This window comes from Oryx dammah, unplaced genomic scaffold (genome assembly GCF_014754425.2).
Source record: "Oryx dammah isolate SB20612 unplaced genomic scaffold, SCBI_Odam_1.1 HiC_scaffold_10, whole genome shotgun sequence".
In the NCBI taxonomy this organism is placed as follows: Eukaryota; Metazoa; Chordata; class Mammalia; order Artiodactyla; family Bovidae; genus Oryx; species Oryx dammah.
Genome location: NW_024070194.1, coordinates 29,038,071 through 29,105,084, shown reverse-complemented (window position 1 = coordinate 29,105,084; position 67,014 = coordinate 29,038,071). Strand labels below are relative to the sequence as shown.

The 67,014-nt window shown below is 60.3% G+C and overlaps 3 protein-coding genes across 12 annotated transcripts; 1 reads left to right on the top strand and 2 right to left on the bottom strand.

Moving 5' to 3' along the window:
• Positions 1 to 10,218: 10,218 nt before the first annotated feature.
• CHRNA4 (cholinergic receptor nicotinic alpha 4 subunit) lies at positions 10,219 to 23,066 on the top strand. Its single transcript, XM_040247702.1, has 6 exons — positions 10,219 to 10,294; positions 11,726 to 11,877; positions 15,577 to 15,621; positions 15,708 to 15,817; positions 18,883 to 20,215; positions 22,743 to 23,066. The coding sequence occupies exons 1-6, from the start codon at positions 10,219 to 10,221 to the stop codon at positions 22,866 to 22,868; spliced, it is 1,842 nt and encodes a 613-aa protein (XP_040103636.1). The 3' UTR covers positions 22,869 to 23,066.
• A 5,177-nt stretch (positions 23,067 to 28,243) lies between these two features.
• Positions 28,244 to 51,701, bottom strand: COL20A1 (collagen type XX alpha 1 chain). The gene is made up of 36 exons (XM_040247701.1): positions 51,581 to 51,701; positions 50,472 to 50,563; positions 48,357 to 48,467; positions 46,952 to 47,095; positions 46,645 to 46,798; positions 45,011 to 45,165; positions 44,543 to 44,662; positions 43,808 to 43,972; positions 42,945 to 43,109; positions 42,596 to 42,750; positions 42,193 to 42,322; positions 41,255 to 41,400; positions 41,023 to 41,146; positions 40,727 to 40,866; positions 40,144 to 40,273; positions 39,780 to 39,922; positions 39,548 to 39,680; positions 39,072 to 39,214; positions 38,755 to 38,884; positions 37,774 to 37,809; positions 36,987 to 37,125; positions 36,070 to 36,212; positions 35,862 to 35,971; positions 35,267 to 35,425; positions 35,097 to 35,174; positions 34,505 to 34,591; positions 33,806 to 33,859; positions 32,033 to 32,128; positions 31,902 to 31,955; positions 31,743 to 31,796; positions 31,401 to 31,454; positions 30,558 to 30,629; positions 30,145 to 30,180; positions 29,971 to 30,037; positions 29,635 to 29,781; positions 28,244 to 28,423 (listed from the first exon to the last, which is right to left on the bottom strand). The coding sequence occupies exons 2-36, from the start codon at positions 50,551 to 50,553 to the stop codon at positions 28,398 to 28,400; spliced, it is 3,882 nt and encodes a 1,293-aa protein (XP_040103635.1). The 5' UTR covers positions 50,554 to 50,563; positions 51,581 to 51,701; the 3' UTR covers positions 28,244 to 28,397.
• Positions 51,702 to 54,515: 2,814 nt separating this feature from the next.
• ARFGAP1 (ADP ribosylation factor GTPase activating protein 1) lies at positions 54,516 to 64,687 on the bottom strand. Of its 10 annotated transcripts, XM_040247694.1 has the most exons (15): positions 64,534 to 64,669; positions 63,976 to 64,111; positions 61,991 to 62,054; positions 61,680 to 61,789; positions 61,395 to 61,566; positions 60,833 to 60,933; positions 60,351 to 60,437; positions 59,957 to 60,053; positions 59,192 to 59,248; positions 58,680 to 58,712; positions 57,932 to 57,961; positions 57,215 to 57,271; positions 56,676 to 56,735; positions 56,068 to 56,144; positions 54,516 to 55,160 (listed from the first exon to the last, which is right to left on the bottom strand). In XM_040247694.1, exons 3-15 carry the CDS (start codon positions 62,048 to 62,050, stop codon positions 54,818 to 54,820), a joined length of 1,284 nt encoding a protein of 427 aa, XP_040103628.1. In that variant the 5' UTR covers positions 62,051 to 62,054; positions 63,976 to 64,111; positions 64,534 to 64,669; the 3' UTR covers positions 54,516 to 54,817. The 10 variants fall into 10 exon arrangements, 7 of the variants coding, with proteins under 7 accessions (XP_040103628.1, XP_040103627.1, XP_040103629.1 ...); XR_005722319.1 differs by having other exon boundaries at positions 56,415 to 57,271; positions 64,534 to 64,670; XM_040247693.1 differs by lacking the exon at positions 63,976 to 64,111 and having other exon boundaries at positions 64,534 to 64,683.
• Between the last annotated feature and the right edge of the window lie 2,327 nt (positions 64,688 to 67,014).

Sequence of the window (67,014 nt, the reverse complement as noted above, 5' to 3'; positions counted from 1 at the left end):
AGATGCTGTGAATATTCATTAGCCTGCAGCCTTGCCCAGGTAGCTGGGACCCTGCTGGCATGGCTGTGCCAGCTCCTGCCACTCGTTTGGGAGCCTTGAGGAGCTATTTGCAGATGCTTCTTTGTCAACAGGAAGCAGAGCTGGGTTTATGGGACCCTCTTGGGCTTATAGCTCTGTGCGAAGCTGCGGACGATGGCAGGTGTGGGTAACATGGGGCTTGGCCTACTGGGTGTCCATTGGGGCTGGAAAACAGGGACATGGATGCTAGGGTTCCATGGTCGGGTCCTCTCCTTGGCCAGATGACCTCAGCTTTGACATCATGTGAGTAATGGAATAATAATGCCATCCCAGATGCGGTGTCCATCCATCTGGTGTGACAAACGATGGAACACGCCAGAAATAGAAAAGCACCCCACCCTGCAAATGAGTCTCCCCATCCCCCTCCCTAAAATGATGGGCTCAGAAACACAAGGGAGTATAAGCCCACCTTCTCCCTGCTTCAGGACCAAGGACAGCTACCAACGCGGTATCTACAAGGGCTCCCTGAGGCTGACAGTTCAGTGGCCCCTCCCAGGACAAGATTGAAGTTGAGAGCCTGAGGGTCCAGCTGGAACTACCCCCCACCCAATCATGAACCTGGACAGAGCTACGGAGCTGGGCTCTGTGGGGTGGACCATGGCCTGGGGTCCAGTGGGGCCCCAGGACTTGGTTTGGGGTCCCATTGAGGGTAGGGTCAACAACCTCATGGTGGGGGTGGGGAGCAGTGCCACCCCCACCCCCACGCCTGGCTTGCTGACAGTTCCTGGCTGTGGGCTGTGGTGCGTGAGCAGCCTCGGAATCTCAGGGGCCCGAGCTGGTTGGAAGATGCAGAGGACGCCTGAGGACAAGGCCCCCCTGCCAGCCACCCGCTTCCCAGGAATGTGCTGATTTGAAAATCCAGTCACTGGCCAAGGGAGCCTCCACACTCTGCAATCAGATTCTGGGCCTGGGACTTGAGTTCCCACCACAGGTGTCCCCAGATTCAGGCAGGCTGTGCATCTTGGGGATCTTCCTTTCCCTCAGAGTCCCCTCCTGGGGAGGCCAACTGGGCACAGAGACAGGGGAGGAAGTGGGCAGAACAGGTCAGGCCCAGGGCCACCGAAGGGTGTCTGGGAAGGTGGCAGGCAGCCTCCAGGGTGATTGGCCTCTGGATGCGCAGCTGCCCCTTGGCCTTGGGTGGAGATGCACGGGCTTCCTCTCCAGCTTCTTGGGCCCCAGAGAGGCCCTGTACTGCTATGCAGCCTTCCCAGGACCCTCTGCCCATCTCTGCTGCTTGTTCTGTTTTCACCACAGGTGGGGGAGGCCAGGGGAGGCACCCACACTGCCTTTACTAGCCTGTGTTCATGGGAACTTGGACCCCCAGGAAGCTGGTCCAGAGGGCCTAGCAGGGAGGGTCCAGCCCAGCCCAAGGGGCCCCAAGGAGCCCAGGATAGTGATAATGGGCAGGTGGTCTCAGGTGGGGGGCAGGAGGTGCCTCAGTCAGGATGGACACTCTGGGCAGACAGGCTGACACCTCAGTTGGGCATTCACCATAGCAGAGCTTCCCTTGGTTAAGACAGCCTGGGAGGTGAGAGGCAGTACCCTGCTTTTCAAGTGGGGGGACTAAGGGCCAGCCTGAGGCCTGTGGCCAGAGGGCCAGGGCAGGCCTGGGTCTGGGCCCTGCTCACATATGCCTCCTGGAAAATGGGGGCCCCAGGGCACGTGCCTGAGTGTGGAGGTGGCAATAGGGGAAGGAGCCTTTGCTCTGTCCCAAGTCCATGGGGAACAGCTCCCCTTGCCTGGCCTGGCTGATCAAGCCAGGGAGTCAGCAGGAGGCGGGAACTCAGCTGCTCTCCCCTCCCTTGGGGCTGTGGGGCCAGTTTCTGAGAACCCAGTCCTGAGCTCCACCCCCAGGAGGGTTCCTCCACACCCTGGAGGTCCCTGGGCCACGGCCAAGTCTAGCCTGGACAGGACTCACCCATGCCCTGCCCAGGGCCTCTCCCAGGACATGCTGGTGGCCATCTGCATCAAGGGGTTCAGACCTGCAGGGGGAGGACCCCTGTAGTGGGGGCTGGGCTCAGAGCACACACCCTCACAGAGGGGAGGTCCCAAGGGGGCCCAGGGACATGCATGTTGGGCTGCACTCAGCCTGTGGGAACCCAAACAGAAGCAGCATCTTGGGGTCTAGGCCTCATGTGCTGGAGGAGACCCTAGTGGAGACTTATTCCCCCAGGGGGTCTTATACCCCAGGCCAAGCTCTGTCTGGAACTGCAGGGCCAGATTTGGGGCCTGAGAGAGCAAGGGGACCTGGGAGTGAAGGAGAAAGAGGAGAACTTTCCAGGAGGACCCAGGGTCCCCCTTGGAGAGTCCCAAAGTCCCTGCTGGACCTGCCCTCTGTCCTTGCCAGAGTGACTCATGGTGGCCCTCCCCCATGCTCACCCCATCCCCTCCTCCCAAGGGGGCTGTGATCTTCTGGCCTCCCCAACCCTCTCCTTCCAGGGCGTCTATGACCCTCTGCCCCCAGGCAGAAGCCGCATCCATCCTTCAGGCTGAGACCCATTAGCAGGCTGCCAGCTGGCCGGGACAAAGGGCTTTTCTGTGCCTGTGGCCTGTCAGGATGTAATTCTTCACAAAGAGCCAAACTCACTGCCTCTCCTAATGTCTGCTGTGTCCACTGGCTCAGGGCCAGTGGGTGTCCTGACACCTGCTGTTCCTGGGCTGGGTCAGGCTGCAGGGAACAGAACCTGCGGAGAGGTCCTCAGGCATGGTGCACCTGGGATGCTCTGCAGCCCCCAGGCAGATGGCATGGTCCACAGGTGTCTGCCACACCTGGCATAGCCCATGGGCCCCTGTCTGGCCTCTGAAGGTACTTGAGTTGCCCCCAGCTCCCAGCTCTTAGTTGTCGACACAGGGCCTTCCCTGGAGAAAGGTGACTACAGGGCGATTCCTGTTTAATGGTCATTTTCAGCAGTGGCAATTCAGTGCTTGCCAGACACTGGGACAGGTACCAAGTGCCTAGCTGGCCTGCCCCCTTCATCCTTACGATGGCCTCATGGGTGGGGACAGTTAGCACCCCCACTTTACAGCTGGGGAAATGGAGACTCAGAGAGGTGCCAGCTGTGGGGTGTGGAGGGAAGGGGAAGTGGAACTGCCCGTCATGCTCACTGGGCCAACAGAAGTCTTGGGCGCAGATGCAGGCCCAGGAATCTCATTTCTTCCCAGCCACTTCCTCACCCTGCAGAATGCTCCACCCTCCTTTGGAGTATGTTTGTAGATAATTAACTACTTAGTGGAGAGGCAGGCGAGCGTGGGGGTGGGGTGGGGGCAGAGGCACGTGGAACTGTGAAACTGGAGGCAGAAGATCGATATGGTCTGAAAAGATGCTGCAAGGTTTTGGAGGGCTAGGTCCAGCTCACGGGGACCCTGGTTATGGCGGGGGCAGGAGAATTCCTGAGGGTAGGGCAGTGGGGCTGAGCCCCTGCCAGGTTGGTTCAGGGGAGAAAGGGGTCCTGCACAGCAGTGGAAGGGAGGACACCTGTCGGCATGATGGCTCTGGACAGCACATTCCTCCAGCCAGGGCTGCAGGCTGTTGAGAACTCAGGGCCACAAGAAGATAAGCAGGCCCTGATCCTAGCACACCGTGGGTTCCGGCTTAAATCCAGAGCTCAGAGGGCTTACCGGTGTCTCAGGAGGGCCAGTCTTCGCTTCCTCTGTGCTACCATCCACTCCTCCCCCTACAGGAAGCAGTTCACGTTTCTTAGATTTCAAGGACTCTCAGCCTCCCTCTGCCCTCTCTCCCATCCCTCTTCCCAGGGTCCTTGTGGCCTCTGGCTGGTCATCAGGCTCTCTACGGGGTCTGGTTAGAAGTGAGGCAGGAACTAGACAGGCCTCAGGCTGAGCAGCCTGAGTTCATCCCCTGTGGGCAGACACTCCAATATAGCAGGAGTGAGGAGAGCTGAGCCCTGCCCTGATCAGAGATAAAGGCCCCCATACTGCTCGAATTTAAGGAGACCCTCCCAACTACACATGAGCATAAAGGCTCCTCAGAGATGAAAAAGAGAGGAGTGCCACTCCAGAGTTGGTGATGGCAACCCACCCATAGGCCTCTGCCCCAGAATCCATCTTGGCTAAGAGATGCATGCACATGAGGGAGGACCCTGAAAGTGAAAGTGAAGTGAAAGTCATTCAGATGTGTCTGACTTTTTGCGACCCCATGGGTTGTATTCTCAAGGCCAGAATACTGGAGTGGGTAGCCATTCCCTTCTCCAGGGGATCTTCCCAACCAAGGATTGAACCCAAGTCTCCCACATTGCAGGAGAATTCTTTACCAGCTGAGCCACAAGGAAAGCCCAAGAATACTGGAGAAGGTAGCCTATCTCTTCTCCAGCAGATGTTCCCGACGCAGGAATCAAACAGAGCTCTATATAGACTCAGAAACAGCAAGATGACTGGCCGGAGGAAACCCAAAAGTGCTCCACAAAAGTGATTCAAACTACCCTGAGGGCACAATGCTCTCCGGGTCCATCCGCATGTCTATCCACATATACTCTTTTCCTCCTAATAAACACTTTACTTTTTTACTACTTTCCCTCTCTCTGTGGGAATTCCTTTCTATACAGACGACAGGCCAGGGCCTTGTCCCCAGCCACTGTCCCTAGTGGTCTAGTGGCCGGGATTCAGGGCTCTACCTGCTGCAGCCTGACCTGAGTCTCTGGCCAGGAACTGAAACCCTGCTTCAAGCCACTGCAGACCAAGGCCCCCACGAGATCATGTTCAGGTGGGGAGAGACGAGGGTGCATCCCCTTTGGAGAAATGGCCCTGATTCTCTCATATTCTTCCTGCATTTGATGGTTTTCCAAATGTTTTTGAAAGAAATGGGCAAAGACAGAGACTCAGAGATAGGCTATCTCCCAAAAGCCTTAGGGAAGGCATTCGATCTCTACTGAGGCTGGGCTTCCCAGGTGCTTCAGTGGTAAAGAATCTGCCTGCCAAGGCAGGAGACACAGGTTCGATCCCTGGGTTGGGAGGATCCCTTGGAGAAGGAAACGAATACCTACTCCAGTATTCTTGCCTGGAAAAATCTCGTAGGCAGAGGAGCCTCAGAGGAGCCTGGTGAACTATATAGTTCATGGTGTCACAGAGAGTCTGACCGGACTGAGCACACACATGGGAGGCTGGAGCAGGAGTGGAGCTGTCCGTGGTGCTGACAGCAGGGAGGCCACCAGGGCCTGGAGGCTGCACGTTTCCCTGTGGCAGGTAGAGTGACCTGTGGGCTGGACACTACATCCCTCCCTCAGGGTCTCACTCTCATGTGTACTGGACCAGGGTTCCTGCTGAGGGATTTGATCCCCAGGCCAGCCCAGGATCTTCCTAACATTCCCAGAGAGATGGTGCAAGGGCCAGCCTGGGGCTCTGGTGGGGCAGGGTTCCCTGTGCGTGGGGGCAGGGGGAGGTCCCACTGCAGGACTGGCTCTCCCACTGCAGAGGTCAGTGGGCATGACCTCTGACCTGAGGGAGGGCAGGGTGGCTTGCCAGGACCAGGGAGGCAAGGCCACTAGTCTCACTCCTGATTCATTTCTGATGAAAGATGGGGAAAGGATGAGGAGACAGGAGATCTCTGAACCCTCTCCAACTCCCAGCATCCTTCCTTTTGCCTCAACCAACATGGTTACCATCCCTCCCTCCTGGCAGCACCTGCCTGGATGCCAGGACCAACTCTGAACACCTGGATCCTCTCAGCCTGAATATGTGGGGTTCAGCCAGGGTAGGGTTGACAAGTGACACACAGGGGTTCCCTGTGGACCCAGCCTCCCTCATGCCCTCTTGCCAGACACCCACTCCCTACTCATCCATCCATTCATGCATTCAACATGTATACCAGCTCCACTAAGTGCCAGGTGTGTGTGTGTGTGTGTGTGTGTGTGTGTGTGTGTGCAAAGCCTAGAGACTCCATGATTGGTGAGGGGGTCACTGGGGAGCAGGGAAGGGGCCTATAGATGTGATGTGGGGGAATGAAGGTTCTAGGAAGAGAGGGAAGCACTGTCACGGAGCAGAGTGGAGGTGGGGTGAGAAATCCATCCAAGGGGAGCTCTGTGCTGTCAAGTGGCCCCTCTCAGGGGTGTTTGGGTATTAAAGGACCTCTATGGCTGGATTATGTGTGGGGGTGGTGCTGAGAGAAAAAGTCAGAGAGAGGGAGGGAGCAGGGTGGGCCTGGGAGGTGAAAGGGGGTGGGGTGGGGTCTTCCTCTCCAGCCTGGCTGAAAGGCTGGAGAGGAAGTCCCCCAGTGGGTGGATGTATAAGCAGGACCCCTCCTCCTGGTCTGCTGGACTCCCAGCACTGCCCTTGGGCTCACATGGGGCCTGGTGTGAGCTCACACATGGACCCCCTCTGGTCTACCCACAGGTCCTCCCTGCTATCTCCCTCAGGCCCTGACCCAGCCTAAGACCCCACCTTTAATTTCAACCTCCACTTATGCCAACAACTGGTTACCATGGCAATGTCCTTGGGACAGAGTGGAGGGCAGAGAGGGCAATGGAGGGAGAGAGGGAGACTGTATCCAGCAGCCTGGCACTGGGCAGGGGAGCGTGTGGGGAGAGGTCTTCCGGGCGCCTGTTCCACATTGTTCCTGCCTTCAGGCCCTGCCTGAGACCACCTCAGAGGACACCATTCCTGCTGCAGGACTCGGGGGAGTTCCCCAAAGCTGGTCTTACCACTTGTGAATGGGGGTTGTCCTTTCCCTTGAAATAGCACTTTCAGGAGCAGCAGAAAGGAGGGGCTAGAGGCCTGGAGTAAGAGTCTAATTCAGCGATAGGATGATGACTAGGTTCCTGCAATAAGTGCTTTCCAGCCGGGCGCAGGTGGGGAGGGAGGGCCCTGCAAATTAATGAGTTAGGCCCGATTAATCTCTCTGCATTAGCAAATCCACGGGGAAAGCCAAACGAGGTTGGACAGATGTGTGAGAGTGTGGGCACACAGTGAGCGCTCCACTGGGCCTGTCGGGGCCCCGAGGCACCACCCCAGCCTGGCCTCCAGCACAGGAAGGGATGGGCCTGCTGGCTGCAGCTGAGTTCCCTGGCTGTGCTCACCCATGGGAATGGTCATGGAGAGACTCCTTGTCCACTGTGTGAGCTGGCCAAGGTGCAGGGAAAGGATGCAGAGCTGGCCTGGCTGAGAGAGGCTGTAGGCTCCTGAGAAGGTCCAGGCCTTGCTCCCTATTCAGACATACCCCACCCCCTGGCAAGGGTAGCACCTGGACCAGGCCAGGATGCCAAGCGAGGTGGGGGCCTGGCCTGACCCTCTGCCTGGTCCTTGGGCCCAATCATCTCTGATTCTGAGGCTTCCTGCATCAGGGTGGTCTGGAGACAGTTGTCAGCAGATGGAGATTAGGGCCTTGGCCAAGGATGAGTCCTCTCTGAGGGTGGGGTGCCAGGGTCTGAAACTTAAGCCAATTCCCCAGGCAATTCCCTTTGCACAGCTATGAGCAGACATACACAGTCCTAGGGGCTGCATTCCTGGGTGCCCCTTCCTCCAGGAAGCCTTCACAGATTGGCCCAGTTCACCCTCTCTCCTAACTCCAACCTAACATTCCCGGGAGCACCCAGATCTCATCAGACAGACAAATCCCATCCCTACCTCACCTTTCTAGGTTGCCAGATGAGGGAAGGCTGACCTTGGTTTCCCAGGGATGCTGAGGTGGTTGGAGGAGACTTCAGAGGGACCTGGAGCACAGCTGGCCTCTGCCACCAAGAAAAGGTCATGGAGCAGAAACCTTCTGCCCTAGGACAGTGCCAATCAGGGACGGACAGAGAGCCCCCAGGGAGACACCAGGACTCGTCCCCTCCCTGTGAGGGGGTTCCCAGGCTCTGAACCTCATGTGATCAAGTGTTTACCGTGAGTGGGGGGAGTGGTCCAGGAGAGGCAAGGGGGAAGTTTGGCCCTCCTTGCCCTCTGTACCCAGTGAGCCATCCCAGGGCCTGCTCCCCAGCTCCTAGTTCAGGGCAGATCTCCACCTTAGAGAACTTTCTGGATCCTGGCACAGAGCTGGCTGGAGGAAGGGAAAGAGGCCACAAACTGGAGCAGGCCCTGGGTCTGTGGGGAGTCCGAGGGAAGGCCATGCACTGGGGGGGCGTCATGGTCCAGGAAGACTCCCAGAGGGCAGGCCCCTTGAAGGGCAGGCTGTGGGGAGCACCAATTTTCAGGGGCACAGGCCAGCTTTGGGACACACTATGCCTGGGGCCAGGGGAAGCCAGGGTGCAGACCCAGATCTCCCAGTAGGAACCCTGGTGCTGACTGCATCACCCTGGGGTGTGGCACAACCCCTCCGTCCATCCATTTCCTCACTGGGACACAGAGATAACAAAAGAACCCACCTCATAGGGATACTGTGGGAGCCACGTCCACCTGTCTCAGTGGCTTGGGCCAGCATCTAGGGAGCCCATGGACAGGGTAAGGGAGCAACCGTCGCTGTTGAAGTTAGCCGTTACCCAGGACCAGGCATTTCGAAAGCTCTGTAGGAACCAGCCAGAGTGGACAGATCTCTCCGGGTGGGAACCTTGGAGGCCTCAGAGCATTTGGCCAGAGTTGGGGGAAGGGGGCTTGGGGAGGGGCAGGGAAGGTGGGAGAGGGAAATGGGGAGGGGGAGGAGAGGAGAGATGGAGGTAAGAGAGGGAAGATGGGGGAGGGGAGAGATGGGGAGGAGGGAAAAGAGGGAATACTGGGAAGCCAGTTGGAAGGGGGCAGGAGCTGGGGGATGCGGAGGGGCAGGGGCCTCCCCTGACTGAAGCTGCTACCTTGGGACCAAGCCTGTTACTTGCAGAGAATCGTCTGTGAGGGTCGGGGACCAGGGGCCGCCGGGACCATCATTCAGTCCCCCCCAAGGCCCGGGCGCCAACGCGGGAGGAGCGCGGGGACAGCTCCAGCCCCTCCTTCTCTGCCCTCATCCTCGACCGGAACCGAAGTCTCGGTTTGGGAGCTGGATCACCCCCACCCCGCGCCGGCCGCAGATTCCCAGGAGCTGCGCGCGGATGGCTGCGGGGTTCGCATTTCTGTCGAGCAGCACGGTGTGCGCGCCGCAGACTGTGGCTCCGCCGCACAAAGCAGCCCCTCCCGGCCCTCCTTCTAGAGCCTGCTGCTCGGCCGGCGGCCACTTCGACCCACCTAAGGGCGGAGCCCCTGCGGGGTCATGGAGCGTGGCACCAGGTCATCTCGGTTGCGGCCGACGTAGTTCAAGACTAGTCTAGGGGCGCCGCGGACTGCTCTGCTGAGGTCTCAGCCGAGACCCTCCACAGCCGCCCCTCAGCCGCTGCCCACCGCGCGTGGGATGGGGACTGCCCTCTCGCCGGCGCAGTCCACCCGGCCGCAGGCCGTTCAGAGGCGGGGGCAGCAGACCCCGGCCCAGGCCCGACCTGGAGGCGGCAAGAAGCGGCTTCGCCTGGGGAGGGGGCGTTAGAGTTCTTCTCGCCCCAGAAAAGCCGGCTGCCGAGTCGAAGCTCTTCTGAACGCTTCCCGGTCCGCGGGGGACAGGTCGATGGGGAGGATTCTGTCCTGAACGCCTGGTTGGGGAAGACGACCAGGGACCTGTGATTTCCAAACTGCACATCGGAGCTGGGGTGGTGAAGTTAACCACATCCGCCCGGGCGCCCCTCCTGGCGCCCGGAGAACCTGGGGCGCGTCCCTCCCTCCAGGCAGGCGGTGGAGGAGCGGTGCTGCGGACAGGGCGAGGGTTGATGTCTCGTGGTCCGCAAACCAGCCCGCGCCGGGATCCCCGAGACGCACGCAGCGATTGCCGGGCCCCTACTCGTGGCTCGGGCACGTGCCCGGCCCTGGGAGGTCAAAGGAAACTTTGCCCCCGCGCCGGCCGACCTCAGCCCCCGCGCCCCCTCTCGACTCGCGGTGGATCCCCCTCCCCCTCTCCTCCCGGTCCTCGCCCTCCCTCCTGCTCCCTCCTCCTGTCCCTCCTCCCCCTCCTCCTCGCCGGCTGGAGGCGGGCAAGTCCGGGCGGGGCCGCGCCGCGGAGCCCACAGCCCGCGATCCGGGTCCGGTAGCCGCCGCCGCGCCCTCCGAGAGGAGCGACCGAGCGAGGCTTTGCGGTCAGAGCGGCCCGCGCGGCGCGGGGGGCATGAAGTTGGGTGCGCGCGGAGCTCAGAGCAGGGGCGCGGTGGAGCCGGGAGCCGCCCGCATCTAGAGCCCGCTCTGTGCGCCATGGAGCTCGGGGGCCCGGGGACGTCGCCGCTGCCGCCGCTGCTGCTGCTGCTGCTGGGGGCCGGCTTCCTGCCTGGTAAGTTTCAGGGCGCTGGAAGGACCCCCTTTCGCCCGGTTCAGGGCGGCCTCGGACCTCCGGAGCCAAAGGAAGGGAGGCTCCTGGCTGCAGTCCCAAGCCTCGGGTGCGCGCAACGGGGCAGCCGCGGAGGCTCCCCCCACCCCGCATCCCCCAGACGCAAAAGACTGTCCTGCGAGCGCAGGCGGAGCCAGGCGAAGAAAGAGTTAACCTGTTCGGCAATTCGAAGAAAAGGATTGGGGTGGGTGTGGGGGAGATGCTGTTTCAAGAGCTGGACCCAGAAGCTCCAACTTGAATGGAGAGAGGTGCGTCCCACCCCCGTTTATCCATTCTGCCCAATTTCCTTGCAGGCTGCATCATGTCTGCCCCACCCCCCACCCCTGGGGGCTGGGGAATCAGAGGGCTGGTCTCTGCCCTTGGCAGGGCCCCACCCAAACCCCTTCTGCTCCCCCAGGCTCACTAGAACTGTCGAGGTTCCAGCCCTCTGCTCCTCCCCATTCTCTGGGAAGCCACCTTGCTATTTCAGGGGTGCATGGAGGGAATTTAATCCTCTGGCCTCCCCAGTGAGGAAGGAGAGACACTATACTGTCAGAGGGCCTACGCTGGGGCTCTGGGCTGGGAGTAAAGGTCCTGGGAGTCTAAGATTGACCCCAGGGGTACTTGTGAATGCCCTCATGGGTCCAGCTGTCAGTCATGCTCTCATGTGTCCAGCAGTCAGCAGGACTGAGCTGAGAGAAGCAGGTAAACAAGGGTCTCCTGTCCTGCCCTCAGATGCCCTCCATGATGCAGTGGTCGCAGCACAGGTGTCCAAGAGTGGCAGGGAAGCCATCAGACCACAGACTGGCCACTGGGCTGGCCTGAATGAGGAAGCCCCTCCCCAGGTTCACTCCAGACCTGGTCATCGAGGAGAGACCATCCAGGAATGCAGCATGCCAGAGTCACTGGGGGTGGCAGGTTACTCATGCACCCTGGATGATCTTCCAGGATGATCGCTTGCGGTTGTTGCAGCCACAGGAAACCCTCAGGGGTCGAACCCTCACTCCCTGTCCTTCTCTCCCTGCCTGGGCCTGCCCCCTCTTGTCCTGCGGTTACCCCTACCTTGTGCTTTGAGACAAGGTGCTCAGGACTGTGCTAGTAGCTCGCAGTCACGGTCTGATGGGGAGCAGTCCAGTCAGCACTCATCAGATCAGTGATACCCTCTCACGGTGATGGACCCAGTGCTCAGAAGGCTTCCCTTCCCTGGGGTAGAGGAGAAACTGCGAACGGAAGTAGGGCAGCAGGTGCAAAGGTCCTGAGATAGGAGGGAGGAATGTGCTTTGAGGGGCTGGAAGGGAGCCCAAGTGCTGAGTGCGGCCTGGCAGGAGGCCCAAGGGCGCAGCCTGGACGGCCACCGTCCCCTCCCCTGAGCCCTGCACCCACGTGTCCCCCCAGTGAGCAGCCATGCAGAGACCCGGGCTCATGCGGAGGAGCGGCTGCTGAAGAAGCTCTTCTCAGGCTATAATAAGTGGTCCCGGCCCGTGGCTAACATCTCGGATGCGGTTCTTGTCCACTTCGGCCTGTCCATCGCGCAGCTCATTGATGTGGTAGGTGCTGGGGATGGGGTGGGGGTCGGCAACCCAGGGCCAACCTGTGTCAGGGAGGGACAGGCCTGGAGATGGCCCCGGGGCTGGGGGCATGGGTTGGATGAGCTGGGAGGGCTGCATTTGAGTCCCAGCCCTGCCTGAGTCCTGCACATACACCTAAGCAACGCGGGGGGCAAGGACTGTTCCATGCGATGCCCTCCAAGGCCCTGCCCATTCCTCCCTTTCCATGTAGAAAAGCTCAAAGGGCCAGATTTGCAGCAGGGGATCAGGGCTGTGGCTGCCAGAGACAGGGAGCAGGAGACTCGTCTGTGGGGCCAGGGCAGGGTCTAGGGCAAGTCCTGGCACTGAGCGGGTCAGGGTGGGGCCGTGTGGGGCCCTGGCAGCCCCTCTTGACCTTCACCTTGCTCAGGAGGCCCCCTAGCCTGTCTGGAATGGGGCAACCTGGCGAGTCAGACAGGCTGTTTGTCAGGGTAAATTTACTTCCCTGGATGGGGACCGAGGAGGCTCTTGGGAGGAGGCCGAGGTCCAGCCTCTGAGTGGCTGCAGCTCTGGAGGGGCAGGGGTGATCATTCAGGGTGGGCCCCGTCATACGGGTCTAACTGTGTGTTGGCTGCATATCCTGGGGCAGCAGCCAAAGGACCTTGGAGTGTGGGCTCCGGCCTGGCCTGGAGGAGTCTTCAGGGAGCTGGTTTGCTGGCTGCAAGAGGGTTTCCAGTCAGCTCAGGTTCCAGGACGAGCTGCCAGGGGCTGTAGATCTCTCCAAATGTCCACCCTACAACCTGCCAGGACCCCAACCCCAAGCGGGCTCTGTGAGGGGGAAGCCACCAGTTTCAGAGCCTGGAGACCCTGGTTTCCAGCTCGTGCCAGGTGTATTGAGTGGCCCCTGGGGCCCTGGTCTTCTCACCTGTGGAACAGGATGAGTGAGCCAGCAACATCCAAGGGGCTTTGGGACATGGAGGGTGGGGGCTGTGGCCACATTCACACTGACAGAAAGAGCCATGCTTGTGCCCCATTAGCAGAGAGACCTGGTCAGTCCCCCATCCTGGCCTGTGCTCTCAGGCCTCCTAGAACCAAGCCTCAAATGTTTCCTGTAAAGTACTCCTGGCTGGGGTGCAGCCAGAAGGGAGCTCAGGATGGCGGGGGTTCCGACCCACTGCGTTTGCAAACATAATTCCCAGTGTGGCTGTGGCTTCATGTTCTGGGTCAGCTGCACAGTAGCCTGGCCTCCTACCTGAGCTCCTGGGGTTTTTTTGTCCCCCAGCCACCATGTTGCAGCATCTTCCCCACTCCCACGTTGCAGCATCCTCGTCCCCTCCATCTCCCTAGTTTGCCCAGGAGAGACAGCTGGAGCACACCAGTCCCAAGACCTCAGTGAGGGACCCGCCGGAGGCCCCATGGCAACACCGGGCTGGACAGGAGCTGCTCCCAGCCCTGCTGTCTGCAGCCGAGTTGGCCAAGGACACTCCTGCACACGTGTGCTGACGAGACGTCCTTGCCTGTCCTGTGTGCTGGCCTTTTGTGGAAGGGGCCGCCTCCCTGCCCACTCTTTGAAGGGCTGCAGTGTTTGCTGCAGGTTTGTGCCCTGGTGTGTGTGTGTGTGTGTGTGTGTGTGTGTGTGTTCGTGTGTGTTCATGCCTGCAGAGGAGGCTGGGAGTCCCTGGGCACCTCTGGGCCCTGGGCTAACGTTTCAGGTGCCCGAATGTACGAAGGGCACTTTATACGGGTGGGGTGAACGGGTGGACAGCTGCAAGGGGTGTGTGTGAGGGGTGGGCACAAGGGGAAGGAGGCCAGGCCCGGCCCCTGGAAGCTTGATCTGGAGGCAGGGAATGGGGCAGAGCCAGGCCAGCTGCCCCTGGGGGGAATGCAAGGATGTGGTGGTGGGGTGGCACCACTGCAGGACTGCGTTGCCAAGGTCGAGGTTGTTGGAGTGGTGTCCAGGCCCCGCTCAGGTCACGCTTATCCTCAGTGTCCTCTGGCGGCATGTCCCAGGTGGCCCTGAGGGAGATCAGGACCAAGGCAGTGCCTGGGATGGCAGGAGATGTGGTCCCCTCCCATGACCCAGCCGACCCAGGGCTTGTCCCCTGAGGGAGCAGGAGGGGAGGCTCCTGGGCCTTGCCTTTGAATAACCATCTGCCCCCGGCCCTGTCTGGGCACAGGGTGCTTCACTTCTTGACCATCCTCGGGTTTCTTTGGCCTGAGCAGTCATCCTGACGACCTGCGTGTCCCTGGTCTAGAGCCGACAAGGGAAAAAGTTGGGCCATCATAAAGTGGGGAGAGGCTGGTTCAAGCACCACCCCCCCAGAGCCTGTGTCCAGTCCCTCTACCCTCCCCAGGGGAATAGCCCCTGGCCCTCAGGGGCACCCTGCTCTCTGAGAAGTACCCTCCATCAACAGCAAGTGTCCCGCCCCAAACCTTTTGCAAGGAGCCAGCCCCCTCCAGCCCCAACCCCCCTGCCTTCTGCCTGGGCTGGGTGTGGCATGGCCCCTGGAGGTTCAGGGTGGAGTAAGAGGACCCCTACATCCATGCACAGAGCCTGGCGTTCTTCTCCAGCCTTTGCTGGTGCCTGACTGCCTGTGTCCAGTGAACAGGAGGGCTGGGAAGAGGGGTGGAGGGAGCAGGGAGTGTGTGTGTGTGAGTATGTGTGTGATTGTGTCAGTGTGTATGTGTATGTCAGCGTGTACGCGTGCATGTGAGTGTTGTATGTGAGTATGTGTGTATTGTGTGTGTCAGTGTGTCCGTGTGTATGAGTGCATGTGAGTGTTGTATGTGAGTGTGTGTGTGTGTCAGTGTGTATGAGTGCATGTGAGTGTTGTATGTGTGTGTGTGTGTCAGTGTGTATGCGTGCATGTGAGTGTTGTGTGTGTGTGTGTCAGTGTGTATGCGTGCATGTGAGTGTTGTATGTGTGTGTGTGTGTCAGTGTGTATGAGTGCATGTGAGTGTTGTGTGTGTGTGTGTCAGTGTGTATGCGTGCATGTGAGTGTTGTATGTGTGTGTGTGTGTGTATGAGTGCATGTGAGTGTTGTATGTGAGTGTGTGTGTGTGTGTGTCAGTGTGTATTCGTGCATGTGAGTGCTGTATGTGAGTGTGTGTGTGTTGTGTGTGTGAGTGGTGTGTGTGTTCCAGCCCTTCTCACCTGGCAGGGGGCTGCTCAGTGACCTGTAGAGGAGCCTGCCGGCCCTTCTGCTCCCATCTCATCTGTTCTTGCCCCTCACCTGTCTACCTCCAGGTCCTGAGGCTCTGGGCCTGGAGGGGCAGTTTGGCCAGTGAGTGGGTGGCTCAGGGGTAGCGGAGGGGGCAGGCTGGCCAGCTGGGAGCGGGTGATGCAGATCGGCAGGACCAGCATGGGCTGCTGGGAAGAGGGCAGCTCCTCCAGCAGCCAGGAGCCCTGGGCGCTGCATACACCTTTACTTACGTAGCTGGAGAGGGCCAGGCCCGGCCACCTGTAAAGCCAGCTGGACACTGTCTTCACCTTCCTTCTCAGAAGGGTCAAGGGGACTGACCCTGTGGCCCTCAGTCCCATCTGGGCCTGCCATTCTGGGCTTGGTTGCCTCCAGGGGAGAGACACTCCCTCCCTCCTGAGGTCACCCAGTCCCCATGTTCGGCCCTGGCCCGTCCTTGTGGGTAAGGAAGCTTGGCCAGAGAGATGTGTCCTGAACCAATGGGGATCACAACTTACCTTCTTCTCGTTCGTGCCCTAGGATGAGAAGAACCAAATGATGACGACGAATGTGTGGGTGAAGCAGGTGAGTGGGAGAGAGCCCTCACTGCCCCCTCCCCACCCTCTCCCTACCCCTCTCTTCTGACTCCCCTCTTTCCTTTCCTCCCGCAGGAGTGGCACGACTATAAGCTGCACTGGGACCCGGCCGACTTTGAGAATGTGACTTCTATCCGAATCCCCTCCGAGCTAATCTGGCGGCCAGACATCGTCCTTTACAACAAGTGAGCTGGGGCCTTAGTGGGTGGGGCCACGTCCAGCCACGCCCCCACCAGGAATCTCTGCCAAAGCCAGCGTGAGCAAGAGGCAGACAGCTCAGCCCTCCAGCCCAGGTGGAAATAAAGAGGGTGCTGAGACCCACTGACGGGCAAAGAGGCAAGGAGATGGGGGCTCTGGGGGCCTGCGGGTGCCTGAGGGTTCCTTCCCTGCCCGTGCCAGCCCTGGGGCCTCAGTCTCTTGCGGGGCAAGGAAGGGATCAGAGCCCCTCCCAGGATGACTACAGGCCCTGCAGTTGCTCCCCCTTGGGCTGGAGTTGGTTCCAGAATCAGTTCCTGTTTGGGGAGGCTGGGCACCTGTACATTGGTCACCCAGTCCTGGAGCAGAGGATGGGGTACAGCGAGTGGAGAGGGAGCCCCCAGAACAGCCTGCCTGTCCTCACCCTCCCCTGCCCCTCCATCTGTGCTCACACCTCCCTGCACAGACATCACCAAAAGTCCCCAAACCCCAGCTCATCACGCTCTGCAAACAAAGCCTCTGTCAGGGATGTGTGTCCCAGCTGCGGAAGCTGAGCTGAAATCTCATCTCTGGAGGGTGTTTCTGTGCTGGGGGACCAGGGGACTATGGGCACTGCCGTGGCAGACGTGGGCTCCAGAGGGCTGGCCTCCTTGAACTTGTCCTTTCCCGGGACCTTGGCTGGGTCCTTGACCTCGGGGCAGCCTGACAGCCTACCATGTCCATGGTCTCTGCTGTGTCATTGCCAGGCCAGCTCACCCAGAGCTGAATCCATGCTGGAAGACCCAGGCTCTGGGCGGCCGTGGCCCCACAGCACTGACGAACACAGCCAATGGCAGCACTTGGTCCCCCTGCCCACAGCCCCCTGCCCTCCCACCCAGACCCCGGTGCTTCTGCACAAAAGCCCTCCTGGGCCCCAGGGTTGGGCCTGACCTACAAATGCTATTTGATTAAGAACGACTGGGCTCCACTTGCAGCTTAATTGATTCCAGTAATGGCAGCGGGGAGAGCGGCCGCACGTGGAAGAAAGGGTTTTAGGGATGCATTAAGGGGGCTGCTTGGAGAGTGGGAGGTGGGGCAGACTCTCTATTTTCCCTCTATAAGCTGCCTGGTCAGACCCTGAGCCCTGGAGTCCTCCAGGCCCCCTAAGGCCCCTGGGGTCCCCACTCAGCTCCCCCAGCCCCCTGCCCCAGGGGACCCAGCACTGAATCTGCCTGAACCTCTCTGACCCAGAACACAGGGACCAGGGTCAGGACTCTGGGACCCAGGGGAGGGAGCATTGTGCTCTGTGACTGCTCGACTGAGACCAATAGCAGGTCTGGGAGGCATACAGCCCCCAGGATGGCAGCCCAGCCCCTTCCCTCTCTAGACTCCCTACCGAGATGCAGAGGTAGGGGGTTGGAGCCCTAGCTTCCCTTAGGGATGGAGGCCCTCGTTGGAGGGGGTTGGGCATGGGCACGGATGGACCCCAGGGCTGGTGGTGATGTTGGCCAGATGGCCACTGGGGAGGCCTGTTTCCAGGGATCAGGCCCATGTGTACTTGCGTGTTGCCCAGTGGTCAGCGCAGGCTGGTGGGCAAGGGGAAGGGTTGAAGGTGGCTTTTCTGAGAGCTTTGGGGTACTCCTTTGAGGTTGGAGGGAGTGCACGTGAGGCTGTGCTGTCCACGGGGGCTCCCCTCCACTGGCCTGCCAGGCAGAGGGGCTCATGTGGATGGCGTCTTCAGCCTAGAGCAGGAATCTGACCGGCCGGGTTGACCCCTCTTCCCCACAAGCTGTCCTAATGACCACTCCCCCTGGGCTTACTGGCCTAGCTCCTGGGGGGTGCTTTGTCCCCTGGCATGGGAAGCCCACTGTGGGGGAGGGGTGGGACTTCCTAGAGCGGTGATGATGGGGGCGGGGTGGGGTGGCAGGGAGGTGGGGGTGGTCACAACTTCCCTTGGGAAAGCTCCTTCTTCCTGGGGTTGCTCTGGGTGGCCTGGTCCCAGAGTCCCACATGCAGAGTACAGGGCCGGCCCGGGGCGGAAGGGAAGACACAGGCTCGGAGACTAGTGTCTGTGGGGCTGTCCCCGGTGGGAGAAGGGGAGGTCTCCCATCAACATTTCAGAGCCAAAGCCCGGGACAGCTGCTCCCTTACCTGCCTGTGGGTGCCCTGCGTGGTCAGTGTGGGCAGCTCAGGCCTTGCAGGGAAACAGGGTGAGAGAGGGCCCTCCTGACCCAGGCAATAACATCTTGGGACCCAGACTGGGGGCTGGGCACTTCCAGCAGCAGAGGAGAGAGTGGCTGACTCTGGGGGCAGGTAGTGTTCTCAGCAGACTGCAGGCAGGTGTCCCCAGGTCCCCCATGGCATCAACATGCCCTTCTCCTCACCATGGGCATCTTAGGTGGCTGTCCCTGGGAGACCCAGGCTTGGGCCAGGACAGCAGCCCCTAGCTCTGTTCCCTGCCAGGTCTGGTCAGGGAGCCCCGAGGCCAAGGAATAGGCAGGAGGGCTGGGGGCCTGGGATGTGATGGCTGGAGTCCACGTGCCCCTCTGGGAGGCCTGGTCCCTGCCTCGTTGGGCACTGGAGTCTTCACCTGTGCAGGAAGGGGGTTCTCGCCTCTAGGTTTGGGGGGACCTGTCGGGGAGAAAACGCTGGCCTGAAGCAGGAGAAGGTGGTGAGGCAGGTCAGATCTCCGTCCTGCTCCAGGGTGACCGCAGGGAACAAGGCACGCTGTGTGCTGCCCTGGGCCACTAGTGCACGTGCAGCCCCTGATGTGGCATGGATGGCCCTTCTAGCCCCAAATAATCGTGGTCATCTCCATGGTCAAGCTTGGATGTCAAGTGTGGTGTGGGCTGCTGAGACAGTCTCCACAGCATGTCACCCCCACAGGTAGGGGAAACAGCAAGGTGGGCAGGTGAGCAATGAGCTGGACATGGGCACCATAAGCAATGAACCCAGAGCTGTCTGGTCCCGGGCGAGGCTCCACTGTGAAGTGAGGGTGTGTGTAGTGGGCAGAGGCATGAGAGCTCTGGACCTCAGGTGTCGGGCGCCTCACCCACCACCTCTCTCTCCCACCCAGTGCGGATGGGGACTTTGCCGTCACCCACCTGACCAAGGCCCACCTCTTCCACGACGGCCGGGTGCAGTGGACGCCCCCGGCCATCTACAAGAGCTCCTGCAGCATCGACGTCACCTTCTTCCCCTTCGACCAGCAGAACTGCACCATGAAGTTCGGGTCCTGGACCTACGACAAGGCCAAGATCGACCTGGTGAGCATGCACAGCCGCGTGGACCAGCTGGACTTCTGGGACAGCGGTGAGTGGGTCATCGTGGACGCCGTGGGCACCTACAACACGCGCAAGTACGAGTGCTGTGCGGAGGTCTACTCAGACATCACCTACGCCTTCATCATCCGGCGCCTGCCACTCTTCTACACCATCAACCTCATCATTCCTTGCCTGCTCATCTCCTGCCTCACCGTGCTCGTCTTCTACCTGCCCTCTGAGTGCGGCGAGAAGATCACCCTCTGCATCTCCGTGTTGCTGTCGCTCACCGTCTTCCTGCTGCTCATCACCGAGATCATCCCATCAACCTCGCTGGTCATCCCACTCATCGGCGAGTACCTGCTCTTCACCATGATCTTCGTCACGCTCTCCATCATCATCACCGTTTTCGTGCTCAACGTGCACCACCGCTCCCCACGCACACACACCATGCCCGCCTGGGTCCGCCGTGTCTTCCTGGACATCGTGCCACGCCTGCTCTTCATGAAGCGGCCGTCCGTGGTCAAGGACCACTGCCGGCGGCTCATCGAGTCCATGCACAAGGCGGCCAGCGCTCCGCACTTCTGGCCGGAGCCCCAGGGGGAGCCCGCCCGGTCTCCGTCCCTGACCTGTGGGGTGGACCAGCCCAGCAAGCCCCAGCCAGCCCGTACAACACCCTCTGACCAGGTGCCAACTCTGCAGCCTTCAGAGGCCGAGAAGGCCAGCCCCTGCCTATCTTCTGGGCCCTGCCATCCACCCACCAGCACCCAGGCCCTGGGGCTCACCAAGACCCGGTCCCAAAGTGTCCAGCACGTGTCCAGCCCCAGCAAAGCGGTGGAGGATGGTGTGCGGTGCCGGTCCCGGAGCATCCAGTACTGCGGGCCACGAGAGGAGGCTGCCTCACCGGCCGCCCGCCTGGCAGATAGCTCCCCTTCTTCTCCGACCAAGGCCCCCTCAGCCGAGCTCCTGCCCCCAGACCAGGCCTCCCCCTGCAAATGCCAGTGCAGGAAGGAACCAGAGGCTCCAAATGCCACGCTCAAGACCAGCAACAGAGCGGCGCCCCTGCCCCTGTCGCCAGCCCTGGCACGGGCAGTGGAGGGCGTCCAGTACATTGCAGACCACCTGAAGGCAGAAGATACAGACTTCTCGGTAAGTCCCCACCACAGTCACCTGGGGGCGGCGCCCCCCACCACCCCATCCACTTTGAAGGAGGAGGTGACCGGTGAAAGAGAAACCAGGACCCCAACCCGGCTGTTCCCTGTGCCCCAAGCCTCCATCCGCTTGGGGGCAGGAGGTCCCCCCAGTGGTGGCCCAGTGGCTGTTGGAGCAGAGTGGACCTCTGGTGTCTCCTTTGGGCTTCAGGGCACAAGGAGCCTGCCTGCAGGTGGGGTGTTAGGCAGCTTCCAGCACCATCTGCACCTGGTGAGCACCTCCCTTGACCTCAAGTGCCCCCCACCCTGCTATGGGCCCCCCGGGGAGGGTCTGCGGTGAGAGGTGCTGAGAGGAGATGGGATGAGATTGAGTGGCCTCTGTGGCCTAGCACGGGGAGAGGAGAAATCAGGCCTGGGACACAGGACCCTCTGGCCAGGCATTCTCATGCCTGGCCAGAGAGAGGGCACCTGGGGTCTGGGCGGGCAGGGCAGGTGCTCAGACACGGGTCATATACAGGGCCCTGTGGAGTCGGGGACTGCAAGGGTGGGTCCAGGCTGAGGGCCGAGCCCCAGTTCAGATCCTGGGTCGGGTGGGGCAGGGGAGCACAGAGGCGGGTCCGGGAGGGCATTGTCAGTCTGCTCGGTCATTCCTGGCCGCTCGACCTGGGCTGTGACCTTGCCCCACATCAGCTTCCTCCTGCAGGAATGCAGGCCTGTGGGCAGGCAAGACACTGTGGTTCCCTCCCTCACCTCTTCATCCCTCTGCCTCCTCGGGAACAGCCCGTGATCATTTCCCAGACACACATGATCCCTGGGGACTGTCTGTCCTGTGGCTGGGCCACCCCATCCTAGTCAGTCTCCTAGCTGTCCCCTGAATCCCAAGGGGTTTCGAAGTCATCCGAGGGTTTCTGGAAGGTTCTACCTGGGAGACACTGGTTCTGGGCCCGTTGCGTTCCCCAGTTCTTGAGGACCTCTGACGTGTGGGTCTGAGGGGCTGCTGAGAAGAGATCGAGGCCTTTGAAGGGTCACTAGGATCTCGGAGGCGCCCAGTGGTGCTTACTGCAGGGCCAGCCCCTTGTCCCCAGACCCCTCCATCCACGTCACAGGCCCAGCTGTCACGACCAGGTTCTGGTTCCGGCATTATGCCTAGGTTCTGGGAAGCAAAGCAACTTCAGAGGAACCGACCTGGGATGGGGGCTGGGCAGCTTTGTGAGCAGCGTTTCAACCTCCAAGGGGGTGGCTGGAAAGCTGCTCCTGCTCGGATGCAGCAGCACCACAGGCTGCTTCCTGGAACAGAGGGTCCTGTCGCTCCCTCGCTTTCAAGTGACCCCATTTACTCTGGTTACCGGAGAATAAACTCGGCCCTTTCAGCTTCGGCTTAAAACCATCATGATGCCGCTGATTTCTTTAAACATCAGAGCAGAAAACCGCAGTGAAAAGTTCTCTTTCTCTCAAGGCCCCCAAAACGGGAGGCTGAGCCTGCCCTTGGCCAGGCCTGTGGGACCTGCTAGGGTCCAGCGGGCCCGAGCCCAGGTGCCCCTCCTTTATGGTCACTCAAGTGCCGACAACTGCCCACCCAGGACCCGCCTGTGGCCTCCCTGAGGCTTTGCCTGGGGGCACCCCAGGTGGGGTTGAGACCCAATCCCCCAGCGTGGACATGTAACATGACCTGTCCTGCCTCTGGGCCTCTGTGTTCCCCCTTCAGCCCAGATGGTGCAGCCACCTTCCTCGTCGGGTCCAGGGAGTGGCTGCAGGTGGTGGGCTCAGCATGTGCCCCACCTCTAGCCTGGGGTCCCCTCCCTTGTCCCTGGGGAGCCCTCCACCCAGCAGCTGCACGCTCAGAGCCTGCTTGCAGCACAGGGCTGTGCCTGCATTCACGTGTGACCCTCGCCCTCAGGGGCTTTGGAGACCTGAGCCACCCACTGACCATGAGAGACTCAGGCCACCTGGGCAGCCAGCCGTGAGCCCCGCCCTGGGCAGAGGCAGGAGTGAAGGGCAGCCAGCTGTGAGCACTGCCCTGGGCTTCTTGCTGGAGGTCAGCTCCCCACAACCACCACTATCCAGGATGCTCTGGCCCTCGCCTTGCACTGCGAGGGCTGTGGGTGCCTGCCGACTCCAGCCTCACTGGCTCCATCTGTAAATGCAGGGCAGGGTGGTCCCCATGGTGCCACCAAGTATCAACGACCCAGAGCACACTTCACCATGTCACAGCCTGGACCGTAGCCTTCCTTTAGAGGCATCCCCATCACTACCTCCTGGGAGCTCAGGCACCTGGCAGGCTGGTGGAATTGGTAGGGCCACCATGCTGGACCCCATTTCACTAGAGAGCATCGACACCTGCAGCCCAGGGTTTCTGAGCCCAGACTTCACACAAAGCCATTTCGCTGCATCCCCTCCGCTCCCTTTACCTAGTGCAGGTATGCCTGCAACCTTGGTGACCCTGGCGGCAAGAATAGGAACCGAGGTTCTAGAAGTTTCTTGCTGTGGCGAGGCCTGAGGGAGTGACCGTGTGTGTCTGTCTGCAGGTGAAAGAGGACTGGAAGTACGTGGCCATGGTCATCGACCGCATCTTTCTCTGGGTGTTCATCATCGTCTGCCTGCTGGGGACTGCCGGCCTCTTCCTGCCGCCCTGGCTGGCCGGCATGATCTAGGGGCCCGGACTCGGGACTCCCCAAACTTTATGGGGTCATGCCACTTACCAGATTGCCCCCCATCCTCTGTCTGCTATGAGACGGCCTTGGAAGGAGCCACTGACCCCTGGGGACCTGCCCGGGGGACTGGTGAATGCCTGTATGGCTGCAGGGCGGTGTCACTGCCTGTCTTATTAAAGTTTAACCAGAGCATGGCGACATGATGGCTTCCTGCAAGGACGTGCGGCTGATGGCTCTCAGCAAACGTCCCAGCATATCCCCAGGCCATGCCACTCAGCCACCCTCAGCCCCTTTTAGCCTCCAGAGCCCTTGATCCCTGTGGGATCCCTGAGACCCAGGCACAGATCCTGGCCTGGGGCACCCCTGGGTCCTCAGGCTTGCTCTCTCTGACCCCAGAGGTGAGTCAGCAAACACATGACCCTCAGCTGCTGGGGGCAGGGTCCAAGCAGGGGGTGTCTTAGTGGCTGGGGGGGTCCCAAGCCAGGGAGTAGGGGGGTTCTGATCAGGGTCTGGGTTTGGTCTCTTGTGGGCACATTAGTCAAAGCCCAGATTTAGCCCAGAGGAGCCTTGGGGTTGGAGTGGTTAGACATGGTCCCCGTGGAGGAGAATCAGGTGCAGGTCCCCCTTGGGTGAGGGACCCTCGACCCCAGGCAGCCCAGCTGTCTCCCTGGCAGGGGTGCTTGGGTCTTGGGCAGACACTTTGCTGGCCTGGTGATGCCCCCAGGTCTCCCATGGGCTTGAGACTTTGTGAGGGACCCAGATCTGGGCTCCGCACCCAACACCTCCCTTGATTTCCCCTCTGCTCGCAGTTGGGGGACCCCTCTGGGGCATAGTAACAGGTACGACCTCCCTGACATGGCAGCTGGGGTGACTCTGGAGGCTCTGAGGACCGCTTGTCTGGCTAGCTCTGGGGCCCTCTGCAGTGTGGTGTCTTGCAGGGGAAGGGCTGAGAAATGGGGGTGGAGAGGACCCTCCACAGCTCAAAAGCCTCTGCCTCACACCATGTGGAGGTTGCCCTGCCCAAGGTGGCCGGCGGGGGGGTTGGAGGGCAATGGCCCCAGGGGCCTAGTGTCTACTCCTCATAAAGGCTGAGCCTCAGGGACCACCACAGTGTCCCCTGAGACCCCGGGGGAAACACTGCACCTGTGGTAATGTGGGGGTGGGCTGCCCCCGCTCTCTGGATTCTTGCAAGCCCTTAGGCTCCAGATGCCAGGTGGGGTCTGGACAATGTAGCCCCTCCCCCAGGAGCCACATCTGGGTGGAGGGAGCCTCCCCAGGCCCAAGGAATCCCTTCTCCAGTGACGGTCAAGCTATGCCTCTCCAGAACCTGTGTGTCAGGGGTGTAGCTGGCAGGTTGGAGCCCTGGGTCTCCCCTCAGGCTGTGCCTGGGTCACGAGGAACTTGGGAGAATTGAATGAATAATTTAGTGAAGTTCAAAGACATTTCTGCAGAGGTTCCGCTGGAGGGCACTGCCCAGGCGGAGGAGACAAGTTCATAGCCTCCACCTGGCTGCCGGTGAACCGCAGACCAGCCCCCTGGATATTCAGGACACCATCTGACTGGCACCTGCCCCCTGAAGGCTATTGGGGCACCAATCATCTCGGGATGCTAGGGGAGAGCCCAGACCAGCAGCTCACCAGGACACAGGACGGGCCCCAAGGTCGCAGCCCGGATGCAGATTTCAGATGTCATCACCCCAATCCTCCTTACGTAAGCGGATCTGGCGCCAGATGTGGGGAAGCAGTGGGGGCTCTAGGGCCCGTGTGCAGATGCTCTTTCCTGGGTTGGGAGGGACCAGGAGCCCCAGGGAGGACGACAGCCCCCACTTTCTGGTTTCTGTGTTTTCCTTTTTTTGAGACTCGAAAAAAAGTTAGAAAATACACATGCAGAATAGATCACCCACATTCCCACCAAATTAACCACGACCACTATTTTGGGCTACTTGCCTCCAGGGTTTTTGTTTGTTTGTTTGTTTGATTGACATAAAATTTACCTACGACAAAAGGCCTGGTCTTAAGCCCTCAGATCAGTGAGTTTTAACTCGATTTGACTCCAGCCCCTCCAGCCTATGCCTGGTTTCTTCCCCCAAGAGGGGCTTCCCCCACTGTGACCTTGGTCTGAGTGGAGCCCCGGGTTCACGGCCTTTCTGTACTGTTCTTTCACTGGGTGTGGTGCGGTCAGCACCCACCATGACCATGTCTCCATCCATAAGCAGTTTGTTGTGCTGAGTCACGTTCTTCTGTCCCAATAAACTAAAATGTGTCTGTCTCTCCGTCGCCTCCACCAGCCTGCGGGCAGGTCTCTCTGGGCGTCCGTTTCCTCTGTTAGTGTTGACTGTGTCTCATTTTCTGTGTCTTGTGATAACTTGACACCTGGGTGCCTCCCAGACCCGCCTGGAAGGGTTGTTTCAGCACCATTTGTTGAAACACTGACCATTCCACAGTAAAATGCCTAAAAAGTTTCCTTGTATATTTTCCCTGCTCTTCAGTGGGTTTTGGTCTGAGGTGAGCTACTACATCATGGCTAGAAGCAGGAAGCTGTATCTTGCCTTTTAATGCAATCTTTTGAAGAGCTAACCACCCCCCCACCCCCGCCACCACTTATTGTGATTTCTGCTCCACCGGTATCTGGTTAGGCCGTCTCCCTTATTTTCCTGTTTGCATATGTCCTGTCCCCTCCCACAGAAGAAAATTTGATCTAGTTGGCTAATCTTGAAGGTCATATGTTCAGTCTTTTCCCTCCTGGTGGCTGCCCCTAATATAACAGTGTTTGTAGTCTTCGAGTTCTTCCCAGGTGGTGCTAGTGGTAAAGAACCCACCTACCAATGCAATGTAAAAAAAGTGGATCTGATCCCTGGGCTGGGAAGACCCCTTGGAGGAGGGCACAGCAACCTACTCCAGTATTCTTGCCTGGAGAATCCCATGGACAGAGGAGACTGGTGGGCTACAGTCCACAGGGTCACAAAGAGTTGGACATGACTGAAGCGACTTAGCACGGATGCACGCACGTATATATTCTTTAAGAGCTTGGTAAGTTGGTATGAAAACTGTCTCCATCAGGCCTCCCACCTCCAGACAAAGCAAGCACCTTGCTGCCCCTTGGGGATTCTGGAGCAACCTGGAATCTAGTTCCAGGTCACTGTGGACGTGAGGGTCTGGGGAGGGCTTGATGGTTCCGTGAACAGCAAACATCACTAGAGTTTTTACTCACCCAGGTGTGCGTGCATGTTAAGTCGCAGGCATGCTAAGTTGCTTCAGTCGTGTTGACTCTTTGCAACCTTATGGACTGTAGCCTGCCAGGCTCCCCTGTCCATGGGATTCTCTAGGCAAGAATACTGGAGTGGGTTGCTGTGCCCTCCTCCAGGGGGAATCTTCCTGACCCAGGGATCGAACCCATGTCTCTTACATCTCCTGCACTGGTATGCAGACTCTTACCACTAACACCACCTGGGAAGCCCCCTCACCAGGGATTTCTGGTGTAGTGAATCTAAGTGCTGATGATTTTCCCTTTCTGCTGAAACCGCCCCCAGCCGGGTTCGAAGGGATCCTGTGTGATGTGTGACCTGCCTTCTTAGGCTTGGGTCTCAGGATGTATTTTCATCCTATTCGTTTCAATAATAGTTCTGCCAGGTTTAAGATTCAAGCCTTTCCCTTCAGCACTCTGAGGTCATTTTCTCCCGTGTTCTGATGTCAAGCAGCTCTTGTCTTCTTGTAGAAAAGGGTTTAAAGACTTTCCCCACCATCTCTGTGTTTTTGCATCAGTGAATCTAAGGGCATGTTTTAAAACCTGGTCCCATTTGGCCTTTTGAACCCTTCAGTCTGGGATTTTAAGCCTTTCTCTAATTCTCAAATCGTTTTTGTTTTTTTTAAATTCTCAAATCTTTAAAAAGAACCTATTTCAACATTCCGACCCCTCACAGACTCACTGCTTCCTCTGGGAGCCCGTTGTGTGGAGGCAACGCTTGCTTTTGCTATTTTATCCTTTCCCGAGCCTTCTGGATAGCCTCTCTAGTGATCTCTCAGCCTGTCTGTGGTCAGGCTGTAATTACCAAGCCTGCTTCACTGACTTTATTTCTCCTTTTATGTTTCCATGCTGTATTTCCTCAAGCCTGTTAATTTTGGCTCTGTGTTATTACTACCCATCCTTCCAACTCTTTGAAGATACTGTGATTTTAAATTAAAGGACTAAACGGGGACTCATATTCCCCTTCTCCCGAGTCCTGCTCGGCTCACATGTCATTTTTCCCCGGGTTACCTTGGCTCCCAAACTTGGAAATAGTCCTGCGAGTGTGGATGTGTGAGAGTGAGTGTATGCACACACAGGAAGGTGCAAGAGTGTGTGTGCAGAGGGGAGATTTGGGAGGGACTTTCACTGTCCTGTGAGGCTTCATGTCAGCCCTTAGTCAGGTCAAACTGTGAAGGGCCAGGGCCCGGCTGGTCTCTCTCTCCCCTGAACCCAGCCAGAGCTGATGCTGGTGGCTACCCACACTCTCATCTACAGGCCATTCACATAGACACCAGGTCACGGCAGCCCATGCTTGAGCCCCAGGGGCTTCCAGACACTCTGGGGACAAAACTCAGACCCCTCCCTGCAGCACCCCCACTATGGTCAGTGGGTTGATCCCTGGCTCAGCCTGTCCTCAGTTTGCTCTCTCCTCCTGCCATTTCTGGGTTGGGCCTGGCCAGGCCCAGACCCAGTCTGCTCAGAACGTTCCACGGTCTCCCCCTCCCAGCCTGTCCTGCTTCTGCCCCCGTGTCACCTTGGAGCCCTCACTGGCCCCACCCCAAACTCTTCCTAGTGTTCAGAGAGCTACTGAATGGGTCACAGCAGGTGCCACCCCAGGGCCCATGGCTGGCGGGTTTCCCTGGCAGAGGGGGAGCCAAGGGACGTGGTCACTGCACAGGCTGTGGTGCCCAGGTTGGTCGAGGTGAGAGGCACTGGGCAGTGGCAAGGTAAGGGGCCAGTAGGTCGGGGTTCCATGAGGCCTGAACCCCTGGGGGTGAGCCAGATGTTACTAGAGGGGCCACTACAAGGGAGGTAGGGAGCCCCTGGCTGGGCCCAGGATGGTCACCTCAGCATCTCGGGGTGGGCTGGACACGTTCTCCAAACACACCCACCCTGCTGACTCACAATGTGCCCAAGGCTGAGAGCCCTGAGTGGGGCCTGATCCCTGGAGGGGTGGGGCTGTGGGTACCAGGGCCTTCAGCAGCCTCACAGGAACAAAGGGGTAAGGGAGACCATGGTGAGGGGATCCTCACGACCAAGGACAAATGGCGGCTTGTCTCTGAGAAGCGGGTCGAGGAGGGAATCTGGGACTCCACTCGGTGGGGGATGGGGCGGATGAGGGAGTCCCTGGCAATGAGCAGCCACCTCCCTTGACAAGCATGCATGTTTATCTGAACAGGAAATGTACAGAAGGAAGGTTTCCAGGCCAGCCTCTGCCTCCTCTCCCTGCACCTCTGGACCCTCTTCTCCAGCTGCTCCAGGGGTCGGATGTTGGGTGTCCAGGATCCAGGGGCACATGCGGGCTCACTCGAGGCAGCAGGGGGACCGTCCTGCAGAAGCAGAGGCTGGACAAATCTGGTGGACAGCTGACACCATCAGGACATGATGCCATGTGCACCAGGCCCTGGGTGCCGGCAGGACAGTGAGCCCTCTACCTGAATGTACTCCTCCGGGCACTGACCCTTGGGCCCCCAGCCCTGATTCGCCAGCCTGGCTGGGTGTCCCTGAGGTGCTGAGCCCCATGAGGACCTCCTGGTCTCCTGCACCCACCTGCAGTCCTGTTGGGCTCCTCTGGGGCCCATGGGCCCCCACATGCCAGGCTGCCCACGCCTCTGCCTGCCCTGTCTGATTGAGGGCTCCAGGCTCCCCCAAGGGGAAGGAGGATCTGCCTGAGTGAGGGGTGCAGGTGGCACTGCCTTCCTTTCTTGGGGGCCCTGCTCTGACCCGGGGAAGGTGGGTCCTGAACCCCCTGGGGCCTGGGGGCAGCAGGTCCAGCCCTCAAGTTGAGGCTGAAAGTTTAGGACTGGCAGTCCCTGACCTCAGACAGGCACTGATCCTTGTTTCATCTCAAAGGCTGAGGTTTAGCGTGGTGGGGGGTGAGGGAGGGGGCTGGGGAGGGCATCATGGCAGCACCTGCCAGCCTTGTCTGGACAGTGGGTACAAACTAGGGGGGGCTTACGGCAAAAGCCATGTCTGAGGGACTGTGGTGGGTGCTTGGGGGCAGGGACCCCTCTCTTTCCACAAATGTGTGAGCCTGGGCAAGGCGCTGTGGGTGTGTCCCTTCCCCCTCCCCCATCCTCCCTCACCCACCTAGGTGCAGAACTGTTCCCCAGCCAGCTTCAGCCCCACCCCCACTCATCTCCTTCCTCCCCATCAAGCCTGTGAGCTCCTCTCCCCTCATCAGCCCATCCATCCATCTCAGCATCTGAGCTGTGAGCAGCCGCAGCCCTGTCACACGGACGGATCATGACAAGGTCACTGGACCAAGCCTCCCACTGTGTCCTAGCAAGGAGAGAGGGAGGGGCGGGGTGGGGGAGGGGAGGGGAAGTGGGGAAGGGCAGTGGTGGGGTGGGGGGAGGGGAAAGGGGCCCTAAGCTCAGGGTTCCTGGGAGGTTGGGGAAGGGGAATTTGGGAGACCCTAGGCAGCCAGGCAGCCCCAGGTCTGTGCGGGATGAGAGAGCCTGTCCCCTCAACCATGGCGACTCCACTCAGAGCACACAGCCCCAGGACTGGGGAAGACCCCACCCCCAGGGGCCAGTACCTCTGTCCCCAGGGCGGGGGCCACCATGCCCCCCTTCTCCAGGGAGCCGGGCCTTGCTGCTCGTGCCAAGGGCCCTGGGGGCTTCCAAGATGGGCATGGGGGGCCGGGTGCTCTCGTGGGTGCAGGCATGGAGCTTCAACACGTGCGCTGGGTGGGGAGGAAGATGTCAGCGGAGGTAGGGAGACCCTCCCTTGCTCCCTTGCTCCCTGCCTTGCCCGGAGGCAGCGGCCCAGGAGAACTGCTCGAGGCTGGGGCACCAATGACCCGGCACAGGGCTCCCTTCCCTCCAGTGTGAAGACAGAGGCACTGGGCACCACAGGAGGCGGGGCCACTCACTCTGGATGGCGGACTCGCAGACCTGGCCCACGAGCTGGTAGATGGTGGCCAGGGACTGTGGCTCTCCCTGCAAGGGAGAACAGGCCACGTGGCTGACGGCTCAGGCAGCGTGGGGGTCAGTGCCTCCCCGTGCTCCCCCAGGGTTGGCCCGGACCCCAGACTCTGCACACTCACCTTCTCTCCTCGCTCCCCCTTGGGCCCCGGCAGCCCCTGAGTGGGAGGAAAAGGAGAAGTGCCTGGACCCCGCAGCTGCCCAGAGACCCAGGAGTCCCCAGAGAGCAGAGGACCCACCTCTGCTGCTGCAAGAGGGAGACAGCCGGCCAATTCAGGCTTCCCTGTCCCCAGGCCCCACCCAGCCTGCAGGCCAGGTCTGCCGCCACCCTGACCCCTGGAGCCCAAGCTGGGGAGCCCCACCCCCACCTGTCCCCAACCTGTCTCGGGCTTAGCAGGGGGCAGTCCCAGGCCCCCTCTGCTCTGAGCTTTGCGTCAGCCTCGCTTTACAAATGTACCAGCTGCTGGGCACCCCTGGGCATCAGCACACACAACTGGGCCCCGTGGCTGTTGGGCTGGGTGGAGAGGGGACTTACTGTGGGCCCCACGGCCCCTGGGGGTCCTCGCTCGCCGTTGCTGCCCCTAGGCCCCGCAGTACCTTGGAAACCCTATGAAAGTGGGAGGTTGGGTTTGGCGGCTGTTCCCCGGGGGTGGCCTCTCCCTCCGAGTCCCCCCACCCTGGACCAAGATCAGACTCCTCAGCTTGTCCCCAGCCTCGCACTAGCTGAGCCCCACACCCACCCAGCAGGCCCTGCTTTCCTCACCCACCCAGGGCAGTCCCGGCCCACCCTGAACACTGGCACTGGTTCCCAGCTGTCCAGGTGTGCTGCAGGCCGGGCCTCCCAGGGGTGGCTCTTGCAGGAGGAGCAGCTTGGCCTCCCTGGCACCCAGTGAGGCTGAGCCCAGGAGACCCTGGCCGGGTCTGGGCTGCTGGCCCCAGCCTCCCACCCAGAGCAGCTCCCCAGCTCTGAGTTCAGCTAGGACCTCTGGGAACACTGAGCTGGGAGGAAGATACTTCCAAGTGAGGGGGGTACCTCCACTCTCTAGTGGGAAGGGAGCTAGACCCACCCGTCCGCCCTTCCCAGGCCCAACCAGAGGCTCAGGCACCTTCCTGCTGTGTGCAGTCAGGGTGCAGGCGAGGCTGGGGGCTGCACAAATGCAGCATTTCCTACCAACCTCTCTGGTGGCGTGGGATAGGGGGGCTACCTCTGTTGCTCCTGAGCACAGGACACACACCCCACCTCAGTCTAAGTCCCTGCCCCAGACTAGAAGAGAGAGGCCTCCCTGGGTCACCATGTTCAGCTCAGCCTCAAGGAAACTTGAGGGATGCCAGTGGAGTGGGCAGGGCTGGGGGTGCTCATGGAGGAAGCAGTTCTTACCCTAGGGCCTGGAGGGCCAGGCAGTCCAGCAGTCCCCTCCAGGCCTCTCATTCCCTGAGGGCAAAGGAAGGGTGGGCGGGGGCAGGGCATGTACCCCTGCAAGCCCCTCCCACGATGACCCCCGAGACCCCCAAGACCCCATGGGGGGTACATGCCTGTGCCTGGCTGAAGCTGGCCCATCTCAGGGCCTGGCCCCACCCTGGGCAGTGACCGCACCTGCCCCCGGTCAGTATGGACTGACACTCCCCTCCCCACTGGCAGGCCATGCAGAGAAGGGTGGGGCAGAGAAGGAAGCCCCCGCTGCCTCCATCTCAAGACCCTCCAGCCAGGCTTCTCTCCCACCTTCGGTCCCTGAACGCCAACCTTCCCGGGGGTGCCCTGGAGGCCGGGTTGGCCCTGAAATAGAACAGAGGTGATCGGCCAGGCTGGGGCTGAGGTCCAACCCAGAAGAGGAGGCTCTGTCCCGAGCACACGGCCCTCGAGTCCCCAGTGTGGTCTGACCTGCAAGCCGGGGTGTCCATGGTCCCCCTTCTCTCCTTTGACCCCTGGCGGACCCTGGAGGGGGAAGATGGACTGGGCGGGAAGGCGAGGGGAGGGGGTAGGGGGACAGGGCGGGGGGAGGCAGCACCTACCACAGGTCCCTGGATGGTGCGGCCCTGGGTGCCTGGTGACCCCTGCTGACCTCCAGGACCCTCGGGTCCCATCTGTCCAGGTGGCCCAGGCTCTCCCTGGAGACATGGGAGTGGGGGGCTGAGGAGGCATGTGGCTCCTCCTGCAGCCCCTCCTTTGATCCTGCCCTGGGTGGGGGTGGGGGGGCAGACCTGCCCGCACACAGGCATCTTCACCCTCATGGCCCACCCTGAGAGGGTCCTGCTGCAATCCCGCTCTATAGATAGGAGCTGGGCCAGCTCTGACAGTCCAGTCACAGAGCTCCGAACCCCAGACACCGGAACAGCCTACCAGACCTTTAAGGGACAGAGGCCACCAATACCGTTTAAACGGCTTGATTTGCAGTCTTTTTTTTTTTTTTAAAGAATGCTTTCAAATAATTGTGAGTTAAAGCATATCAATGCACCAAATTCTAGAAAGAAAACCACAGGCATTCCCATTTGCGAATATCAATGTGAAAATCCTAAATAAAACATGAGCACACAGAAGCCTACAGCCTGTTAAATGTGTGGTGAGGGCTCAGTGACCATGCCGGCTTCTAGTGGGAGCAGGAAGAATTCAGCATTTGAGAGAGATTAAATCATTCACCAAACTAATAGCTCCAAAAAGGAAAACAATTTGCTTGTGTTCAGAGCAGCTGATGAGGCACTAAATCTTATTTAACACCCATTCTTGATTTCTAAAGTCTCCTAATAAAATAAGGTTAGGATTTGACTATCACATGACAAAATCCATCTGTCTCAGCTCCCAGGCCGGCCCCACACTCAACGGGCAAACCCCAGAAGCATTTCTATGAAGCCAACAAGGATATGTCTGCTATCACTGGGGTTCCTTAACAAACTCTGGAGTGTCACCCACACCAGAGAAATAAGCAAGAAAAATTTTTTAAAAAGAAAGAGAAAATTGAAAAGGAGACAGTGATATGATTTTTTGCAAATGCTGTAAATAAAACCCAGGGAAGTCTAAGGCAACCATATGAAACTAAAAAACAATTGCAAATAAGATATTTGAGTAAGAAATGGGGCCCAAAAACAATACACAGAGAGGACAAGGGGTTTAGGGGAGAGGATGTAGAGCTGCGCCCATCCCTGCCTGGACAGTGGCTGCTCCTGTGTCTGAAGAGCTATTTGGATTCTGGACTCCGTGCAAAGCTGGTGATGTGATTAGACCGCATTTGAAGCAGCGGGGGTGGGGGACTGGCTACTCAATAAATAGAGGAACGAGGGGCAGTGGTCTGGGAAGGAAGGAGGAACCACAGTGCCAGGCTGGAAGGTGCTAGAAGCACTTTGAGGCCCATGAGGAGGTGGTCCTCACAGACTAAGGAAGGCCTTTAAATACAAAGCCAGTCAGGAGCCGTGGAGACAGACCCACATAGCTGACGAGACAAAGGGGATCCTAAATCTGCCTGCCACATATGTCATAAGCCGGGCCAGGAGACCAGGACTCAGTACACTAGTCACAGCTCAGGGCACAGGGTTCCCATAAAACCTAGAGCCCCTCAAATGAAGGAGAAAATATAAGCCAGCTGAACGGGGCCGGAGGACATGCATCCAGCAACTTCCAAGGGGGTAGAGCGGCTAATGGGAGAAACACAGGGGAGGGCAGAGCACACAGGCCCGGCCAGGCGCCCAAGACTGCCCGCCACATGGTGCCCAGACTGGGGTCCCCCTCCTGCCTAGGGTTGGGCTGCGGGGGTCTCACTCCTGCACCCACCCCCAGGATGCCCCATGACTCACCCTGGGCCCTGGGAAGCCTTGCTCTCCTGGGGCTCCATTCCTCCCGGGGAGGCCCTGCAGAGGCACAAGCAAGGCTAAGGCTGGGCTGCACATTGGCTCCCCTGGCAGTGCCCTGGACTCCAGTCCCCACCTTCATGGTAGAAGAGGGAGGGACTCTGGGGGCCAGTGCCTCCTGGCCCGCCTCCTCCACAGTCACCGGTTACCGCACACATGGGCTCATGGCTTCCAGCCCTGGCCCCTCTCTGGGAAGGTCTGTGGACCACAAACCGAAATGGGTCCTGCACCCTCCAGGCAGCCAGAGGGTCTGGACTTGCCCGACAGTGGGGCCCAGGCCTGGAGCTGTGACTCATGGCCAGGCCATGACCAGCACCATGCTGTGGCTGGGGATGGGCTGGGCTGGGCTGGGCTGGGCTGGGCTGGGCTGGGCTGGGCTCCCACCCCCGGCGGGAACATATGGGCTCCAACACCAGAGAGGGGTTGGCTCAGGAGAAGGCTGCAGTGGGAAGGAAGGGGCTTCCAGGAGGGAACTCAAGGGCCGGGGGTGGACGAGGCAGCCAAGACACTCATGAACTCTGGCCACCAGTGAGGCAGGCCCAGGGACATCTGCTGGGGCTTGGGGAGGGGACCATATCCATCAACACTGGCAGTGAAATGTTGCTGGAGTCCGTGGTTACCCCAGGGAGGAACTGCAGGACTCACCGGAGGTCCTTGGGGGCCCGGGGGCCCAGGGGTCTGTGAGGAACATGCACAGGCAGATGGGAAGGCAGGACAGGACTCTCCCTCCTTCTGGGAGAAAGGAGACCCCGCCATTAAATGCACCCCCTCCTCAGCTCTTGTTTAACCCCAGAGCTCAGTATCTGCACTGACTGCAGGGTCCAGGAAGGCAAGGGGTAAAGGGTGGGGACCTGGTCCTGGCTGCCACCTTCCTGGCTGCCTGGTACAAGCCTGCTGACAGGATGCCATCTCTCATTCCCTTGTAAGCCCTCGGCAGGGCCAAGCCCAGTGTGGGCACACAGGGGAGTCAGTGAGGACCCCTTCCTGTGCCTGAGCCCACAGAAAAGGGCAGTGGCCCTGAGTACGTGGCAGCAGCCACTCTGGAGCTGGGGGCTGCCTGTCCTGCTCTAGCTCTCCTTGCCCTAGGGCCTCCAGGACACCCATCCAGCTGCCCTGAGCTTCAGCTCCGGCCCTGTGGGTCACCTCCCCCAGGAAGCCTGTCTGGATTTCTTCCAGATGACCTGGATGGCCTGTCTATGCCCAGACTCTTGCCCTCAGCGGGCACTTGGCCACCTACCGATGCTGGGAGCTCACAGCACCTGTCCTCCTCTGCCCAGGAGTCATTGCACACGATCTGTAGCACCTGGAGCTGGAACTTCGGAGAGGAAGAGAGAGGGGTGGGGTTGGTCAGGTGTGGCTGTCACAGGAGGTAGGAGGAGCCCACCAGCCCCAGATGGTTTGGCTCACCGAGGCTGAGCTGCTCCGGGGGCCCCGGGCTTTGGCCAACCTGCCCAGCATGACGAAGCCGGCAGCAGGCAGGCTGCTGGCCTCCCCGATGGGCCTCTCGGCCACCTTCCGGCAGTCCACATAGAGCCTGACCTTGGAGTGGCCCACAGCCACATGCACCTGGGAGACAGCAGGAGGTTCCCTGGGGCCCCAGCCAGGATGGGCTCCCTCCATGTCCACGGTCCAGGGCCAGAGCAGGGAGGGGCAGGGACTATTCCTGGGGCTGGCATCTGGATCCTGACCACCCCACGTCTCCTGAAACCCCTCATAGGGCCTCAGTTTCATTCTGTACAATGACACCCCCATGGCCCTTCCCAGGGGCTGCGGGACCAGGAGCAAGGGCTGGATGCTCTTTGACCCAGATTAGGGTGGGGGCATCCAGGGCAGATGAAAGTTCCTGCATTCTGGGGGGTGCCATGGTGACAGGGCAGCCTGTGTCCTGCAGAGCCCAATGGGGGTCTGTCCCAGAACCTGGGGGTCTGTCCCAGAACCTGGGAGCACCGAGGGTCTCAGGCAGGAAGGCATGAGCTGTGGTCCTTCCAGGACTTTCCAGTACCTTGTGGAAACTCCCAAAGAATATCCTCCTCACTTCGGGCAGGTCGAAGGTGACCTCCTGCAAGGTGGCCCTGGGGTCACGGTTGAAGTAGGTCAGTGACTTCCTGCCGGCTGGGGGATGGGACAAGAATCACATGAGACTCCCACGCAGAAGGCGGGAGAGGACCTCCCAGAGCATCACGTGACCCACTGCTGTCCCTCCAACTGACCGTCTAGCAGAACCCCGAGGATGGGCTGGAAGTCCTCGCTCACCACCTGCCACAGTGCAAAGGCCTCTCGGGGCGTCTCGGGGAGCAGGCGCAGGAGGAAGACAACCGTGTGCTCCAGGGGCAGGGTGGCCAGGTGGATGTCGCTGTAGGGAACAGGAAGGGCACCTCAGGCCTGAGAGGAGGTCGGACACTGGGGACCGAGAGTGGGGTCCTCAAGGCCAGGCCGGGGAGTGTCAGCAGTGAACTCCCCTCTCCTCCTGCCCTATCGGGTCTCAACAGGAGCAGCTTGGGACCACCGGGATGGCCCCACAGGGGCAGGAGGCCATCCCCTTGGCACATGCTGCTTCTTCTCTAGTGCCCTTCCCCCACATTCTCTCCTCATAGCTCCTACTCTCTGCCACCTCCTGGGAGCCCTCCACTCTTTGCAACCCCAGAGTTGCAATTTGTATTTTTCAAATTCCTATCAATATTATAAAGCACATGATTTACCTTTGCAATTTAAAACATTTTAACTTAAGAAAAATTATGCTGTGCATGTGGAAGTTCCAACGTGTGGTTAAAGACACCCCCGTATATGAAGAGGCGTGATTATTAGACCTCGGGGGCCATACAAGCCATGGTCATGGTGAGTCACAAAGCAGTGGCTTCTCACAAATCCTGGATATGTGCAGATTTGCAGGATCAAATTAGAGCATACAGGAAGCAGGAGTTCTCAGGGAAACAAAGGTGGTGGCCCCTGCCCAGAAGTGCCACCTGGGGAAAAGCCCTCCCACCCCACCTCCAGGGGCCTCATTCCACCCACAGGAGATTTATTCATTTATGGAACTCAGATTCCCGGAGTCCATGTGCCCCCGGGAGTCTGCCCAGTTGATTTCCCCAGGGTGCCCTCCTGCTCTCCGGCCCGCCCCAGCTCCCACCTGGCCCGACGGGTCAGCTGAGAGTCCTTGAAGAGAGTGAAGGTCCTGGTGGGGCCAAAGGCCGAGGGCTCCATGGCCACGCCGCGGATGGAGGCATATTCCTTCTCCACCAGCCCGAAGGCTGCCATCAGGTCAAAGCCTTGGGAGGAGGGCACCATCAGACAGGAGGGGAGGTGGGGGTGAGTAGGAGGCAGAGTAGAAAACCACGTGTCTGGTGAGAGGAGACTGTGGAAGCCACAGAGACAGTGCAGGGACGTCGGCCCTCAGGGGTCTCGTCCCCACTTCCTGGACTCAGGAAGGACATGCAGGGAGCACCAACCTGGCCCTTCCATGCCCACAGCCATCACCTCCCCACAAGTGTCAGTGCCCAGAACCTCGCCCATCCCACTCCCACTCCCACCCCAACTCGGCTGGCCCTGAAGCTTGGTCTGAGCAGCTCTGGACATCCTTCAGGAGACCCAGCTACCAAGATAGCTCCCCCACCCTCATTACCCCCCCACTGCCCCCACCTGGCAGATTTCCCTGACCACGCAGGGGCCATGTGTCAGCCTTCTCTCCGGGGAGGGTCTCAGACCCAAGCAGTAAAGATGTGATGCTGTGGACCCAGGCTCAGCCTCTCGCCCGCCCCCCTCCTGGTCAGCACAGGTTCACAAAGGCCACGCAGGACCCACGGGCCCCAGCATTGCCTGACCCAAAACCCAGGCCACCCTCCCCCAACAAGGACCCAGAGGAGGAAGAGTGGGTGGGGGCTGGTGGGGAGCAGCTGCCACACCAGAGTGGGACCTACCTGGCGGGGAGCCATCCAGGTGGAGGGCTGGGCAGGCTGCTGAGAGGGGACAGGGGTAAGGGTCAGCAGGGAGGGGCCCCTTGTGGCCAGATGCCCTGCCCTGTGGTCCCCACACTTCAGGGATAGGACAAGGACACTGTCCAACCCCCAGGAAGACAGCACCTGGCTGGGTGCTCCCACAGGGTCTGCGTCGAGAGGTGAGATGCCCTAGGTGCAGGCCGGGAGAGACCTGGACATGCCCGGGTCCACACCATCCTGGAGCCGGGCTGAGCCAGCCTGCTCCACTTCCAGGCACTGTGTGGACACTCTGAGTGTTCACATATGAGTGTGGACAGGAACTGAGACTCTCAGGGCAGGAAGTGGCTCCCTGCCACCCAAAAGAGGAAAGGTGCTGAGCCATGGGTAGTGAGGCCCCTGTCCCCAGAAGTATTCAAGTCAAAACTGGGCAACACCATGGAAGGGACACAGAGGAAAGCTGGGGTGGTTGGCCGAGGGCCTTCTACTCTGAGCGTCTGATCGTCGAGAGAAGCAGCAGGAACAGCAAACAGAAACTGAGGCTCCTCTCAGCTGGGTCCTGGCCTGGGGGTGGTGGGACCTCAGGGACCACTGATACCCCGGGGGCGGGGCCAGCCCAGAGTGGGCCTTGGACTACACTGCAGCTACCCCGTCTGTGGCATGTGTCTGGCTTCCTGCTCCTATAAGCTGCACGTCTGCCCTGCACCTCCTGGACACAGACCCAGAAGAACACCACCCATCCCCCAGCCCTGGGCCTCTGCAGGCCGGCCACAGCCATGATTCCCTCCACGCCAGCCTGCACGTGCTCAGCTGGACTGCAGTGGCCTTAATCCTGCACCAGAGGGTCTCTCACTAAGCTCTGAAATGCGGGGTACATCTTGGAGTCACAGGGCCCACACATCCTAGCTGCCAGGGTCCTGGGCTTGGCAGGAGTATGCTGGATCTGGGATCTTGGCGCCAATTCACCCGTCCGGCCCGTGGCAGACACCGCCACGCTCTCCCCTGCTCCATAGATGGCTGAGACCAGGACCCGGTACTTGGTAGCTGCCAGCAGGTCAGGGATCGTCACGTGGCTACTGGGTCCTGGAATGGAGAGCTGGGCGGAGGCGGGGTGAAGATGATCACTTGAGCATCTCCGCTAGTTTGGGCATCTTGGTTCCCTGTCTGTGGGTCCCGTCGCAGAAGAGTGGCCCCCTCGACAGGCAGGATGGGACATGTCTCCCCAAGCCCAGGATCTGGCGGCCCATGTGGGGCGATGGCCTCCTGGCTTCAGGGAGACTCACCGACTTCTCGGGTCCAGAGCCTGAGGCCAGCGCGTAGGAGAGCTGGTAGTGGAGCACGTGGCTGCTTGGGGGTGTCCAGCTGACTCGCAGGCTGTCAGGCGACTCTGAGGCCAAGGCTAGGTTGGAGGGTGGGCTCCGGCTGACTGCGGGGGAGCATGAGGCATGGGGCACCTCAGATGGCAACGCTTCCCCTCCATTCTGCACCATGCCCGCCACTCTCCCACTCCACGGCCCCCACCATGGCCACCACGCAGCCCAGTGCCCCAGCCCAGACAGGGCCACCAGGCCAGCTGTGGAACCACCTTGGGTGCGGTGTCACACCAAGTGACCTGGACCCTTGGCCACCCCAGGGATTTTGCCTGGAGGGCTCAGGCAGGCTCTGTGGACCCAGTGGCCCACTCGCAGGGTCAGGACTGGAGGGGCTGCCTGTCAGGCCCACGGAGTGGGGGGTTCTGGGGCAGAGCAGGGGCACCTACCGGGGGTGTAACGGAGGGACACAGGGTCACTGCGGGCCCCGTCCCGGTAGTAGGCCAGGATGGTGATCTCATATTCTGAGTGCCTCCCCAGGCCAGGCAGGACGGCCGTGCCCAGGTTCCCCGGGACGGAAATCTGTGGAGAAAAGGGACTGGTGTCCACCTGGGGGAGGTGTCCTTCCCTGAGGGCTGGGCTCACGGGAGGAGCTGGGGTGGGGAGGGTCCACTCCCCCACCTCATGGGCCTTCCCCTCTCCCAGGGGCGTCCACGTGATCTGGTAGACGAGCACGCCGGACACTGCCGCGGCTGCCCACTCGAGCCGAACTTCATCCCCAGGCAGTTCTGTCACTGACAGCTGGCCCGGGCTGGGGACTTTCCCTGGAATAGGGAGACTGAGGCTGGGGTGGCAGAGGGGACCCCAGTCCCCACTCACTGTGCCTGCGGTCCCCTTTCCCAGAGGGGCTGCGGGCCAGGCACTGGTCCCGGGCCCCACCGCCACACCTGTCCAGGTACCTGCCCTTACCTGACTCGTGTTGGTCTGAATCCCCCAGGGGAGCAGAGGGAGGTGGCCTGGGGACCCCACCCCGGCAGCCACTCACGTGTGGTCAGGCGGCCAGTCAGGGCAGAGGAGCTGCCCCCAGGGTAGAGACAGGTGACGCGGACCGTGTAGGTGGCGGAGGAGGAGAGGGGGCTCAGGGTGGCCGAGGTGGCGTTCCCAGGAACCTCCATCTGCAGTGGCGGCGGGTGGAACACGGGCAGCTGGAGGTGGGCAGCTCCTGCCAGAAGGAGACCCAGGCCTGCCCCACGACCACTCCCAGACTGGAGGGAGGGGACCGGGAGCGGAATCCGTGGCCCTGGGAGGGGTCTTGCCCATTCCCCCAACACACTGGTGTTTCCACCTCTCAGGGCCTGTTCCCCCAGCACATCCCGTCCAGCCTGTCACGTGTGAGGATTCTTACAATTCTTTGCTTCACTTCTGCCTTATCCCCCCTGACTAGGACTGGGGCCCACAAGGGCTGGGGTGGGGTCAGCTGCCTTCCACTCCCCTTGCACTGCTGAGGCTGAGCCTCGGGGGACGCGGTCACACCCACTGACCCTGAATTCAGGGGCCCGGTCGGGGAGGCTAAGGGCGCTGGTCCCCGCGAACAAATCACCCCCCTGGACCTGCAGGCCTGCTCTCACCTGTCCCGAGTGGCCTCCCTTGCCGGAGACGTAGCTGACCCTAAACAGGCGCACAGGTCTTGCGGTGCCCTCCCAGGATACGCGGGCTGAATCATGGCTCACGTCTGAGAAGCTCAGGCGTCTGGGGGTGGCCAGGGCGGCTGCAGGGCACACCAAGGCCTTAGGACTGCCCCATGGGTACCAGGGGAGGGCAGGCGACAGCTGGGGTTGGGGGACTACTGGATAGGGTTGGGGTCCCCCACCCGTGGAAAGTTGGGGGAAACCAGAGTAGGCAGTAACTTGCAGGATGCACTCACAGGTCCTGGCACGGATGCCCTGGGCCTCGCTGGTCTCTGCCCCTCGAAGGCTCTGCACCCACACCTCATAGTCCCTGCCCGGGGCCAGGCCATCCAGCAGCACCTCCGGCCGCCCCACCCGCACCTGCAGGGACACTCACGCTGGCCCCACCCTGCCTGCCCCTTCCCCCCTGCCCCCTTCCCTATACCCCTCCCCCTGTGCCTGCCCCCTCATCTCCTCTGTGCCCCGTACCTCTCTCCTCTCCTCCTCGCCCTTGGGGGAGGCAGGTGACCACCGCACCAGGTACTGGGTGGCCTCTGCTGAGGGCTGCCAGGTGAGGCGGACAGTTTTGGGTGTTACTGAAGCCAGGGTCAGCGCCTGGGGTGGGGGCAGGGGTGCTGGGGGAGAGGGGGGCAGAAAGTTTTAAAATGTGGCAGCAGGCAGAAATCAGACCTATCAACCAGCAGGAGTCGGGGGAGGACAGAACCTGTCAGTCCCTTGGTTAGGCACGGGCTAGGTGTGTCCTGGTGGAGACAGAGAGGAGAAGACCAGCAGGGGTGGGGGAGGACAGACGACTGGCTGTAAATCTCGGAACTGATTTCACTCTGGATCACCCTGCAGGTTTCTATAAAGGCCACCTGCCCTGAGGGTGGGAGGGCTGTGGCCTGGGGTTAAGAGGCCACAGCCTGTGTGGTCCCATTTAGATGGAGGGTCCAGGATCCGAAAACCCCAGAGACAGAGCAGATCAGGGGTCTGCAAGGACTGTGAGGGAGGGGAGGGCTGGGGTGACCACTAAGGTGTGGGGCTCCCTACAGGGTGATGGGTGCACAATGCTGGGACTATATGGAAAACAACAGTATCACCCGCTGTGAACAGGTGACTGTGGGGTGTATCTCAATAAAGCTGCCGGGTGGGGGGGTCTCACGCAGTCCTTGGGGAGCTGCAGGCCAGGCAAGGTGGCAGCTCCACAGTGTGGCAGCAACAGTAATGGGTCTCTGCTGTGTTAGGGTTATGATACAAAGGATGCCACCTGTGCTCAGAAGAGGACACTGAGGGTCAGAGCGGCCCAATGACTCGGCCTTTGCTGGGTGTGGTACCCTGCCTGGGCTCAGACGACCTTGAGGGTGCCGGGCTCCAAGGGAAGGCTGCAGGTGGGGGAAGCCCCTACAACCCTGCGCTCACGCACACACCTGTGGTCGCCAGGCCCTGCAGGCCCTCGCCGACGCCAGCCTTGTAGAGAGGGAACACAGAGACCAGGTACTCAGTGTTGGAGGTCAGGTTGTGCAGCTGCGCTGATGAGGTGGGCCCTTCCACCACCACCTGGAGTAGGAGCCACGAGGAGCAGGTTGGTGGGGTGCAGGGGAGCAGGCAGGGGTGCTGGGTCAGCCTTCACTCCCTGCACAGCTGTGTCCCCAGGGCAGGTCTGGGCCATCAGCCCATTGCACAGGCATGAGCACAACCCTGCCATCCACAGGTGTGTGGGGCCGTGGTTCTATACACCTCCTGCACCTGCTCCTCATTCACCTTGATTTTGTCACCCGTGGGCGTTACTCCAGCCCTGCCTGTGGTAGGGGGGTTGGGGGCGGTGCTCACCTCCCTGGGGGCGCCGCCCTTGGAAGGCCTCCACACAATCCGGTACTTGAGGGGCGGCTGTGGGGCCGGGCTCCAGGACAAGAGGATGCTGGAGGAGGTCACTTGGGTCAGGACCAGCCTGGTGGGAGCTGGAGGGGGGTCCAGGGCCGGTGTAGCTGTGGGAGGGAGAGGAGCCAAGGCCCAGGGGGAGGCTGGTGTCAGTGGCTCTGCCTGCGCCCCTGGCGGCCACTTCCAGGAAGGACAGGGGCTCCCCAGTTGTTTTGGGAGCCCTGAGAGCCCAGTGGGAGGGGACCTGGTGGGGCTGCACCTTGTGTGGCAACCCTGCCCCTGCGCCAGCCGTGTCGCTCACCTGGGCCCCCACGCGGGCTCCTGCCCTGGACCTTCTGGCAGATGAGCCGGCTGAGTAGGCCGGAGAGTGTGCCGAGCTGGGGGAAGTCCTGCACGTTGTGGACAGTGATGTCCAGCGGCTGGGATGCCAGGAGCCTCAACTCGGTTTCGTCAGCGTTCTTCACGCCTGCCGCAGGGTTGAGGAGAGGGTTAGTCCACCCAGCACCCTTGTTTGTTGTGCAGTCAGGACCACTGGGTCCCTGCTGGTCACCCAGTCGGCAGAGGGCCCTTCCCAAGGACCCCAGATGCCACAGGCCCCAGAATGGGGTCACCTGGCCAGGTGCCCGTGAGAGACAGGTTGGTGTGAAGGTGCCTGTGGCATGCCTGCCCACGTCTCTGTGGAGCTTGCAGCCAGGAGAGAGGTCAGTGTGCTCTCCTTGGGGTCCTGCTCACCCAGGGGCTGGGGTCAGGCACAGAGCAGGGTCTCTGCTTCCAAGAGCCCTGCCCCCAGGTCTGAAGGTCCCTTCCAAGGGATGCAGTTAGTGACCAGCTGGCTATGGGAGGAGAGAGAGGTCCCCAGGCCATATGGTGTGGGGAGCAGGGAGTGGCCACAAACATGTCCACAGATGACACTGCCAACTGGCCACTTCACCAGGGAGTGGCCAGGCTGCCCACGCCAACTTGTGTGGCCACCTCCGATTGCCCAGGTAGGAACTCAGGTCTTCAGAGCAGGGACTCTTCCTCCCATTCATAGATGGCGTTGGGAGACAGTAGGGGGTGCTGAGGCTCAGAGGCCACAAGACCTGCAGCCTGGGGAGCCGGGAGCCACCCTGCTGTGTTCTGTGAGAACGCCCACTGAGAGCCCGGCGGGGAGGAGCTGCTCACCCACAGCAAAGATGTCGACACCGAGACCCTTGAGCACGTGGCCAGCAGTGTGGGCATCATCTTGGGACTTGCCATCTGTCACCAGAATCACCAGCTTGGCCGCCTCTGGACGGACACCTGCTCTGGGCTTCAGGTTCTGCTCCAGCACATGGGTCAGGGCCAGGCCTTGGGCACAGTGAGAGCAGAGTGCTCATGCCCCCACACACACTCCTGCCCACCCGCAATGGCTCCACCAGCCACTGGCCACCTGCTCTACCCACCACGGCAGTCCTGGCCCCTTCAGGCTGCGGGTGCCTGGAGGGCAGGGATTCCCCCCTCCTTCCCTCACAGGCACCTGAGACCCAGGGGCTGGCTCCCCACACCTTGCAGGGTGCACAGGGTGAATGGGGATCAGGGAGGGAATTGTGCCATGGGGGTGTGGTCTGCCTGGGTCAGCAGTCCTCTCCCCTGAGGAGGACTCCTGAAAACAGGGCTCCCCCGAGCTGTTGGTGGGCCCTCCCAGGAGCCTCTACTGACCAGAGGAGCCACTTGTTTTCAACAGGACTACCTGACTTGCCACGTTCACCATGGATGAACGAGGCAGACTGGCCCTCTGCAAAGGCATGAATACACAGGACTCAGGCGTGGTTCATGCATGCCTCTCCTTATCTGAGGGTGCAAGGGAGACTGATCATGGGACAAGACCTGAATGGACCTCGAGGGTGGGGCCGAGGCTGGGGCTGGGGCCAGGCAGACCTGTGAATGTGTTTCCTCCTCTGTAGCGGAGGTTGTGAACAGCATTCAACACGTCCTCCTTGGTGCCAAAGGCATTCAGGTCCCACTCGGTCTGGGGGGCTCCACTGTACTGAGTCAGGCCTGGAAGGGGAGGAGTCCCCACTCTACTGAGTCAGACTGGGAGGGGAGGGGTCTCCTCTATACTGAATCAGGCTGTGAGGGGGCGTGAGCACACCGCAGGTGGGGAGGACACACACAGCCTTGCCCAGGTCACCGAGAAGGCATGTTTGCATAGCCCCACTTTCCACACAAGGTCCCCCTGGGAGTTAGCTGTCTTCCCAGTGCAGGTGGGGACCTCAGTTTTGCTTGGTTGGGTGAGAACTTAGCCTTGGTTCCTCCCTCACTTCACACTCCCTTCTCAAAGCTGGGGGTAGGGAGTGGAATTGTGAGGACTACCCCAGCGGGGCACAGGGCAGAGCTGGGACCCACCTACTTGGACTTTGCCCGGCCCAATTTCAAAGGGCTCGATGACGCTGGCCAGGAAGTCTTTGACCTGCTGGAAGTGACTGTGGCCTATACTCCAGGACCCATCCACCAGGAAGATCATGTCCGCAGGCATGGGGGGTGTGCAGCGGAACTGGGGTCTGCCTGGGGGTGGGAGGGGAGGGAGATGAGGTGTTGGGCAATGTCATCACTGCTACAGGACCCTGAACTGCCTGTGGCTGGGCTCCAGTCCCCAGGATCTCCTTCCCTGAGGTTGGTAGAGGAGGAGGGGCTGCAGGGCTCTGGCTTCAAATGAGGTGGGCAGCAAAGTGTTGGGGGACAGGTACCAGAGTCTCACCAGACTTAGAAAACCACACATGAAGCTCAGCCTGCTGTCCCAGCCTCCCTGAGTCCCCCCAAAGGGGGTTCATAGGACATCCAGTTGCTCTGGAACCTCCACCCTCTATTGGCCTGGCCAGTGCTGGTCACTGCTCAATTGTCCAAGGGGGCGAGTTGCACCTTCCTTGCCCACCAGCTCCCAGGCCCAGCTGGTAGAGGCTGTCCAAAGGGGAGCCGACTGGGGTGAGTCAGCACCATGGACAGTGCCAGGTGGATGCCCATTCCACCAGCTCTAGGCTGAGGCCTCACTGTGTGTGTGAGGAGGGTTGTCCTAAGGACCAGGAGCTCTTTGGAGACAAAGCCATGCCTCTTCATCTGGGGCTCCCAGAGCTGTGAACAGTGTCTCCAGGCCAAGACCCAGAGCCAGGGCCAGACCCCCCCAGGGCAGACAGGGCTGCACGTGGGGAGGGGCCTGCTTCCTGTGCACAGGGGCTGGACAGCACATGGCAGTGAGCCTGTAAGCACGTCCCAGTGTGACTGTGAGTCTATACTAGAAACAAAGAAACAACTCTCTTGGAGGCTCCTGGCTGGGTAGGTGTGGTGAGACCCTCACTGAATGCGGGAGGCACCCTCTGGCCTCAAGGCCCTGCACTGTGGGGGAGATCACCCTGTAAGACCCCAAGTCCACTGGGAGACAGTGGAGAGCCTGGACCCCAGGACTCCACGCAAGGTCTAAGGAAGGAGGTGTCTTTTTCCATTCCAAGTCTCATGGGGGAGACAAAATCAGAAACATCCCAGGTCTGGTGGGGGAGGCACATCTCTGCCTGCAGGGCCTCATGGGAAATGCTGTGCTGTGGTCCCGCCCTCAAGCCCACAGATGCTGGCACCCCAGCCGTCTCACCTGGCTCCCTCCTCCCTCCAGCTGAGGTCCTGGGGTGGTTCGGCCCCTCCAGGCTTGGGGTGGGCTGAGCAGGGCCTGCCCCTGTGGGGCCCCTGGGTGGGTGCTGCTCCTCACCAGGTACTCCTGGGCGGGGGGGGGGGGTCACAGCTGTGTTACCCCTCACCAGCCACACTCAGGCTGGGGGGCACCTGAGGGAGGTCGAGGTAGTGGGACCAGGCACTGGGGCCCAAGGACATTCCCAGCAGCTGACCTGCCCCAGTGGGTTAGTGAAGTCAGGAGCAGGCAGCCAAGCTTAAGTGCAGGAGTGTGAGGGCAGACAGAAGGAGGACCTCCTGGCCACATGAATACCATGAGGCACTGAAGACTGCCCCCTGTTCCCAGGCACGTACCGTCCCTCGACTTGGCCCCATCAAGCGTGGGTGGATCTTGGCTTGGGGCCAGGGCCCCTGGGGGCTCAAGGTCTGGGCTCCTCACAAGGGAGGGGGTGGGCTCCAGGGTTGCCCCCAGTGGCCTCTGGCCGCTCCTGCTCACGGAGTTACTCTTCAGATCCTCAACTGCAGAGAAATGCAATGGGATATCAGGACCCCACTGCCCTGCAGGGGGTGTAGAGGCCTTGGGGCTGCCCACACATCCCTTCCCGCAAAGGCCCATCCAGGCGCTATGAGCTCCCAGCCTCTTCTGCACACATGTACCCCCAGGGCACTTACTCACAAACTCCCTTCGAGCCAACAGGATGTTCCCTGAGCCAGTAAGCTCGAAGATCTGCAAGGTGTACCCCTTGGAGGGGCTCAGTCCCCCAACAGTGGCCTTGGGGGTCTTGGTGGTCAGCATCACCTCCTGCTCTGGGTCCCCTAGGGTGGGGGTGGGGAGAGGGATCAAGGCAGCCGAGGTGGGTGGTATCTGCAAGTGTGTGTGCACTTATGCCTGCAGGTGTGCATGTGTGTACATGTGTGTCCATGTGTGCTGGGAGTGGTGAAATCTGCCTGGCACCCCCTTTTGCCCTCCCCTAGCTCCTCCCTTTGGGCCAGGGGAGGGAGTAGAGGGAGAGGTCTGTGTATCTCTCTCTAGGACCTGATGGGAGTGGCCTGTGCTCCTCCCCAGAGGGACTCATCTCAGGGTCAACCGGGGGATCCGTAAGTTCTCCAGGTGCCATCAGAGCAGCGCTGAGGACACCATGGAGGTGTCAATGCAGACAGGGCTGCACGTGGGGAGGACAGGGGCTGGACAGCACATGGCAGTGAGCCTGTAAGCACGTCCCAGTGTGACTGTGAGTCTATACTAGAAACAAAGAAACAATTCCAAGGGCATGCTGCCGTGCTCTCAGGGGAGGCAGCCATGGAGGCAATAGGAGTGACTGATCAGAGGTCAGGAATACCTGGCAATTCTTGGACCTCAGGTGCTAGAAAGGGGACTAAGAGAGAAAGGACTCACAAGCCTGCCCGTCATCCAACATCCTGCCAAGTGGACAGCCCCCAGCCTGGGCCCAGCCCTGCAGGGGGAGCTGGGACAGGCCGGGAGGGTGAGGTCCCAGGTGCTTCCCATGACTCAAGCTGCCTAATTTTCACAAGCCCCCACCCGTTTTGTAGATGGGAAATCGAGTCACACAGTTGCTTGGAATCAGGATTTAAGCCCAGGTCTGTCGGGTTCCTGCTGCCTGCCAGGGAGGGATGGACGGGCAGGCCCTCTGAGGAGTGCATCCTTGGCACATCCCCCGCCTAATTATTTGGAGTTGAGACCCTGAAGAGCTCCACCCAGGAGTAAGGGTTTCTGAGGACAGGTCAGCTCTGGAAACAGCTGAAGCCCAACGTCAAACAATCTTAACTCCTAAAATGGAGCGAGTCTGCCACTCGGGCTTGGCACTGTCAGGGTCCTGAGAGCTCTAAGCTGGGGGAGGGTCCTTGTTTCTGCAAAGTCGTTGACTGCCTTCTGCACGTGCCAGGTGTGGGGACACATGGCGGGGACATTACGGGCCCTGTTCTCCAGCCACAACCTCCCTGTGCTAGCGGGGAGACAGTGAGGAGGGAGGGCAGAGCCCAGGGGAGCCAGCATTGCGACCGCCGTGCTGAGCGCGTTCACCACTGGTCTGCACAGAGGCAAGGCGCGGGCCCCTACCTGCCCTGGGCTTCACCTGCACCAGGTAGCCGAGGCTGCTTCCCTCTGACTCTCTCCACTTCATCTGCAGCCGGTCCTCAGGCAGCACTGTCAGCCTCAGGCGGCCACTCGCTGGGGAAGCAGGACAGGCGGTCTGGACTGATCCTCCTTGGGACCTCCCCAACCAGCTGTGGGGCCCCATCCTGAGGTTCCAAGGAGGCTGTGGCCCCTCTGGGGCTCAGCCCCTCTGAGGTTCCGAGGGGACTCCAGTGCCACTGGGGGGAAATTTGAGAAGAGGAGCCCACCTCCCCCCCGCCAGGGTTGGAGGAGGACTGGTCCCCTTCGCAGTCTAAGGCTGCCGGGCAGATCTGGGTGGGGGAGACTTCTGTCCAGAGAGGCCCTCTTGGCTCTATTAGGGGTGCCTCGCACCATGGATTTAGGCTCAGGCCAGCATCCCAGAGTGGCCCTAACTGCCCACCGACCCAGTGGAGACCCAGGCTCCAGCAGTGGCCGGCCACCCCTCCCGATTCCCCGCCTGAGTCCCCGAAGTGCAGTGGAGACACAGCTGCAGACCCCCTGCTGCCATGGTCACACAGCCCAGGAGGTGGGGGTGCCTAGGAGTGGGGGTGCCTGGGGGTGGGGGCTCCCTGGGGCGGGTGCCCTGGCCGTCCTGGGAGGAGGAAGGGGCCTTGGGGCTTGAGCCCTCCAGCACAGCCTGACTTCCGAGCTTCCGGCAGCTCCTTGGTGTGGGTGACTATATTTGGAAAGTGGGGACAGAGATTGGCTTCTTCTGGCTGCCCCGCTCAGGGCAGGGGCACAGGGGAAGGGCAGGGCTGGGGGGAGCCCGTGGCAGACACAATGGCTGCTTCAGAGCGGGGAGCAGCTGAGCTGGGCCTCCGGATGGGCCCCCTGCTCCCTGGAGCATGAGCTGAAAGGCAGGAATGTCTCGGCAGTGGGGGCCTTGAAAAGACGCTTGTGAGTGGGAGGCTCAGCTCATGAAGAGCCTCTGTCTCCCTGCACCCCTGCAATGTTGTAGGGGGGCATCCCGAGCTGCCTTATGGGTCTGCAGGTCGGAGCCTTGGCAGGCGCCGGGGAGACAGAACCCAGCCAGGGGCGCCCACCTACAGGGCCATTCTTGGGGAAGGGCAGCCTGGACGTATGGGTCCCACCCCCATCTTCCAACCACCCCACCGCCGCAGTCCACCCAGAGTCTGCATGGGCCTCATGCTGTCTACGTGTGAGTGTCTGGGGCTCCTTACTGACTTGGTCCCCTTGGGGGGATCTTGTCAGAGCCCCAGGGATGGAGGGCGCAACCATCTGTGAGCAAAATCACAGCCAGGAGGATGTGCCGCTGGTAAGAAGGTAGTTAGAGGAGCCAGGACTCCAGGCTGGGTGGCTGTGTGACAGGCCCCGGCTGCGCCCCTGTGAGGACTAGCTCAGAGGTCTCTTCCCCTCTCAGCACCCGTGGGAGCTGGACACATGCCAGGGATGTGGCTGAGGGGCAGTGTGGAGGAAGCTCGCTGCGTGATTCAAACACCACCTCCCAGGGTTGGTCTCCCCAGACTTCCCTGACGGGTTTGAGCATCACCCTGAAAGGGACACGCCCCATAGGGAGCTGAGCATCCCCTCGCTGGACAGGGGACAGCCGACCAAGGTGCTGCCCGTGGCCATAAATGAGCTGAAAGGATCAGGGACCTGCTGGAGGCGGCATCTTGGGCTCTCCTCGGGGGTGTGTGTGGGGGGTCACTTTTCACTCTAGATCCTGTTGTTTGAAAATTTCACAATGAAAAACGTGTCCAGAGAATGATGAAAAAAAAAATCACTAATGCAAGAGTGAATCAAATGCACAGTGCGTTAATGCACATTTGTGTTAACAAATGGATAACACACAAAAAGCCAACTAAAAGGAAAAACCACAAGGCCAAAGGTCAAGCCACACAGCTGAGGGTGACGCTGGTGGCAGAGCTGTGCCATCTTCCTGTCTCTGTCCCCTGAGTACCTGAGCCCCTGGGAGCAGCAGCTGCTCAGGGCCAGAGGAAGACTGGTCCCGCAGCGGGGGCCTGTGCCCTGGGCAGGTATGGCCTGGGGGGGTCAGGCGGGAGCCACAGTTCCAGGAACCCTTACCCGTGTCCTCACCTTGTCCCTGGCTGAGCCCCAGGGTAACACTCAGATACAGACAGAGGCCGACTCCGAGGTGAGGGCACACATGGACGCTCATGGTGCGCAGCCTGCAGGAGGAGAAGAGGCCACTCAGCCACCTATCTGACTGTCTGTCCGTCCGTCCCTCCCTTCCTGATCTCTAAGCCAGAGTTTGTTCATTTTTGCCCTTGTGGGCTGGGGACTGAGCCCCACCCAGACGCCTCCAGATGCCCACCCTCCTGTCTACAGGGGCTGGTGTCCAACAGGCCTGGGGGGCTTCCTGGGTCCACAGGTCAGCTGCCCTTCACCTGCCCACCACCAGCTTCTGCATCCCATCCTTCTCGACAGCCCCACACGGGGCCTGGTTGCTGTTCTGCCCACTTACTTGTCATTAGACCAGCCTGGGGTGGCCAGCATCAGGGCCGAGAGGTCTGGGGGGGAAGCAGGGCCAGGTGGGCGGTCCTGCCTGCAGCCCTGAGCAGCGTCAAGGTGGGACCCCAGTTGGAGCAGGACCCGGTGTCCTGGCCGAGAATCCGCCCTCCAGGACACCAGCCTCTCGACCCCAGAGCCGGCCTCTCAGTGAGACAGGGGGAAGCCCTGAAGGGGGATTGGGTCCTGGGGGGCTCCCTCCCGGCCTCCGCTGACAGAAAAGAGAGGAACGCAGGGCAGGATCTCAGGCCCCTGGGACCCCCAGCCCAGCCACACCCCTGGCGGTGGGGCTCACAATGTCCTGTGGGGGGCACAATTGGCTGTGGAGGGGCTAGAGAACGAGGCACAGTTTACCCGGTGGCCTCACTTTCTGACCCTCCTCCACACTCTGAAACCAGGCTGCCCTCCCCGGAACCTCTGTGGGACCCTGCCAGGGGCACAGAGGTCAAAGATGTCATCAGGATCCCTCGACAGTGTCTGCCCTCCTCCACCCGTGACCCTACGGGTCCAGGCCCCACCCCCACCAGACCCCATGCATCCGGTCCTGCTGCACCCCCAGGAACTCAGCTCCCCCCACCCTGAAACCTCTCTAGGTCAAGCTCATCTTCAAATCACACACCTGGAGCAGCCCCTAATGGGAGCAGCCCCTGCCCACCCAGGCTCCAGGGGAGACCAACCTGCTCCTGTCCCCAGGCAGCGTCCCCTGGTCCCGTGTGCTCCTGTCCCACTGCAGTCACAGGAAGGCCGTGACTTATGAGGCCCCTTTCTCCAACGTCACTGCTCTGGCCTATCCCCACCCACCCGGAGCCTCCGCCCCTTCCCCCACCCCCCCACCAGCTCTTCGATCTGCTGCCCAGAACATCTCTCCAAGAGCCGGGGAACACAGGCCGCAGCATGAAGGACCCATCACCCTGCAGGGCCAGGCCCAAAGCACCAAGGGACAAACACCTGTACCCCTTGCTTCATAGGGCCTGTCCCAGAGAAGCCCATGGGGAGGCCCCTCAGGGACCAGGGTCACCATGTCACCCCAAGAGGCCAAGCTATGAGTAATGGGCAGGGGGTTTCTGGCAGCCTGGAGCAGCAACAGGACCCCAGGGTCACACCAGCAGCCACAGCCTCCTCTCATCTAGCATCGCCTCCCAGGACCTGTGACCCCAAACCCGAGCCATTTGTGGGACTCTCCAGTGCCCAGGCCACCCCCACTCTGCCCTGCCCAGCCTCCTCTGCACCTACCCCTTCTCCGCAACCCTCCCGGTCTGAGGGCCAGCCAAGCACAGGCCCTCCCAAGCCCTCAGTCCACCCAACAGCCTCAGGGCCTGACCCAACCAAAGCTTGTGGTGGGGGCGGGGAAAGGTACCCAGTCTAGGCCCCAAGCCCTCCCCTGCTGGACCCCAGGACACAACCCCCAGAACCGCCCGACCCCAACCTGGACCAGCCCCCTCTCCCAAGTGCTCCGAGGCTGTCAGGGGCCCTCTGGGCTCAGCTTCTGGAGGCAGAGGTGCTCTGCGGGAGGCAGGCTACAGACAGGGCCCTTGGGCTGCTGGCCGGCAGAGGCTGCCATCCAGTGAGGGCTGTGATACTGGCTGGAGACTGGGAGGGGCTGGTGGGCAAGTATCAGGGGCTGGATGCTGCTGGAGAGTGAGGCCCTTCCAACGCCCATGGAGGCTCCTGTCCTCCCTGGACCCACAGCCACTGGGCAGGCACCACTGGATCCGGCCAGCTCTCCAGCCTTGCTCTAGGTAGCTTGAGACCTCTCTGGCCTCCGTCCTGCCCTGTGGTTGGTGCTCCTGCAGCCAGGAGGGGTCTGAGGACCTGAGGCAAAGGCAGTCCCGAGACCTGCTGTGGCCTGAGAGCCACCAATGGCTTTGGACTCATGGCTGGACACCAGACGCTGCAGAGCTGGTGGATGCCCTGCACTGTGCACTGGGGGTGCAGGTGGGCCCTGCAGACCCAAGTGGAGGTCAGCAGAGGGCACCTGGCCCAGCGGCCTGATAGCACTGACACACGACCTTGCACACCCATGGCTCACAGGTGCTCGGGACATGCGTGTACATGACACAGCCCACCAAGGTGCTCTCAAGCTGGTCAGGTCCTCAGCACTCCCGGCAGGACCCCATCCAGCCCACACCTGTGCATCCATCCAGGAGTCCCTGCATCCAGCAGGTGCTCCACTCACCCGAGCCTCACAGCCCACCTGGGAGGGACAGAGCTCAGCCAGTGTGAGTTGCCCTCAGAAAGGGAAGATTGGAGAAGGAAATGGCAACCCACTCCAGTGTTCTTGCCTGGAGAATCCCAGGGACGGCAGAGCCTGGTGGGCTGCCGTGTATGGGGTCACACAGAGTCGGACATGACTGAAGCGACTTAGCAGCAGCAGCAGAAAGGGAAGGATGGGGCCAGGCTGGCCCCTGCTGGCTGAGTCCTGTCAACCTTCTGGAAGCTACACAGCTGTTGTGGCCCTCACTCCAGTGTACAGGTGCAGCCTTCGCAGTGGGGAGATGGCCCCAAGAACCCCAGTCCTGATGTTCAGGAAGGGGCCCTCAGGGCTGAGCAGAGCTTCCCCGGGCCCCTGGGGAGGAGGTGCAGGGAGCCCTGCTCCCTGTCTTCCTATCAGGCCCAGCTCAGGGTACGGGGACCCAGGAGAGCCACCATCATCTGGCTTGCAGGCCTGGGCCTGCTGGGCAGGGCCACCATCTGCAAGTGATTACTGAACACGGTGGCAGCAGAAGGGTTTGTGTATAAAGCAGGGGCCAGAAGGATGAACAGGTCATTGGGGAAAGTTCCCCAAAAGGAAGCTAAGCTGGGCAGACTACGCTTGAGGTGTCTCCTGGTCAACCCTGGAGCCTTGGCCAGGAAGCCTGGGGCAAACAGGTGGTGGGGCTGACCAGGCTCCAGCTGGTGGTTGACCTGGCCTCCTGGAGCCAGAGCCTGGGTGGGACAGCAGCCAGGGAGCTGAGGGTGGCTGCACGGCCTACAGGTGTGCTCTCCAGAGAGGCAGAGGCCCACCTGGTCGTCACAACTGGGACTCAGCTGAGAACAGGCTCTAAGACCATCCCACCAGGGGCCACACCTGCCCCAAAGTGCTGCCCCAGGACAGGAGGACACGGAACCACCCAGAAGGCACAGCTCTGGTCCAGAACCTCCAGTGGCCCCAGGTGCCCAGGGTCAGGAGGTTTCAGGAAAACGAAGGTCCAGCTGGCCACCTGCTGGCTGCCCCATGTCTAACCAGGACAGGAACGAGCAGTGCCAGTCTGTCCTTACAAAGCTGCTCTCCCAGACAGACACCCACTGGGGACCTTTTTCCCCTTCGCTGGTGAGGGTGATTGCCCAGACCACCCTGTGTCTCCAGCTGCTCTGCTGTGACATCAAAGCCCCAAGGGGGCAGGGGAGCTGGATGCTCAGGCCCTTGCTGCCAAGCCAGCCAGGAGGATAGGGCTGGCAACCACCCGGGCCCAGCACTCCCATGGGAGCCCAGTGGTTTGGATTGAGGCCAGGCAAGCTGCCACAGGTGAGCATTAGTGCAGACAGGAATGGGAAAGGGAGGTGGAGGCAGCACCCAAACCTCAGGCAATTTCTTGCAAAGAAAAAAGAGAGCAAACAGAAAGTTAAAGTCGCTTCAAGGAAAATCAGGCCTCGAGCATGTGTGGCCGCGTGCAACACCGGGAGAGCGTTTATTACCAAGCTCTCTGGGGAGGGGCTGGGTATGCTGGCCCTGCAGCAGCAGGGAGCCCTGCCTGCAACAGCACCTGGCTTGGGTCCCCCGGAAAGCAAGCACAGGGGCACAGAAGTGCCCCCACTCCCACAGGCACGTGGCTCTTGGGTCTTGGCTGAGGCTGTCTTCTTGCACGTCCGGCATTTCTTGGGTGGAATGGAAAGAGGGAGCAGGCGGAGCGGCCGCTGCACCTGGCCTTGGGGCCCTACCAGTCCTGGTTGTCCCAGCCATCGTCCACCGTGGGTGGAGGCGTGGCCTTCTTGGAGACCTTGGCCCGGCCCTCCCCGCCACCGCCCCAGGCCTCCCCACCGTCGCTGTTGTCGCTGATCCTATTGTTGGACGCAGACGCAGAGCCCGAGCCCCACACATCCCAGCTGTCCGAGCTCCTCTTGTCAGCCGAGGCGTCCGCACATGTCCAGCTGTCGCTACTTGGGGACCGGTGGGCCCTGGCAGGGTCGGCGCTCCCGAAGGACTCCCAGAAGCTCTGGTCAAGGGTGTTCTGGGAGTTGTCCCCACCACTGTTCTGATAGCTCGGGCCCTCCGGGGGTCTGGGACAGACAGGGCTCTCTGAGCTTCCAGAACCAGGTCACCACGGGGGCCCCAGGCCACCTGGCCTCCCCTCAGCCTCTCCCCTCAGCCTCTCCCTAGCTAAGTCCGAGCTCCAACCCAGAGTCCCGGCCCACGCCTCTCAGTGTCCTGGAGCCGTTCTCAAGGGCAGAGGACGCCCAGCCTCGGGGTGACTCCACCATGGAGAAGTTGAGGCCGTGGAACCTGATGGAAGGACTCAGGCCACTTGCCACCAGAGCCCACCCTCCATCAGTCCCACCCACATGGAGGATGTTTCAGAGGAAAATGTAAAATACTACTTTCCTGCAACAAATAAAGGGAAGAAAACTCAGAGACTTGACCCTTCTCTGCACTGTGGAACCAGCTCAGGACGAGACTTCCTCACCCAACCACAACCTCACCACTGAACACATCCAACAGCGCCGGGAGGAAGCAGTTGGTCCACGAGGAGGCAGACCGACAGCACCCGCCTTGGCAGAGTGGCTGCCGCTCTGGGCCGGGCATAAGCACATCCATCAGAGCCCCAGGGTCCCATCCGAGTCAGAGGAGGAGAAAGCTGGCCCACCTGGCTCCCAGCAGGAAGGCCTGGGCAGAGCCCTGAGCGTTGGAGACCCCGAGGAGGTGGGTCAAAGCCCAGCGGCCCTTCCTCTCCCTCAGCCTGTCCCACAGGGCAAGGCTGAGACCACCCCTACCACCTGGGCAGCAGTAGCTCCCGAGGTAGAAGACAGGGCTTCAGAGTAAGAGGCTGAGGGACCGACATGCCTCTCTGCACCTCCAGGGCTCCAGGGGCTTCTGACTGTCACCCAAGGCCCTGGGGGAGACGCCCTGCCTCTGAGATCTGGGGGAGATCTCAGAAGGAAGCCCAGTTCAGGAATGGACACAGTATACCTGTCTGATGAATCCTCTGCTCTCCCAGAAAAAAACGTAGTGACGTCCCGCCAGCCCCGGCTGCCAACTCCCTGGACCTGGAAGAGAGCAGAAGACAGCTCAGCTGGGCTCTGCTGGGAGCGCACAGTGTCCAAAGGCCAGGGTGAAGATTAGAAATGCAGTGACACCACCAAATTCAGGCCAGTTTACCGGACAGGATCGGATGGGGACGGCGGGATGCCAGCCGTGTGGGCACAAGAGGCTATGGCCAGGAGAGCCTGCGGAGAGGCTCTGGGCCGGGAAGCAGGATGAATGCGCCCCCACCCATAGCGCTAGGCGGAGAGGCAGGCCACCCACAGCACACTCACCAGGAAGGTTGGCCGCAGCAAGAAAAGAATGAAAGAAAATAGCAACAGGTTAGTGGCTGGGACCAGCGCTCATCCAGGGGTTTCCATGTTCCTCAGGCTGTCGGCACCGGAGCGTATGCCTGACCCTCCTTGGTCCTACAGGCCCTTTGGGCCACAAAGAGATGCGCATGAAGCGCTGACCCTCCCCGCTCGCGGTTCCGGGTGCCTTGGAACATGGAGACGTTTCCAGCCAAGCCCGCATGTCAGACGGGGCTGCCCTACCTTGGATGCCAACTCAGAGAACCCACTGGACACATCATCAAAAATCTTCCCCTCCTTCACCTGGCAGATGGGAACAGTGTCGTCACAGCCCAGCAGACACCCACTGCCTGCACTGAAGGCTGCCGCCCACCAGCACCAGCTCCAGGGGCTCTGTCTCTGCGCTGTTCCCTCCCCAGAAGCAAAAGGGAGAGCCGGTCGACCACCCTGCAGCCCGGGCGTCTCACTGGACCCCCAGCCCTGGTATTCTCTGTGTCGCCCCCTACCTCCCACACAGGCTGGCACTGCCCTGCCCTGCCCAGCCCATGTTCCTCTTGCCTGTCTGGGCCTCCAGGGCAAGTGGCAGGACGCACGCCCAGCCACGCAGAAGCAGGTGCAAGGCCAGGCCTCACTGAGCCCAGGACAAGGGCCCACAGGCACCAGGCCCCCAGGGACACCAGGGAGTCTGAGGACTCAAACAGAGCCCCCAGGGGCAACTGCCCCTCGAAAGAGGGCCCGGGGAATTGAACACAGCTGAACACCAGGAGTTCTCCCCATGTTACCTTCTCCTGGGCAGGTTTGAGGACGCTCTCATTCAGACTGTGGCCCAACTCCGATGCCTGTTATAAGGAAAGACACAACGAAGGAAAGTTGTGTGTGTGTTGTGGCATGTTCACTTCAGGATGGCAAACTCTGCCTGTGGAGGGAAGGTAGCTGACAATGCCTAGCCCCTAGCACACGATGCTCCTGGCTGTTGTGGAGGCTGAGCACTGCCGTCCTTGGCCTTTGGGCTCCTGAAGAGCCCCTGTCGTCCCTCATACAGACAGGTGTACCCCCAGTCCTATCTGCCCTCCAGGGGCCCCCAAGGGAGCTCAGACAGAAGGGATGGAGCTGGGGGTCGGGGGAGGCCAGGCCAGGCCAGGCCAGCAGCTCAGGTCAGGGGCAGGCAGGACAATGGGGAGACGACCACAGTGCAGGGCACTGTAGGACCGGACTCTTTCAGATTATTCAGCTGAAGATAATTAAACCACACCACGAAAAATTCCCTGTAGACCTCAGGGTACCCCGGGCCATTGGTACCCTACGGCAGCCCTGAGCTCTGGATCCCATGCCTCCTGCCTGTGACACGGATGCTCAAATGGGAGCCCATCAAGTTGGGGAGCAGCTCTGAGTGTGAGCACATAGAAGCACCAACATGCAGGCTGTAGTGCCGGCGCGTGCCGGATACATGGGGCGGGGGGCAGGTTGGAGGGCATGCACAAGCACAGATGGGGCCTTACCAGCTCTGGCTGCTGCTTGGAACCCCAGAACTTTACCCAGACAGCGTGGGGAGACAGGGGTAGGGGAAGAGAGAGAGCAAGGCGGTAGGCGCCATGGTCGCGACAACCAGGACGGGGTCCCATGGGCACCGCACCGTCTCTAGACCCAGCCCCTCCCACCTAATCCTCCCAGGATGACAGGAGCAGACAGGGTGGAAGTCAAGTGAAATGGGGGCTTAGAGATGTCCCTGAGTGGGGCTGGGGAAGCTCAGCCCTCAGGGTGGGAGGGACCCGCATGGCTCGGAGGCTCCTCTGCCGGCCCCCAAAGCCATTACCCCAAATCCGGAACCTAGCCCAGGGCCAGACACCACGTGGGAGACCACCAGGACTGCGAGCCAAGGTTTGGAAACAAGACAAACACTGGGCCCCAACGTGACCACAGGAAGGGAGGGCAGTAACAGAGACAAGGAATGCTGTATCACTGGGACAAAACCCCCATCCCCAGGGGGTGCTGGGTCTCCCACCCGCAGCTGCCCAGACCCGGCGCAGGGCCTCCTTCCCCACAAGGCCAAAGGCACAGTGGCCTCCACCTCCCAAACCCACAGGCGCCTGAAGTGACATGGAGACGTGAGAGCCTGAGAGACAATCCCGTGCGGGCCTGTGGGCGCCTGATTGCTGGTGTAAAAAACTCCTCCCCTGACACAGGGCACGCGGAAGCCACCCAGCCTAGAAGTCCCCACAGTGCCAACGCAAAGGCTTCCTCTGGTACCTTCTGACTTGCTTGGGACCCGAACTTTGTCGCCTGGAAGGAAGCACAAAGAGGGTCTTCTGGTCAGCTGCCCGACACTGGCTGCCGGAGCTGCGCATCTGCAGGGCCTGGGTGCCCAGGCCCGTTTCCTGATGGCCACGAGGACGGGCACTCACCCCACAGTGGCTCTCAGGCCCTGCAAAGCTGCCCTCCACACCTGCTCCCCCAGGAGCTAGACCATCAGGGTAGGGTAAAGGCGCCCAGGGCAAGGAAGCAGGCCCGACGCCGACCTTTGCGCTCTGGACATGGGGACCCCAGGCAGGGTGGGGTCTTGTCCAGTGGGCTCTGCTGTTCGCTGCTGAGCACAGCTAGTCATACTTCTCACCTTCCCCCAGCACCCTGGGCGCTCTCAGAGTCTCTGGCAGAGGGGCCACTCACAGAAACCCCCATAGGGCAGACGAACTTGTGGCTAGAGCCCTGTCAGGACCCCTGGCTGCCTGGCCTGTGGTGTCGCAGGACGGCCTGGTACTTACGCCCTCCTTGGCCGCTGAGGCAAACCTGCTGGCTCCAGTAGCAAAGCTGCTCCAGCCCTGCAAGGAAGCCACAAACAAGCCATGTGGCAGCTCCACGCGCAGACACAGGAGGGCATCCTTCGCACCCATGCTCCATGGGAAAGACACAGCTAGGGGCCCCAAAAGCAGCTCAGGTCCAGTCCCTGGAGACAGGCCTTCCCACCAGGCCGCAGGGGTCATGAAACCTGTCCTCCTTTATGAGTCCAAGGTCATTTCCCCTGAGCCTCCACAACAGAAGCCAGTCATTTGGATTAAATCCCCACTGAGCCTGTGCCTCCTGGGGAGATGTGGAGGGACCCTCATGGGGAGCTGACAAGACGCTCAGCTTCTGGGGGTAGGATGGAAGGAACATGGGGACACAAACTTCATACCCTGGGAGGTGCTTCTGAAAAACAGGCCAGGCTGACGGCCCCTCCTCCCCGGAGCAGACTCAGCCCAGAACCCATGCAACAGGGCGGCCCTGCCAGGAGGGGCAGCCAGGCAGGCTCCACTCAGAGCCCGAGGTCTCCGGGGAAAACAAGCCTTGTTAAACCTGGGGCACATGTGTTATATGCTGTAGCCCAAGTAAATGAAAGACAAAACACAAGTGGGATTAAACCCTGTAAGCCCAGCCTTAAGGTGTGAAGTCAGTGAAGGAAAGGGGAATGGGCCACTGCAATCTTAGGATGGCTGGTCTCCAGGAGGCCCTGGGGCTCGGGGTCAGGGGGACTGGGACGGCATCCTCACCGAGTAGAGCGACGACATGGCGCTGTTGAGGAAGTCGTCTTCCCTCTTTGGAGGCGGCACCGTGTTCCCAAACCCCACATAACGGTTTTCCTGGGCCCTGGGGGACACAGGCAACAGGCCTGCTGCTCCTGACAGCCATAGGGTGCAGAGGCACCCAGACCCAGATACCGGATCACTGCCGGACACACTCATCCACAGGTCAGGCAGGTTCCAGGAAGGAATCACATCCTTTCTCTCAGTGGTTTTCTCTCACTCAAGCACCCTCCTGAAGCTGCTACTCAGGACTCCACAGGGCCCACCAATCTTGCACCCACCCCACACAGGGGTAGCAGCCCCAGCCACTCTCACAGTGCCCCCTTCTCCCAGCCTCCCCTGAGCCCACCTGAAACCCTACCCTTGATAGGAGCCAAGGTCATCATTCAGCCAGTCTTCGAAAGCCTTGTCCCCAGAGGCGGTGGAGTTCTGCACCTGGCCAGAGGCTCTGCAATGGTGGGTCAAAAGTAAGAGGCCAACAGAGGGTGGGTACATGCCCGCAAGGGTCTCTGGGAGGTGCAGTCACGCCCACCTGCTCACGCCTGGCTCCTCTGAAAACTAAGCTCTGAGCAGAAGGCAGCTCAAGCTTAGGCTCAGTGGCTGAAACTGGTGAGAAGCAGGGGAGGCACGGCTCTGAGGGGACGGGAGCCACAGCGGCTTCATGCCGGCCTGAGCCTGCGGGGTGGGGCGGGGCACAGGGAAACCAGGGGGACCAAGGCCACAGCAAGCACTGGGCCACGGTCTAGAGCCCTTCTGACCAGAATCTCACTACTGAAGAGGGAGGAGGAAGGGGCTGGGCTGAACCCAGCATGGAGCTGGCCAGAAGGCTGGATGAATAGCTACCGGTGGGCAGAGGACAGCAGTGTCCTGGGCTGAGGCGGAGTCCAGCTCTGGGCGGGTGATGACTCCAGAGACCATTCTTTGCCTTCGGCCAGAGCGGCCACCTGCCAAGGGAACCTGGGTCAGAGAGCAGGGGCCCATCAAGGCGGCCTAAATGCCCCTGACCGCAGTGCACCCCCTGGCCCCCACACAGCCCCTCCAGCTTAACACCACGGGCTGGGGGCTCTGCTGGGTGTGGACGCCAAACGGGCAAGCTGTTGGTGTCTGAGGTCCCCTTTCTACAACCTAAATGATGGGCCTCCCCCGGCAGGCACTGAAGTTCTCAGGGAAGCTTTGGCTGCATGCACAGAGGTGTCTGGAACAGTGCTTCCCGGAGGGTGGGAGGAAAGCCCATCCTCAGCCCAGTAAACCACAGGGCCCCCAAGTCTTCCAGGAGGGAAGAGCCAAGGCCATGCATGCTGTCTCCATGTGGATGGCATGCGGCCTCCTTGCTGTGGTCAGAACCACAGAGGATCTCAGTGCCCGCGGCCGGAGCGGCCTCCACGTGGCGGGCAGCCTGCCTCACCCGGTCCCTGAAGAGGGCAGCAGCCCTGCTGTTGTACTTCTCCTGCAGCGACCAGCAGGGGTCGTAGTCCTCCTGAGACTCCAGGAACTCCCGGAACCGAGCGTTCCCGCCCGCCTTCATCTTCTCCAGCTCCACGTCCTTCCACTTGTCCATCGTGACGGAGCGGACGAAGCTGCACAGCAGAGGGCTGGCCTCGTCACCGATATCGCCTCCTGATTCAGAGCTCGGGGGTGAAAGGGGCCGACCTACATGGGGGCCCACTCCTCCCCACCCCTGGGCACTGACCTGAGGTGAACCCCAAGCCCACGGTGCTTCCCTGAGCACTCCAGGCAGATCCAGATGCCATAGGTCACGCTCACCCATTGTGGGTTGAAGGCGCCGCACTCGAAACACACCTGCAAAGGGTGTCCAGGGGCTTGTCCAGAGGCTGAGGCAAGACCCAGGGACCCCCAAGACCCAAAGGTGGCCCCAAGAGCAAGAACAGGGAGGCTAGTTATGAGGCCAATGGTGACAGGGAGTGAGGACCCCAAGACCACACACTACCCCGAGAGGTTCCTGAAACCTGAACTGGGTGTCGAGGAAAAGCAGATGCTTACATTGTTTTCATCTTGCGCCCGAACTTCCTTAAGAACTTTCCTGGTTCTTGGGCTGGCCATGGTGCTGAGAAAAACAAGATTTTCACAAGAAAATCAACCGCCAGTGCAAACACACTACAAGATATAACCTCAAGGAACCCCAAGAAGCTGCTCGGAAGCTGCTAGGGAACAGGACAGCTCACTGCAGGCAGTGCGGGGGCCCTTCACTGCGGGAACTTGCTCTCCAAGCGCAAGGAAAAGCCCAAAGCAGTGTGGATGCTGCCAGGCCAATAAAGTGATCATGAGGAGCAACATGCAGTTACTAGAGGCCCCTTACCATGTTGCAACAAGACTGTAATTTATGGAATGTCGGTTTCTGGTGAAGCTCCTAGCAAAGGGCTGGGCTTTATAAAATGTGCTCAGAACTGGCTGCTAAATCTCTTTTCCTGCCTTCAGGGCAACATACTGGACTCAAGCTGATGGTACCTGAGGTCAGGGAGCCCCACATTTTCGGTCCCGGCAACGCCCCACCTGCCTCAAGCCAGTGCAGGGAGGCTCCAGGCCTGGGGCAGAAGCAGTGGTCCTGACTGACATGGGACAAGGCTGGCCTCCCAGGGGCCATCTGAAGGACGGAGGTGACAGAGTGCATGGCCAAGAAGGGCATGGGCAGGGCCTATGGAGCTGCAGATCTGTCACAGTGCCTCATGGGGACGCTGTGGCAAATAACAGCCACACAGCCTGGGCTGAAGAGAAAAGCCATCTCTTCACAGATCTCCTAGCTTCGGCCAAGTTCAAGTTCAATGGTGGCCTGTTTAATTCATGACCAGGAAAGTTGATACAGTGAGAATCAAGCCAGGGAGGGAAAGGGTGCCCAGCATGGTGCTGGATGTAAACTAACCCTAACCTGGCCGGGGTCCTGGGACCAGAGTGTGCACACTGTCCCTCCAGCTTCCCTGGCAGGACATGTCTCGTCGAGGACACATAGGCCACTGTGTCAGAGCCACATGCCTGGGTTGCTAGCAGTGTTTGCAACCTCCGACCTTGCACCCACTGTCTGAGAGGGGCCTGTTCCCACCAGCTTCCCTGCCAATGCAACAGCATGAAAACCCAGGAGCATCTTGGTCCGCATCTGCCTGTTACCTTCAGTTACTTCTCAAGGGGACCCGACTTGTCCCCACAACCATGCTTCCTGAATCTAGAGTGCCAAACACTCACAGGATACAGGCAAACAGAAGTCAGAACTAGGATGAGCCTGCCCTGAATTTGTAATTGTGTAAAAGAAGGCAGAGTGAGGACTGGCAGAATGACAGCGGGGGAAACATGTAAAAGTGAACTCACATAAAAGTGAATGATGTGGGCTGGATTTAAGAGCAACTTTTTCTTCACATAAGACGACCCTTTAACAATGTGAAATACTAACTTCAATACATGAGAAACAAATACCTTCTTTCAAAACCATAGTTTATCTTGAAAAAGAATCCAAGAACTCCTGCTTTAATACTTGAAATCAAGATGGTAACACACAGCTCTCTGCAAGAGGACAAGGCTTCAGTAAACTGTGAACCAAGACACTTTTTCTCAGCTCATGAGAGAAGCCACTTGTCAGACCCTAGAACACTGTTCCCTGAGTGGGAACTTCATCAACACATGAGTTAAAAGGGATGACAAGCCCACCGTTGGGGCTGTCACCAGCGACAGGGACAAATCATGCTGATCTTTCTCTGAAACCACCTGAGCACTCAAAGCACCTACGTGGAAGGACAACTGTTTCTCATCCTAAAGCTCTGTTACTTGTGCACTTCTGCAGAGTGTGGAAGGGATGCCAAGGCCAACTTCAACACTAGTTATCCCCTGGACCGCCATGACGGCCCCATTTGGCACAGAAACCCATGGGGACTGAACCCTTAAGCCTGCGCCAAATAAGCACAATTAACTCTCACATCTGTGGCGGGTGAGAAGCTGTTTAACAGGGCAGATGAGAAACACAGCCCTTCTACTAGACATACATAAACTGAGGGAGGATTCCAAAGTCCTCTCTTTCAGTTTCCTCTCCCTCCCGCAACACGGTCACCCACGGCCAAGGGGTGGCTCCCGCTCCCGATGAGACCCGCCTCTTCAACACCGAGAGGAGGATCCTTCCCTCTGAAAAGTGGAAGACCTTTCAGAACTCAGAAAGAGGCCTGACGGGACGCTGAGTCCGGACCACGTCTTGGATCCGAAGGAGGGGACGGGGCAGGGCCGGCTAGCCCTACGGAAGGGGTGCAGGTGAACAAGGGCTCGTGACAGTCTCAGAGGAAAGAAGGTTGGGGATCTGGGGCGCCCTGCAGGGTGGGTGGGGGTCTGGGCGGGGACGGCCAGAGGAAGGGTGCTGCGTTTGTGGGGGGTCTTGATGGGGGGCCGTGGACCAGCCCCGGAACGACTGGGGGAGGGCGAGGTGGGCGCTTCCAAATTCTGTGGATGGCTGCCTCGAGGTGGGTGGGGGTCTGGCGGGGGCGGCCACCGGGAGGGGCCGTGGACCAGCCCCAGAGGGAACCAGGACCTCTAGGTCTCGGTCGCGCGCTTACCCGGAAGGGCGCTAGATCCTTTGCGCCGGGTCGGGCTGGGGTCAGGGCGGGGGTCTCGGCGGGGGTCGGGCCAGGGTCTGCCGTGCCGCGAACTGCACAGAGGACGCGCGCCGGCCGCCCACCCGGTCGCCACCCGCTTCCGGCTACGTCGCGCTTCGCAGCGTCTCACGGGAAGCCGGGGGCGGGCCGGCGGGGCGGGACTTCCGCCCTGCCAGCTGGGCCGGAAGCGCGACCCTCCTCCGTCGCTATAGGGACGCGTCCTCCTCCGGGCTGCTGTGCCAGAGCTGTTAGTCCCGCGGGGACCGCGGTGTCCTGGAGACCGACAGTCACGCTCACCGGCGCTGCCCCGTCAGGATTCGGACGGGATAAAGATGGCCTGCTCAAATTAGGATGATTCACGGGCGTTTACTTACAAGGGGGCTGATTAAGAGGGTGTGAGCAGGTTTAGGGCACCGCAGGAATTCTGCGGGAATCCAGTGCTGGAGCGGCAGAGCTGTGACGTCAACAGGTTCCAAGGGGATGGGAGAGGTTCCGACTCTGGGAAGGACAGTGTCCTCGGCGCCGCGGCTCCAAAGGCTCTGTCATCTCTGGTTGTGGGCATGGCGAGCCCAAGGTGATCCAGTAGGAAAAGATACAGGAGTGAATACCGGTTTCTCCGGTCTCTTGCCCTCTGGTCTCCCAATTTTGCCTCCCACTGGCCAAGCCCACAGGTGTAATCTGAGGTAGAGAAGGATGGGGGTGAATGTGGAGAGCAGCTAGAGATGTTGCAAGCAGGCTGCAAAGCAGTGTGAATAGTAGGGTCCCAAGTATGGGAACTATGACTGTAGGAAGAGTAATTGTCCAGACTGGTGATCTCTCTCTGGGGAGTGTAACTGCAAGTGATGTTTGGTTTTGTTTTTACTTTGTGCTTTTCTGTATATCCACACACTCTGGATTGATCTGTGTAACTTTTGGAGTGATCCAGTTGTCTGGTAGCTCAGCTGGTAAAGAATCCGCCTGCAATGCAGGAGACCCTGTTTTGATTCCTGGGTCAGGAAGATCCCCTGGAGAAGGGACAGGCTACCCACTCCAGTATTGTTGAGCTTCCTTGGTGGCTCAGATGGTAAAGAATCTTCCTGCAATGCAAGAGACCTGGGTTCCATCCCTGGGTTGGGAAGATCCCCTGGAATAGGGCATGGCAACCCACTCCAGTATTCTTGCCTGGAGAATCCCCATAGACAGAGGAGCCTACCAGGCTACAAACTCACAGAGTCTGATAAGACCAAGCGACTAAGCACAGTATGAACATTTTTACTGAGGTATAATTCACATTCTGTGATTTACACTCAATAGGTTTTGAGAAACGCATACCCCAGTGTAACCTACACCATAGAACATTTCCATTACAGGCAACTACTGTTCTTATTTTTATCCCCATTTCTTAGTTTTCCTGACCTAGAACTGTACATAAACAGTTCAATAAGTACTCTTTCAAATGGTTTCTTTCACTTAATATTTCAGCTCTTCATTCCTTTTATTGCTGAATACTGTTCCATTCAATGAACATATCTCACTTGTCCATTCACGTATTGGACAATGGAGTCATTTCTGAATCTTGACTATTGTAGATAAAGCTGCCCTGAAATTCACACACAAGTCTTTTGGTGGGTGTATCTTAACATTTCATTTGCACAATTACCTAAACATAAAGTTGTTGGGTGATGGGAGAGGTGTGTATTGAATTTCATAAGAAATTGTGAATCAGTCTTCTAAAATGGGGGCACCATCTCATGCCTCAGCAGCAGTGTGAGGGCTCCAGTGTCTGCAGGTACTCTGAATTATATCCCACTTGTAATTCCCTCCACTGCTGGTTGAAAGTTGCCCTGGAGGTTTACCTTGGCTTCCTGGCCAGTCCAGCCTGCCCTGTGCCCAGCTTAGCATGAGCACATCTTGCAGGCAGGGGAAGCCCTCAGGAAGGAACCAGCAGGTCTCACAGGGAGAAGCTGCTAGCATGCACAGAAACAAGAGGGCTGAGGTGATGTGGACAGGGCACCCATAGAGTCTACATAGGGGCAATGTGAGGCAGTGTAGATTTCAGTGGGCTTCAGAGAGCAAGAGCCCTGTGCTGGATTCCTTACATGAGCTTCCTGGAGGAGGAGGTGTGAAGGATGTTGAAAGGTAGAAGAGGAAAAGGGAAAGTGGTCCTGGAAAGGGCACAGCAGAAGAATTGATGCTTTCAAATTGGGTGTTAGAGAAGACTCTTGAGAGTCCCTTGGGCAGCCAGGAGATCAAACCAGTCAATTGTAAGGGAATCAGCCCTGAATATTCATTGGAAGGACTGATGCTGAAGCTCCAATCCTTTGGCCACCTGACGTGAAGACCCGACTGAGTGGAAAAGATCCTGATGCTGGGAAAGATTGAGGGCAGGAGGAGAAGCAGGCAACAAAGGATGAGATGGTTGGATGGCATCACTGACTCAATGGACATGAGTTTGAGCACACT

What these genes read in the sequence shown, in the direction of transcription:
- CHRNA4 (XM_040247702.1), top strand. Translation starts at nt 10,219, where the DNA reads ATGGAGCTCGGGGGCCCGGGGACGTCGCCGCTGCCGCCGCTGCTGCTG. An exon ending in GGGGGCCGGCTTCCTGCCTG is followed by an intron (nt 10,295 to 11,725) that starts GTAAGTTTCAGG and finishes GTGTCCCCCCAG; the next exon opens with TGAGCAGCCATGCAGAGACC. An exon ending in CAGAAGATACAGACTTCTCG is followed by an intron (nt 20,216 to 22,742) that starts GTAAGTCCCCAC and finishes GTCTGTCTGCAG; the next exon opens with GTGAAAGAGGACTGGAAGTA.
- COL20A1 (XM_040247701.1), bottom strand. Translation starts at nt 50,553, where the DNA reads ATGAGCGTCCATGTGTGCCCTCACCTCGGAGTCGGCCTCTGTCTGTAT. An exon ending in CCCGGAGCAGCTCAGCCTCG is followed by an intron (nt 35,175 to 35,266) that starts GTGAGCCAAACC and finishes TCCTCTCCGAAG; the next exon opens with TTCCAGCTCCAGGTGCTACA. An exon ending in CCCCCGCCCTGGGGACAGAG is followed by an intron (nt 28,424 to 29,634) that starts GTACTGGCCCCT and finishes CTGCTTCTGCAG; the next exon opens with GACGGTCCCCCTGCTGCCTC.
- ARFGAP1 (XM_040247693.1), bottom strand. Translation starts at nt 62,050, where the DNA reads ATGGCCAGCCCAAGAACCAGGAAAGTTCTTAAGGAAGTTCGGGCGCAA. An exon ending in CCATGTCGTCGCTCTACTCG is followed by an intron (nt 59,249 to 59,956) that starts GTGAGGATGCCG and finishes GCTTCCTTGCAG; the next exon opens with GGCTGGAGCAGCTTTGCTAC. An exon ending in TCTCTGAGTTGGCATCCAAG is followed by an intron (nt 56,145 to 56,675) that starts GTAGGGCAGCCC and finishes GCTCTCTTCCAG; the next exon opens with GTCCAGGGAGTTGGCAGCCG.